The sequence below is a fragment of the Thalia democratica genome, chromosome 5, assembly GCF_965202585.1.
Source record: "Thalia democratica chromosome 5, ktThaDemo2.hap1.1, whole genome shotgun sequence".
NCBI lineage: Eukaryota > Metazoa > Chordata > Thaliacea > Salpida > Salpidae > Thalia > Thalia democratica.
Window position 1 is genome coordinate 43,561,285 of NC_139169.1, and position 62,729 is coordinate 43,624,013.

A 62,729-nucleotide genomic window follows, 5' to 3' on the forward strand; every position below is an offset into this window, starting at 1 on the left:
CAATTTTATTGTACTTGCGATTTGCAAGTAGGTTTGTTTTCAAAGCAGAGCCGATAAAAATAATTATCTTCAAGTCTAGAGGTTTTAATTCTTATACTTTTTGCAGATGGTCTAGGCTAGACACCTGAAGATCTATTCTATGTTACCTGCAATCCTTTTTGACAAGCTCAATTTTATATTTCTTGATTCTTAATTTCTGTTATTAAATAAACTGTTGTTGCTTACTAGCGCAACGACTTTTACATGTTTACTTAAAAAATTATTTGAAACAAAAAAAGTGTTAGATTTGGTACTTTTTAACAAAATTTGACTGTTTATTAAGAGGTGTGTTTAGTTTATGATTTGATATGAAATTTGCCTCTACAATTAATTTCCGAAAGTGTTCAATGTTAAATACTAACGTTAAACATCGTTTAATTACCTACAGAAAAAGTATATTTATGATTTTTTTTTCTAAATAGATAGAATTCAAAAACAGACTCTGTTCATCTTTAACTATAATATTTTCAAAGGTTTCTTTGGGCTAATTTTCATTGGTTAAAACTATTTAACTTGTGAAAGCATTCAATTCTTTAAAACAAGCAGTTTACAACACAAAAGTGTTTATACAATAACTTTGTTGATACGGCTACTTTTTATAAAGTTGTTTTATATAAAAGCACTAATATTAAAAAATGATCTAAAGTTGTTACGAAAAATTAACTTATAAAAATTGAAAACAAAATGTTGTATGGGTTATGTTTATTTGATATTGTTTATTTGAAGTTTAATAATATAAAAATACTTTAACTACAACTAAACTTCTAAAAAAAAAACAGAAAAAAAGTCAATAAAAAAACATTAGTAACAGTTTAAATTATTATTTTTAAAGCATACTTTTGTTTACTTGCAGTATAGTAAACAAATGCAAAAACATATTAGTAGACAGTTACTTCTTTTTTAAAGTCTTTTATTGTAAGCTCTATAAGAACTTTAATATTGAACAAGTAAAATATGTTCTACCATTGTTTAAAAACCTAGACACACCATTTCTGTAGACGTTTTTATTTTGTTAAATTTTTATTGAACTCCGGCTGACTTAGGCTAGCATATAGTCACTCAGACTAGTTTATGTTTTTTTTTTGCATGAATGAGTTGCATTCCTGTATCTATTACTTAAGTAACATTTACTCCTTATATAAAACATTTAAGTAGATTAAAATAACTAATTTTTTTTTTGCTAAAAACTATACAGTATCCTTCGTTTATTATACTGACATATGCTTCTGTGTGTTAAACGAGTTAACACACTTCAACGGAGCTCTGTAAAAAAAAAATACTGTAAGGAAAGAATAGAAGCTAAAGTAGGTAAATGCATGTGTCTATTAAAATTAAAAATAATTACTATACATTTTTATAGCTTAATGATTAATAATAGATTACCTATAAAAATCTAAAGCAACTATTTTTATTTTTAATGGACACATGTGTATACCTACTATAGCTTCTATTCTTTCCTTAGAGTATTTATTTTTTTACAGAGTTCCATTTAAGTGTGTTAACTCGTTTAACACAAAGGAACATATGTCAGTGTAATAAAAGAAGGATACTGTATAATTTGTTATTATTATGTATTCCAGTGAACTTGTTTCGCTAGGATCTTTTGTTAACAAACGCTCAAATTTATATTTTGAATAGTAAAACTTTATTTGTATTTTATCTCAAAAAATCTAAAAAAAAATATTGTTGATACTTATTTTTGGATTTTTGTTTTTATAAATTTGTTTAAAAACTATTAAAACTTTGTGAATATCTTTGAAAACTGTAGCTTCTTTATTTTATTACTCTATTATTTTCTTAAATTTTCTGATACTTTCAATTACTGTATAAACAGATTTATGTTATTTTTTCCAACTTTTAATGTTAAACATGTTTTTTAGGTTTAAGTTTATTTAATAAAACTTAACTATAAAATGTTGAATCTTATTTGTTATAATTACTACAAGATGCAGGTTATAATATAGAGGTAATAACAAAAATTGCAAAAGCTTTTGAGTTTCTTATCCATGAGTTATGTATTTTGTTTGCGATTTTGTTTCTTGCTGGCATTAATTTATTTAAAGAGTTGTTTTACTACAAAGAATGAAGAAATGCATAAAAGTTTAATTAAAGTTGGAAATATACTATTACTATAGTTAAACCAAGGGCAGAAAAATTTAGAGCACCTTAGTTAGATGAAATCGGTAGTTTTAATACCAAGTTTATTTTAAAGGGTATGGGGTTATATAAAATGACCCACAATAGTTCATCATCAACCGTTGATTAATTATAAGTGCAACAACCTGATGCTATTTTATGGTACTAACAATAAAATGCTGTAGGAATTTTACAAACCGGTTTAGAAAATCCTAAATTGATAAGTTATAAGTATATTATATTTTAATATTTATACTTTTATATTCAGAAAGAGATATAGACACTTTTTTATGTAACTTAAAAACGTAAGTACTTTGTATGCTTGAGTAATTCAAATTTTACAACTTTTTACTTTCAAATTTTTAATAAAGTAATTTTATTAAATATTAATACTTCAAAAGTGCTGTTTTTAAGTAGACATATATGTCATTTAGCTACAATATAAATTTACTTTCACTGCAAGACAGTTAAGTTTAAAGTTTTCTCAAATATGGTGGGTATAAAATTTATGTAATTTGTACTCAACTCAAGATCAGACATAGGACAACCTAGTTGTAAAAAACTATAGCATTAGTAAGTTCTAGATTTTAAAAAATCAAACTTTGCTAGCCATTGCCTGGACCAGTGTTTACAAGATAAGTTTCAATAAAAACTAATCGGTACCTGTTTTCACGAGCGTTAACTTAGCTCGATTAGTATTTTTTCCAATTTTAAAAAATGTCTAAACTTTAGGTCCAATTATTTTCATGATCTTTAAAGATAACTAAGATTTTTTTCTGTTCTAGAGAACGCTCCTTTGTCTTTAGTTAAAAAAAATCCATTGGATTTGGGTTTAAATTTTTGAGTGGGGCCCTTAAAAAAATGTACTTTATTTGAAATTTTTACTCTAACATATTTCTTTTATGAGGGATTCCATGTTCAATTAATAATAATTTTAGTAAAACGTCCATGGGTCATGTCTTACATAAAAACAGTTTATATAAAAAAAAACGTAAACCATTAATAATAGCAATAATTAAGTGTATTAAGATAAGTTAAAAAAAAAAAGTTTTTATTTGCTACAGTGACCGTTAGAAAATTGAAGGTTTTTGAAATTTACAATCGGACATTTGTATATATTATTAAAGTATTAGGAAATAGGAAAAACAAAACAACAACCCTTGAGAACACAGCAAAGTAAGAATATTAAAATAAAATGAAAACGAAAAACTATATTTCTGGCTAAAACATCCGTTCAAGTAAAAATTCTAAATAAAATACACTTTTTTCTAAGGAGCCCCACTCAAAAATTCAAACCCTAATCCAATGTATTTTTTTAACTACAAAGGAGCGTTGTCTAGAATAAAATAAAATCTTAGTTAGCTTTAATAATAAGGAAAACAATTGGTTCTAAAGTTTGGACATTTTTTAAAAATTGCAAAAAGTTCTAATCGAGCAAGTTAACGCTCGTCATGCTTTCTAGTATGCTTAACGTTATAAAGTTTTAAAGTACCGTAAAACAACATAATTTCATCTGACTTAATTTTTAGTTTTATCGATTTTATGATTTGTTGTGTCAGCAAAATAGGATTCAGCTGGACCCAGTATACTAGATTAACATTAAAACATTTCAATTTTGTGTATAACTTTAATAAGATTATAAAAATTTTGAAGTCAGTGCGACAGGCCAGATTTTAAGAAAAAACATTTCGCAGACTTATTAATAAAAAAATATTTGCTGCCAAAATAGTATTGGAAAACTATATTATCAAGCTATCCTTATCTTGTTTTTCTCAATTATTTTTTCATAAAATAAAATGACTGGCGTGCCACAGTTTTCTGTTAAGTGGCCTGCGAATTTTATGTTGCCTATCTTTAACCTATGATTATAATTTAGATCAGGGGTCAGCAGCATTCTTGATAAATCACTTAATTCACAAGTTAAATAGTCTAGTTATGTTTTTTTGTTTAAAATAACAAGTGTTTATTTAGTGTTCACATGGCATCGCAACAATAGCATTTTGGCATTACTGATCAGCTGCCTTTTGTTCTAAGCAGGGCAATTTTCCTAAAAAGTGTTGCTAGCGAGCTGCAGTTATTTAAAGTTTTGTAGCAAACAATAAAATAGTATTATTTCATACCAAAAATATTCACTAATAAAGCATTAGTAACTACTTCACATTAAAATAAAACTACTCGTTATGTTTTACCACAATGTATTGAATTGTTATAAAAAGTATATTTTTAGCTAAAAAGCACACCACAGACGGTAGTTTTTAATTTCACGCAAATGCGGGTTGAAGTATGCCGAACCCTATCTGGATAACAACTAAGCGAAGTTAGGTAAAAAGTTTCTATTTTATTGATTCATTTAACTTTGAAAGATCCCGCAGGTTCCGAATCTTAGCAAAAAAACCGTATCCTATACCCTGTAGATCACTATTCAAAAACTCAGCTTCTTGATAAAGTCTAAAACAACAAGTGTAAGTAAACTAAAAGCTGTTTATATTTTTAAACGTCTTGTAATTTTAAAACTAAACTTTGCAACTTTAAAACTTTATCAAACTAAATTCGACCATTTTAAAAAACTGGGTCATATTGAACTTAATCAAATTAAACTGTATTAATTTAAACCATACTTTTTAAAAGCGTAAAATTAACATAAAATTACCGAACATATCAGTGGAATAATGTTTTTATATTTTTTAGTTCATATGAAACCTGATTACTAGTTACTTCTAAAATCTGAATGCTTTTAAATTAAAGAGATGTCAAATTAAAAAAAAAAAAAGATATTTCAACTTTTAAAATTAACAAAAAAAAACTTTATTAGTCAAAAAATGCGTTTAGTCTTGTAAAGTTAATAAATTTTAACAAATTTGAATTATCGTAAAAGCGTCTGAATTTAAATTATTACTACAGATAGAAAATAAACACTAAATAAAACATGGAACTTATTTTTAAAAAATTCTGAACGAGAAAAATTTGTTATTAACAAGGAACAATTAATTTGCATTCTATTAAAATTTTAATTGGTAATGACGAAACACTAACGCTTATTGCGGTTAAAACGGTAAATTTGTTTGTGTTTCGGCAAGTTATACTTAGTATTAGATAAAAGCAAAAGTTTTTGTTAAAATAAAAAAACAAACCAAGAAACTAAGTCCTTACAAGTAAATAAATCGAAAAAAATTGTACTACAATTTTTTTGTAGTTTTAGTTCTTTAGAAAACTTATTGTAAATTAAAAAAAAGTTTTACTCAATAGCTACATAGTTTTTTCGAAAATATATTTTTTGTTATTTTATATAATTTATTTTGAATTTTATGATATATTAAATAAATTGTAGTATTTAAGTTTTTTATCGAAAAACTGCAACTGATAAATCTTCTTCATTTTTTCTTAATTTTAGTTTTAATTTTAGTTATACAAACATTTGAAGTCGAATTTAATTTTAAACAATATACAAAAGACACTCAGTCCAAAAATCCAGATATACTTCACGCTATTTTCATCAGTAGATATATAGAAATAAATAAAGGATAAGTATAACTAACACAGTAACAGTAGTAAATATCATAAACAAATATTAATTACATACAAAGTCTAAAAAGAGAAAAGAAATCTAATAAAATTATGAATGTAATAAAACGATCTGCTATTGCGGAACATTTGGTGAGCAATCAAAGTTGTGCTGAAATATTCAATTTGGAGAGATTTAAGATAATTAAAAGTTGTTGTAACGTGTTTGACTTAGTCAAAATGAAAGCTGTATGTGTTTAAAATAAAAAACTTACTCTTATATCAATAATAACTTGACTATAGTGTCATTTTAATTACTTAATGCTTTTTTTGGTGTTTGTAGGTTTGTACATATCCAGTTATAATAATTAGTATTTTGATTAGTTTTGTGTAACTGACTTTGAATGTAATTAATGTTTGTTTATGATAAATAATACTTTTACTATATAAATTAAATTTATCTTTTATTTATTGCTATGTATCCACTGATGAAAATAGCGTGATATTTATTCTGGGTTTTTGCACTGAGTGTCTTTTGTATATATATTTTATTTATAATTAACTTTAATTGTATTAACTTCTGTAGCCTCCAAGTAGTAATAAGATGACCTTACAGTAGAAACAGTTACTCAAAAATTAGTAAATTTTCAAAACTATTATATCAGAAAACCTTATTTTTAGTTTTAGATGAGAGAATAAAACGTCTGAAAAAGTTTCTTAGTCACAAGCTTAGTACAATCATTTAAAGCTCAAGTTAAAGTAGTAAAAATAATAAAACATACTAAGCAAAGATCTTAAAGTTTAGCTTTATTATAAAGTACATAATTTTTATTTTTGGTTTATGTTACTTCTTCAGTTTTTTAAGTAACAAAAAATACGCATAGTAATAATAAACAGTAATAAAAAAGAACAATATAAAGAAACATATTATTTATTTTAATCGACAAAATTAAATAAATGTTCAGATGTATTTGAAAATATTACTTTTAAGCTATAAAAGTATAACTAAAAAATCTCTAAAGTTTTTTTCAATGTTGTTAAATGTTTAAACATATTTTTAACTACATAGGCTAAAAGTTGAGTATTAATTAATGCTTATTGAGATTAGAAAATTCGTAAAAATAAGAGAAGTATAAGCTAGTTTTAAGAAATTATAGATAATAAAGCAAATAAAAATATGTAAGTATAACAAAGTTTAAAAACTTTACTTTTGTTTTTAACTTAACATTTATTTTATTTTCCAAATTAAATTTTCATTAGACACCCGTAATGTATGTAATGTAAATAAGAAGACGATTATATGCAACCAGCTAATTGGATAAACATTTTAAATAAAAAACTCTTTAGAAAAACGGGAAGCTTAATGATTTTTTTATGCTTAAAAAAATAAGACCTTAAATTAAACCTTAAAAAATGATAAAATTAATTTTAAGTAATAGTAAAAATTTTTGATCGATTTTAGGTTATCCGTAGTTTTGTTTAATTTGATTTCCAATAACGTTAAAACAGTGATTTTCAATAAGATATTTCGGTATATTAATATTTAAGTACCTTATAAATATTCAATAAGTGAATAAGCGATTCATAAATATATAATTTAGTTGCGACAAAAAGAAACATCTCAAAGTCAAGGTCGTTAACAAACCTTTAAACCTACATTATAACTAATTGCTACTATATCATTATTAACAGTACTACTAATAAAGGCGGCTCTAGGCGGTTTTAAGTGTGGTAGCTAAGGTTTCAAATATTTCGTAAAACAGCGTTTATTAACTTCTAATAAAACATTTTATAAATTAGGTAGTGTTCACTGTTTTTGTTATAGCTTTTGTTTATTATAATATAAACACAACTAAGTATCGATAAATTTAGTATAATCTATTCTTTGTGTTATATCATATATAAAGTACGACATTTTTAAATCACCGATAAAATTTTATATACAATTAGTTTTTAAAATTTTAAGTTCTCATTCTTATCTTTAAGTCAGATTAATCATGTAGTTTTAATTATTATAAATTTATAGGCATCATTATAGTTAAATATTTTTAATAGTTCGAACTTTTACTGCTTTTACAATAAGATGTCTTTAATTAATGAAATTGTATAATTTAATTCGTAAATATTTGCACAACGCTGTAATAAAAACAATGTCTATAACATTTGTCCTACATATACATTAATTTAAAGAAAAAAATAAATGTTATTTTAGTAATGTAATAGTTAAGTAGTTGAAATGGCATAGTAAAAAAGTAGTAAAACAACTTTTATCTTATTTCCATATAATTGCACTTATATATTGAAAGTATTAAGAGAATTAGTAAAAAGTTTTTATTTTCAAATAGGCTCTCATTAGTTGTAAATTTATTATGACATCATATTGAATTTAGAAATTATTACTAGTCACAGCTGTTTTGAAGGTGTTCCTAACATTATTATACTATATGAATATAATGTTACATCTTATAAACTCAAAACTAAACAATTAAAACCTTATCAAGAAAACACAAGCTATTAAAAATGTTAAATTTTTATAAAATTTTTCAGTAAACTAAACTATCTAGACTTTTATTTTAGAGGTAGTAGAGGCTCAAGAAACAAATCTAGATACGTCCTTATTACTAGTTTATACTGTTAATATAAGTTATATTATATATATTTTTTTAGTAAAGTATAGCCTTCTTTAAATTTTGAGTAATAAACTTTTTTATTTGCTAAAATAGTAATAACTTTCATTTAGTAAGCTTACAGACATCTTTTGAACTAGCTTAAGTATAAAAAGAAGTTAAATCAAGAGTGTTATATTTGTTTAGAATACTTATAAAATTAAATCACAGGTAAAGTATGTTAAATAAAAAATGGAAATTTACTTATATTTTAGACTTTATTTATTAGGCTTTGGTGAGTTTAATTCTTTATGAAATATTAATAACAGCGAACGTTTAACTTAAATCAAAAAAACTTAAAAATAACTATCAATAACCAAATTAGTCATAAAATAATGAATTTTAAAAGTTTAAAAATAAATAGTTAAAATTGAAGCATAGACGATATTTAACGTTTCTTTTCGAATTTATACCACTATTTATTTTTAAATATTATTTAAATTTAATAATAAACTAATAATATTTAAATAGTGCTAACTAACAGAAGTATTAATCAATGCGAGTTTTGTTTATTAAACTTTAAAGTTTGTATATAGTCTATAAATTTAAATAAAAAAGTTAAGCAAAGTAATTATTAGTTAAAACAATCACTACTTAGATAAGAATGAAGCATAAAGCATCAAATATGAAACACGTATAAATAAGTTTCTGTTTTAACTAATGTTTAGATTTTGTTAAGGTGTTATATTAAATAAGAAAATTTTTATACATGTAAGATAAATAGTACCAAAAAAGAAGATATATTTAAACCAGATCAAAATATAATCATTTTTACTAGTGTTAACTTAAAAGTAATAAATTTTGTGCTTTAAAATTGATAAACTTAAAGTTAGGTACTCGACTATTTGTACATATGTTTTTACTTACAGCTTCAACAATAGCTGAAGTTTGTATGCAACATTCAAAAGTAAGTATCACTTACAAACCAGACTTCCAATGCCCGAGAATGTCTGATCTTTATAATGATACCTTCTGTTGTATTGATCAGAACAGAAAAAATTTGGACAATGAAACTTATTTGTTTTGTTGCGACGACAAAAACTTGTCCGTGCATAGAGAACACAATGTGTACGAAGATGAGACGGACTACAAGTATGCAATTAATTTACAAGTATAGTTGTTTAAACAAATTGTTCAGCGGTTAAGCCAACTTGAAAAATTTTATACGCTAGCTTATTTAACTAAACTTTTTTGTTAGTGTATTTCTAGGTTAAAAAATTTAGCAGTTTTTAACTAAAATAGTTATATATGTATAAAAAGATTTAAAAAAAGCTGATACTTAAAAATAACAGAACTATAGTTTCGCTTCTCTACTTACCAGCTATTTAATTCCAAAAAAAAAACTTTAAACACATACAAACATAAATAAACAAATTACGCAAGATTAAAAACATTATGACAAAGTTTTATAGTTTTGAACCTTGTGATAAATAATTTTATGCCAAAATCCAAATAATTTTCGAAAAGAAAAAAAAAGTGTACAAATTTCAATAAATGACTGCAAAATTTAAAAAAAGAATGATTTAATTAATTTAATTTTAAAAATATTTATTATATGTGTCTAAAGAGGAAATTTCTTGCAGAAAACTCGAAATTACATAAAACTTTTAAATTTATTAAGTTTTGTTTATTTATCTTTGTATGTTTTGAGTATTTTATTTTTAAATTTTAATAGCTGATTAGCTGAGAAGAAAAACTATAGCTCTCTTATTTATAAGTTTTATTTTTGAAGTAATCTGTTTATAAATGTCTTTTTAATGGACTCACTGTACAAAGTAAAACTAATAAATAATTAATAAATTAATAGGTAATTATAAGTTTAATTCTCTTATATAATGTATACATATATGTACATATAAATGTTTAAGAGCACAATATGTTATAAAATAATAAGAAAAATAACAAACTAAGTGCGATAAAGACAAATAGTTTACTTTAATTTTGTACAGACAAAATTAATCTAAGTTTTTATCTTATAATTTTTTTGCTTCATAAAAAAAAGATTAACTTAAATATAAAAATTTAAATTAAAATTTTAAGTCAAGTAAAAAAGCTTAATGTTTGTTTTCACATTGATAATACAACTATAAAGTCTTTGATCAGTAAATGGAGTAAACTGCTTGTATTTAGTTAAGTGTTAATAAGAAGGTAATTTTAGAACTAAATAGTAATTGTAAGATCTTATATTGAGTTTTTTTTTTTCCAAACTTGTGTTTGCAAAATTTTGGTTTAAAAGTTCAGAATATTGCTACCAATTTGTATAAGAAGGGTTAAATGTTTATGCTGCTATGAGAAGTATTTAACTTAATAGTACATTTCTCTAAACATTTCAACAAACAACGCTAATTGTAGTGTCAAAAAACAGTTTAACTTTTTTAAGCTATAAGAGAAACAAAATGTTTTAAGTATCAAACAAAATTATGTGGTTATCAAGTTTTGAGTACGAGTGTTATACTTATAAAACCGTTGGATCAAATTTTTTTTTTCTGTATACCAAACGGAAACATTTTAACTGTGTACTTAGTTTATTGTTTATTGAACGACAAAAAAAAAGATGGTCAAAGTATTTAGTTTAGATCCTAGTGCTTGAAAACCATTGTACTTTAGTGTAATAAAAACTGTTCAGGAAAAAAGTGTTGATAAACATATTAAATGTGAGGTGATAAAAGAAATCTACTTTTTAACAGTTTAAATTCTGTAATGAACTAGTTTTACTTAATAAGTTTGCACTGATATATCAAATCAGGGTTTTCCAAACTCATTTTTATAATCGCCTATTGAGCAGAAATGAAAAATCACTTATTTTATTAGATATTGCATCTTTACTAGTTAACTACCCATTTACTTGTTTACTAGTCTTGCCTCCCTATAGTAAAAGTGTCCAACAGTAGCAAATTACCAGTTTTTGGAAACCCTGATAAAAATACTATTTTTAAATGTATTTTATTGCATTACCCTATAATGTCTGTTTAAAGCTATAAGATATACAATATTTGGTTTTAGTAAAACAATTTGAGGTATTGTTAATATTTGAATAGTGTTTTTACAATAAAGAAATTATTTAACAACAAAATTTCTTAATAAATTTCATAAAATGTGTTAGAAAATAAATGTTTATAGCTCCAAAAGTTTTGTTTACTTGTGTAACTGATAATAAATAGCATTATGAAGTAAAAAATTTAACTAATTATAATATTGTATAACAGTTTTAAAAATCAAAAGCTATTTTTTTAACGTAGCTAAAAATTAACTTTTCACCTTTTCCAAGTACGATTTGATAGCATAAAATCTAAGTTTATTTCAAACATAGAAACATTTTTTTTTTTAAGTTGTTTGAAGTACATTAAGTTTTTTTCAAAGTAAATGAGCTTATTGTATTTATAAAGTGTCTTTATTTTTTTTATTTTTCTTTATTATATTTTAAAATTAATTAACTTTAAATTTACAGGATTCGGTTTCTAATCCAGATAGCATCAATCAGTTATCTTGTTTTTATTGGAATAATGTTCCTTGTTGATCTTTTGCCTAGAAACCTGATAAAAACAGAAAACATCGAATTTAATTCAAAAGAAAGAAAAGAATTAAAAATTTTAAACAAAAAACTTGCTCGACTATCCAGACGTCATTGAAAACTACTTATAAAAAAACATTAAACAGCAATTTGTTTGCATATACTAAAATAAGTTTTGTTGCAAATTTCTTGAAAGTAAAAATATTATTTTATAAAAATGCTACTAATTAAAAAAAAAAAGAACTTACGAATGACTTTTAAGTTTTAACAGACAAGAAAAAACCAAAATCTTAAAAACGAAACTTAACAACTTCGATAATGGAATATATATTAACACTTTTGTTAATTTTTTTTTTATATTTATTATTTATTAAACATAGACAATTAAAAAAGATGATACTGCATACAAAAAACTAATACCACAAAAAAAAATAAATTTAGTTTTTTTTTCTTTAATTAAATTTCTTGTAAAAATTTTGATAGAAAATTTTATAAGCAAAAAATATATTTTAGTATCAAAAAGAAAAATAGAAGTCTAAAAAACAGAATCAAACTCGAAATATCAATTAATGAAATATTTATAAAAAAAAAAATTTAAATATTTTTTAACTTATTCGTTATTGGCTTTTTTTTCAAAAATAAGTTTTTGTTATGCTTTTTCTTTTTGTGAAAAACTTAAAATACTGTTTCAAGTTTCTCGGTTCGGATGGCACAAAAGCAAATTTAACTCTTTTTTTTAATGTTGTGTCGAATAAAAATCTTATATAAGCTTTAAAAAACTATTTAGTCGTTTGTAAATTTAAAAAAATTGAAAATTACTCTTTTGTGTTGTTAAAAGCAATTCACAACTTTTTTTTTGTTTAAGACCAACAATAAAAAGTTGGCAATGACTGGGCATCGATTAAATGATTTTAAATACTAATGCTTAGCTAATTTATTGGCAATCTTACTTACTTAAAAACATATTTTCAATCATCATTAACTTCTATTATTACGTCGTTATCCAAAGTTATTTTGTGCCCTACTTAACTCTCTTTGTTATATAAAATTTTTATGGTGAAAGATTATTCTTTTGACGTAAACTATAAAGTATATATATATATGTTTCCAGTTCAATAAACAGTTTTGTAAACAAAATCATAATCACATTAGTCTATAGAATATCAGTTTTTTAGTACATCAGTTATTGAAAGGAATAAGTTTTAACTTTACTTTAATACTGTTTTACAAAGCAAAAGCAAAGTTTAGTTTGAAAGAATCACGAATTAATAGTATTATTTAAAAAACAAACATATTAAAACAATTTAAAAAATATTTGTATTAAAAGTTTGTACAATATAAGTTTATGTTTTTTTTTTCAAATATTAAGTACAGTAAACAAAAAAAAAAAGAATTATAAAATATTTTTGCTTGATTTTCATTATTTATTAATTAATAAACCTTGAACTATAAATAATAAACTTAAACTTTAAATACAAGCAATTAAAAATAAAACTCTTCATAATAAAACTTGTATTAAGTAAAGCTTTTAAGAAAATATTTATAAAGATTTTTGTTACTTAAAAAAAAATAGTTTTAAGATTTATTCAGAAGTTTTAAACGGATATATGATGTTATAAGCAAGCTGAAGTTCGTTTTTCAGACATCTTATTACTTTTAATTAGTTTCGTTGCAATAATTTATGAGAAACTTTGGCATGTTTAATAAAATTATTAAAAGTAAAAATTAAAAATATTGCACTAAGCTTTAAAGTTTTACGCTTTGAGTATTTAAAAATAATAATCTTAGTTCTAAAATAAAATACAGGAGGGGATGCTTGAGCTTTTAAAAACCATTTACAAATTCATAATTTTTTTTTATCATGACGCAGTTTCGACTTTTGCTCAGTCGTTATCAAATACAAAACTGTGCAAAACGACTAAAAATGAGTGTTAAACAACTAAATGTATTAGACACATTATATAATAAGATGAATATAAACAGTTATATATTAAAAACTACAAACTACAGTAAAATTAGAAGGTTAACAATAAAATATATGCATATAAACATTTATACATGGTAAAAAATTTATACATCTAATCAAAATTTCTTAATATGTGGGTAATACCCAGTTTAGTTAGTTGTTTGATTAAATCTATATTATAAAGTTTAATTAAAATAGCTTCACTGATCACAGTCTCAAATTTAATCCTACATTCTTCTTAAGTATCAAAATTGTTAACAGTTATTATTTTATTTTTACAATTATTACAATTATTAACATGGTTACACACAGCTTTTTTTTCTCTTAAATGTTCTTTGACTCTTTTATTACTGGTCTCGAAGTAAATCAAATATATTTGATGCTTATATTTTTAGAGCTTTCGTATTCGTAGACTATGTTAGAATTCAATTCATGGGATGTCTTGTAACAAGACTAACAAGTTTAACGTAGGAAAAACAGCTGTATCTGACCATACTAGTAATTGTAAGAAAATAATTGTAAAAATATAATAATAACTTTTAACAATTTAGGTATTTTAAAAGAATGTATGAATAAATTTGAGACCCTGATCAGTAAAGCTACTTTAATTAAACTTTATAATTCAATTTTAAACAAAAAACTAACTAAACCGGGGATTTCCCCTTAACTTAAGAATTTTTGATTAGTTATATATTCTTTTTTTTACCATGTATAGATATGTTTATGCGTATAAATTTTTTATTATTAGCCTTGTAATCTTACTGTAGTTTGTATTTTTAAATAAATAACTGTTTGTATATATCTATTATTTATACTGTCTTATATATTTGGTTGTTTAACAATAACTTTTAGTTATTTTGCACAGTTTTGTTTTTGATAATGACTGAGCAAATATCGAAACAGCGTCAACATTAAATACAATATGAATTTGTAATATGTATCTCTTTGAAATGGTTCTTAATATCTTAGTTATATTTACTTATCTACTCATATTTTCAACTAAAACTTTGTTGTTTATAGATATTTGCAGCATATGTTCACCTATTAAAACTCCAATTTCTAACAAGTTTTTGGTATCTTAGTTAAAGATAATCAGAAAATTTTAACATGATTTTATTCAATTTTAATTAAAAAGTATATAATTAAAAATTATTTATGCTTAAGTAAGATTCAAACTTTAAAGTTAGTTTTTGACAAGAAATTTTTTTTACAACTAATTTGCTGTCAATTTTTGTAGTCTTTTACTTTTTTACTCAGTTTGAAAATAAAGTTTCTAAGATTGAATTTTTTTATTGTTACCTAATTATAAATTAAACTTAACTTTAGTTAGGTTAAGTTTTTTTTAATTCAAAATTCTTACACAAAGTTGTTTTACATTTATTATTTTATCACGTAACTATTTTAATAAAGTTTTCTAAACCATTCTAAACTGTACTGAAACTTTTATTATACTATTTTAGTGTTTAATAGTTTTACTCCGACGATAGCTAACTTAAATTTTTTAATAAACTTCTCAAAATTTCAAATGAGCGGTTTATATATTAATTATTTATGATAATTATTACATAGTAAAAACTTTTCAAAAATTTAAACACAGTCATATGAATAAATTTCAAGTCTATTTAAGTATAACTCGGTACTCTTAATCACGTTTATACGTTGTATTGACAAAAATTTAACGTAAAAATTGACTAATTGGTTTCTATTCAAAACAAGGTTTCTTGTATAAGCAATTAGTTGTACTAAATAGTACAAACGTAATTAATGATATTGACTAACTTGTAAAGGTAGGCAATTTTTCTAGCTGGTAGACCAGGATTACCAGAAAAATATTCTGCAGGTGAATCAATAAAATAAAATTAGAGGCCGTATAATTTTGTACAATTGAATTGTTAAAATAAAAAAAAGTCTTTAAAAGTATGACTGTTATAAAATAAATATTTGTTTATCACTAATGTATACTGAAAATCAAACATGCCGAATGATTCAAAAATTTCAAAATTTTTGTATAAAAAGCATAATTTCACTTGTTTTATAAATTTTTTTTTCCAGCTGAAAAACTACGTGCTGGAAATAAAATAATATTTGGTGGCCACAATCTAGCGAAGTCCTTGAACTCAGTCGTAAATAATTCAAATTTATAAACAAGTTTAAATGTCATAAAAAACATATAATTATTGAAAGTTTGTATGAAATGGAAAGCCTGCACTAATTTGATAAGTGTTTTGTTTGAAAATGATAACATATTTAGTTAAGTTAAGATGATGCACTATTTCTTAAGTGGATAGTATCTTTAAGAAACTAAAAGTTTATTTCATAAATGTTCAATAAAAACGTTATTAATGAGACTTACACATGTACATTGTATAAATTCATTTATATAATAATTTCTTGTGCAGTAAGCTATTACTTAGTTTAAAATATTGCATTATAAAGTTGTACTTATTTTTTTACGAAAATTATAATAAGTTTTAACTATTTCGTTAAACAAACGTTACCTTTTTATAAAGTTATTTTTAAACATATAATATATTTATTTCATAAAATTATTTAAAAATAGTTAATATAACTTAGAATTTATTCTTTTTAAAAGAAAAACTTAAAATTAATACATTGTTAACGTAACTCTTAATGTTGTTATTACTTAAAAAAACAAAGAAAATGTTATTTAAACAAATAGTTTTTGGCATGATTTGATATAATAAAAAACAACAGTTTCTTAAAAGCATAGCCTAAAGTTAAGTTTTTGAAACAAAGCTAGGGATTGTGTTTAGATTACAAGTTTATGTTTTAAGCTTTCCAGAAGTTAAGTTTTAAAAAGACTTCCATGTAAACTTATAATCAAAGTTTAAGTCAAATAAAAATGTAATTGAACTTTTAGTGTTTTGTAAACAAAAAAAATATGATAAAACTGTGATTTTTTAAATTAATTTATAAAATAAAATTTTACATTACAAGGTGATTTTTTTAAATTTTAGTGATTAAATTCAATGGTTTAACTTGATAGCTAATGAATTTTAAAAGTTTAATATTTTCAAACTGCAACTAAACTTCTTGTTGTAAATCTATCAAGTAATTTTTTTTTATGTTATATACAATGATTTTAGATTTTTTAATATTTAATTAACAAACTTGTTGAATTTTTTCAAATACATTTCATTAAAAATTTATAATTTTGTTCAAAATATTAACGATCAAAAAATTTTTTTTTTAATGATTTTTTTGTTTTAGATAAGATATATGAAATTAATAAGTATAAATAGTTCTTTATACAAGCTTAATAAGTAATTACTTTTGTTTATACTATTATAAAAAGTACTTTAACTTAATAATAGTCACTAACTTCATTTTATAAAGTGCTCTATTAAAAGCTACCATAGTAAACACTCTCTACTACAAAATTTTAAAAATAAATCTGTTTTTCCCCAATTTAAAAAGCCTATAACCTCCCCTAGTTTTGATATTGTAAAAGTATTTATAGTATTAAATCTAAAGATTAGATATCATCTAGAGTAACATTAGGTTTTGTTTAATTTTTTTTTAACTTTTAATTTTTTGTATGAGTTCGTCTAGTTTAGTGTTGTTCTATTGAAAAAAATTTTTTTATTTAAACTAAATCACTTAAAAAAAATGAAAAAGTGACTAGACTAACTCGACCTCTCAAATATTTTTTATGTTTTAATGAATTAATAGTGTTTTCACTACATTTTATCTAAAAACAGCCTTGTTATCTTTAGCAATAGTATGTCGTTAATTAAAACACGTATTAAAATCAAAAAGTGTTATAGTCCTTCATTACATAAAAAATATAAACGAAGGTTTTCTTATAGATTAATTTAGTACAAAAGTTTTGTTTCAGACAAACAATAAAGGTGAACAATAAATAATCTAAACTGTGTAACTGACGGTGATTCATTTTTGCTCTATCACGGAAGTGACAAATTTTAAATGGTATACACTTTAATTATTTGCCTTTTAGTTCTTGTACTTTATAAAAAATAGTAAAGTAAGTTCGGTAGTATGTCAGAGGTAAAACTTTGTTTATAGGTTGATTGAGGTAACATTTTTTTAGTAGTTAAAGTAAACGTTTATATCAAGACATTGGTGTTTTTAAAGGTTTAGTTACGCAATTTCTTTTTAGTAAAACGAAAATCTGTAATTTACTGAGTTTGTATTATTTTGACTTTTAACTTATGTAGCAATTTAAAACAACCGTTACTATTTATGTTTAAAATATTTAAGTATGAAAAATATTAACTCAATAAATTTATCTTATTTAACTCAAAATACGTCATCCGTTAAAGGATGGATTGGTATTCAAGCTTGGTGTTTATTTCATTTATCATTACAATCACAACTTCTTTTCCATACGAAAATGAAAAAAATAATGCAAGTGGTTTCATATTCACATTAAAAAATTTTAAGCTATTATTAACTTGAAGAATACAAAAACAAAGTTACTGACTTTTTAATCAAATAATTTCAGCAAGAGTATGAACCGTTATGTTTAAGCTTGTAAACTTATAAATATTAAGTTTTTAAAAATATACATTAATAAAATTATAAAATTTTATTCTGAAAAAAACAATATTTTACAGAATTTTACTGCAAAAGAAAACTACGACACTATAAATGTGAAAGTGAACAGTTTTGGCTCGTCTGATGTCGTAACAAAGTTTACTCTTTACTTATATAGATTTGAACTTATTAATTTTGAAGCCATAAAGTATGAAAAGAACTCATTTAAAATACCAAAAAACTTGTTAAATCCAACAAAATTCGCTAGTAAGTTCAATAAAAAATATCAAATTTTAAAGTTGTAATATTCAAGCTTCAGTTTAGTTTAATTACACATTATAAGTTATTCTAATGAAGATTTATAAACTTAAATATTTTACTTAAAATTATCAACTAATATTTTAAATTCATTTTAACTTGTAAGTTTTAGAAACTTAGAAAAACTATTATATAGTTGAAAGATTTGTTGTTTTTAAATATTACAGCTAACTAAAAATATAAAAATCAAACACGTTTTCATAATCAAAAACATAAAGTACAGTTTTTAAGAAATACTTAAACTAAAACAGACGAAATTTTTGTTGATGGAAATAAAGCGGCAATGGCAAAGCTTTCACTTTCAAAAGAGGAAAATGCAAGTTTTAGATTTAGTGTTTTTGATAATTTTTCTATAAAGAAGATGAACAAGTTTTTAGTTCTTCTAGAACTAAATACTGACGTTCCTCAGCAAATTAATGTGGTTGTCTCATCAGCAAATTCTAGCGTTTTAAACCATCAAAGGAACTCACAAAACTTGTTTGTATTTTGTGCTAGATGTAAAAATACTTCTAAATGTTCATTTTTTACTTAAGTAGTACTGTATTATTTCAAAGTGAGGTTTTGTTTTTACGACAACGAAATGTTTATTAAAAAAACAACAAATAAGTAAAAAATAGTTTTTATTTTTCAGATGGTTAATTCGATGTCAAAAAGGTTATTCATTTCAATTTGAAGTGACAAACTTTAATAAAAGTGAAGAAGATAACCAGTTATTATTATCTAAAATTTCACCTGATGGATTAGTAACTTTTATAACTGAAGTTACAAAAGTTGGAACAATTGAAACAAAAACAAACGAGCTACTTATTTTGTTTCATTCAAACTGTAGTACTGGATGTAGCAGATTTAGAGGAATACTATCAGTCGTAAAAGATTATAATGAAGCTACATCACCAGTCTTAACAACTATACAAAACCCAACTTCAGTTTTTACGACTACCCAAGAAGTTATTACAACAGATTTGCCTGAAACTACATCGAATAAAATGACAACTTCAGCAAGTTTACAGACAACTAGAACAATTTCAGGTAGAAAATATAAGATAAAATAGTGATAACTTTTGATTTTTTGTAGTCATTTAGTTTTTTATTATTTATTGTTAAGTACTAGAACTTAAATGAAACTATTATTTTAGAGGAATCTTTGGAAAAGAGGCTTTTGAATGCAGAGGCGAGAATTCAAATTTTGGAGGAAGAAGTAAAAAGCCAAGATCAAAAAAACTTAAATATGTTGTTTCTGATTAGTAAATTAAATACTACCATATTGAGGCAGTCTAGTAAAATTGAAATGCTAAGAAGTTTGTTAAACGACCAAAATTCAAGAGTTGAGAAGTTTTCATTACTCGCTAATGATATTTTAGGTTGGAAATTTGATAAATTTTTGATGTTTATCAATTTTTTAAAAACATACCTTTTTAAATAACTTTAAGTGTCAGTAGCTTAACTTGTATTAATAGTTGATTTTTTTTTCTAGAATGTCATCTTCCAAAAATAAAACACCTCAGTCAAAAAGTTAATTCAAAAATAGCTCATAATCTCTCAATTCAACTTTCATGCAATCATTCTATTCCTTTTGGCATTGTGTCTAGAAATTGTGATTACGGAAATTGGCAGCCAAACTTTTATTCACATGCATTTTCATGTGGAAGTTAGACTTAATTTTTTCTTTTTCCTTGTGCTTTTTAACAAATCGTTTATTGATAGTGATACACTTGTCAGTTTTTTAATAAAAATAAGCAACGTTAAAAAACATTTTTTGCAGAAAATTAACGATTTTTTTTTGGTTAGTGAAAGTTGTAGCTTTTTTTAAATTCAACTAAAGTGATGCTATCGATATAAGGAAAATAATAATTTTAGTTTTAAAAAGTACTTATTGTAACAAAATATAGGTTATTAAAAAGTTGTAAATTGTTTATAAATGACATATAGTTTTGAAAAAAAAAAGTTATATCATTTTTTTTAGAATTGTTTAATGCAACTTGGAATGCAGCAGACAGATACTGCAGTTCTAATTTCGGCACAAAACTACTTGTTGATGGCATAGAAACTACTGAAAAACGAAAGTAAAACTTATTTTTAAGTGCTTGTAAACTCATTTTTACTGATTTTTCAATTTATTAAATTAAATGTAAATGTTTTTTATTACTATTTATTATTAAATCATAAAAAATAATATTATTACCTAATACTATATAGGTCAAAAACTAAACTATAGCTTTAAATAGCACTATTTTTAAAAACTGAATTTGAAAGGTCGCTATGCAAAATGTATGAAGCAAACGACTTGTGGACTGGAATACAAATACAAGGGAGCGAATTGAAATATGCTGACGGGATGAATTTAAGTGACAACTTTGAACTACAGTGGGTGAGTGGGTATCCAAAGTCTGACACTTCACATGATGTAATTGGCATTCACTGCAGTGAGGATTCAAACTTTGGAAAACTTTTCAACAAACCGAAAACTGACACATCAGAATTTGTTTGCGAAAATCAATTTGTTTGAATATCACAATACATCTTAATTGATTTTATTTACAAAAAAATTTTTTTGTATGATTGCTAAAATAAATGAATAAAAGCTTTTTTTTACATAAAACTTTTTACAACTTACTTTTTCTAAATTTAGTTTCAAAAAGTTATTACAAAAAAGATCGTCTTTTTAATTTAAAAACAGTCAATCGTCTTATTAAGTAAGTTATATTGGTGAAATCTAGTAAAATGTAGTACTCACAAGTTTAAAAAATACAAAAAGTATGATGTTTTACTAAAATATTTTTTCATTAATTTTTAGAAGACAAAAACTCAAACTGCTACTTTGAAAAATTCACAAATGAAAAAGTTTAAAAAAGATTTTTATACAATTGAAAATAAGATTAAAAACCCTCAGAAATGAACTAAACAAAGGTCATTTTTTATTTTTAAGTGTCTTATAAAAACTATATAAAAAATAAAAAACAAATAACCTGTATTAGTTTTAAGATTTTTTTTTGTAAATAACTTTATAAAAACAGGATTACTTTTACTTTTTAAGCATTTTTTTTAGTTTTCATAAATAATTTAACATTTTTTATCAATTTTCTTAAGTTTAAAAAGTCAAATATTTAACTAAAACGAAATAAATCAAACAAAAGATTCAGAGTCTTAGTCGTGTGTTTATTTTGATTACTTTTTTGTAAAAAACTATGAAAGAAGAAAAAAAAAACAAAATAAAATACTTTGAACTTCGACTTACTTTCTTTCTGATTTTATTCATTTTAAGTATAAACTAAACAGATAAATTACGTAAAACTATTTTATAAAAAATTTAAGTACGTATAATGTTGTATAACTAATTGAAAAAAAGTTTAAGTTTAAACAGTATAGATATTCATGAAAAGTTATAGTTGCTACAACGTAAGTAAAAAAAAATATTTGACATTAGAGTACATTTAAAAATTTTCGTAAAATATTTGTTCTATGTTTTATAACTTCAAAGAATTAGTTTTAATTGTAGCAGTATGAAAAAAAAATCTGTAAGCAATTTATTGCCTTTCATTACCCTAAAAAATTATGTAAATTAATATGATTGATTTAAATTAAATAGTTTCAGAACATTTCTATAGTTTTGATTAAATGTTGTTACAAAAATATCAATATATATATTTATCTAGTATATATTTCGATTATGGCAATGTTATTTTCAAACAGCTCTTAAAAAGGAATAAACTGTTATAAACACTTGTCAGTTTTTTTGTAAAAGTATCGATCAAAGAACTTTACTTTTTGTTATTTTTACTCTATCAAAAAAAAAAAGATATTTAAGCTTAATACGTACAACAAAAATAGAAAATACAATATAAGATGATATAAACAGCAAAAAAATGATGTAAAATTAAACAACAGAGACTTTACATTCTTTTTTCAGATTAGCTTAAAACATATATTTTAGGTTTTACGTTTACTCCTTAAACATTCGGAAAAGAATCTGAATGACTTTTTATACATGTCTACAAGTTCATCATGCCTACTACAAACGTGATTTTGATTGGCGTAAAAATGAACTTTTATCTGGTTAGTTCCATTTTGTGATTGGATTAAATTTGCTTCATGAAGAGCGACTGTTTGCTGATGATGCACTACTCCTAATAATTAAGTTGAATTATTTTTGACTATAGCAAAATTTTCATCAAAACAAGGTAAATTAAGACTTTTTTTCTATTAACTGTTAGTTTTGATTCTTATTAGGTTTAAAAGAGTATAACTAAAAAATAGTTAATACAAGCACTATTTATCTTTATTAACAAATTACTTAGTCGTTAATAATTTTAAGAAATTTACAAATATTTATGTTATAAGTTCATCTTTTGTTTTCAAACAAAAACTAACTGTCTTTCAATCCATGAAATACTACGAGCTTTTCACCTTCTACTGTCCCCATGCGGTAGAGTAAATTACTCTGCTGATAATTTCGTAAATTTTCTGAAGGCAAACCGAACAGTTTTTCGCTAGCAACTGAAGCTGTTTAAAAGTAAACTTTATTTAATCTTCTAAAACTTATTGGGCCTGTTTGTTTGTGATAATCTTTTGTTTTTACAAATACTATCCATACTACATAGTATTTTTTTATATAAAATAATAATCTTCTGTTCTTTGAAAACATAAAAAGTATTTCCAACCATATCAATTTAACTTTTAAATATCAAAACTTTGAAATATGAACATAGGAATAAAAGAAAACATTAAAAACAACAACTTTTAGACTTTTTTCAAATAGTTAGTGTAAAAATTGTCTTATTATTTTTTTATTCGTTCTTCGTAAATACTTATCTGTTTTACTTAGTTTTCTTCATGATATTTTATATACTAAGTTTTCATTTGTATGCTGTAATTATTATTTCTAATTGTAAAGATTACCTACAAGTTTTATTTTTTAAAACACGTATTTGCTTATTTTTTTGCTTGTTTCTCCCTTTTTAGGAGCTCAGATTTTAAAGTCTAGGTTCAAAGTAAAACAGTAAAATTCATTAATACCAAAAACAATGATATGACTTACAACTGATCTGAGTAACATCCTTAATTGTAGTTTTGTTGATAGACACTTAAAATTAAATTATAAATAAGAAATAAATAACAAAAGCACATAATCATCTTAAGTGTCAAAGTGTTTAACAAAGTTCAATTGAAACTTGTGCAAAACATATTGTTTAAAACATACTATGAGTTGTCCAGTCAACAATAGGTGAAATAGCAACAACACAATTGAACGTTTCTGATTGGCTAGCAAGAACAGCAACGTGACCACCAAAGTTCGCGCCAAAAACTCCAACAGATGTTATCGTGTAGTCAGTGTTTTCTTTAATATGACTGAAAATTGTTTTATTATTGTAAAGTATTTGTAAAAGTGCTAAAACTTTGTTGTATTTTTATGAAATAAGATTTTAGATTAGAAAAAAGTTTTTTTTTCTCAAAATGTCTGGTGTTAGTGTTTAAACTTATTTTAACGCTTACTTGAGTAATTTTTTATACTATACTAATCAAACTATAATGTACTTTTTTTTTTCCTAAAGTATGCTTTTCTAAAAGTACTATTTTTTAAACATTGTATGAAAAACAAGATAACAACTTTATCAAGGTTATACGAGTCTACTTATCAGGTTATTAAAACCTCAATATTCTTTCTAGGTCACTTATGACTTGTTTTCCAGGGTCACGACCGCTAGTGGCAGAATGGAGCAGGTTTTCACCACGACCAGCCGACCCTGCGCCGTCAAACCTGACGACGATATTATTTGAATGAGAGGAAATAAACTCTGCAAACTCCAACTTGTAACGATCGTCGACAGTTTGCTCTCCTATATCTCCTCTAAGCAAGTTAAAAAATAAATAAACGCCAAGTTGTTTGAAGTTGAATAAATTATAAAATTATAACCTTTTTTAGCTCTTATACTTAAAAAAAAAGGTTTGAAATATTACTTACATGTAAAAGACAACTCCAACTTTTTCCATTGAAGTGAGTGGAAAAACAATTTGGTAGTTTATATCTAGAAAATTTTTGAGTAAATTTGTAATATTAAAAAATTTAAAAATCAACTTAATAAATATTGTATTAGTAATGTACATAAGCCTTAATGTTATTTTGACTAATAAAATGTTTTTAAGAACTTGCTTTTGATTAACATATAAAGAATATATGTACTTGTCAAAAGTTAGAAAACTTTAGACACATGCATGATGTAAAAAATAAATTAGGTAAGTATAATTGGCTTAAAGTTTATATTCATTATGATAACAGAAAAAAAAAAACTGACCATAAGCACCTCCTTCTACCGTTGCATATTTGTAATTATACATAGATTTTCCTACTTCAAGCCTGTCAAGTATATATTCTTCGTGATAACCTAATGGTTTAAATGTGTCAAAATCAAAGTTGTGTGTTTTTTCATCGAGCAACACGGTAAAACTTCTAGGCATCACTGGACCTGCAAGCATGTATTTATTGAAGACGATAAGGCATATTTGAGTTTAAGTTGTTAAATATGTTCTGAAATATAAACATATAAACCTTCGCATCTAACAAGGACTCTAGAACCGTCGAATTCAGCGTCAAAGTAAGAACAGTTTGACAGCTCATTGTTACTCTTGCATGTCAAGCAATACCTGTCTGGTTTCAATCCAGCGGTGTCAATATCAACCGAAATTCTAAAAATATGCCTCGTTCGGGAACCAACTTCGTTACTGGTAAAGTAAAGTTGATTGCTTTTTTCATCAAAGAAAATGATTTTCTGGACTTCCCAAGCGCCGTCGGTTAAAAAATAAAACTTTGATTCTTCCTGTTATTTAAATTTGTATGACGAGGCTAAATTAAATAAAAAACGACGCATTTGTAAAACTTTTATTTAGAATGGGTTAATTAAAACTAAGTAATATTGATAAAGTAAAAATTTTAATAAAATGTTATTTGAAAAGTTTATTTGAGTATTTTAGTTAAATTAAGTAGAAAGGTTTTAAATGCTAAATACTTTAATAGTTCTTTTGAATTAAAAACTTACATTCATATTATAAATAAATGCAATGTGGTTATAGTATCCTTTTCCTCCATTGTGCTGAGGGTACAATGTTAGTAATATTTCTTTACCACGAATCGAAATTGGTTTTTCGGTCTGCGCAGAATACTTGTACATTACTTTGAACAGTTGTTTAAGAATATCACGGTTAATACAAGTTATATTCAATACTTATTTACACAATTTTAAAGTAAATAAGCAATAGTTTGCTAGTTTATTATACACATAGTTTAATTAACAGTACTAATGTTTTCTTACTAGTACGAAAAAGTGTTCATATCCTTTTGATATGTTGAGCTTATGACTAATGTTTATTCATTATACATAACTTTTAAAATAAATAGAAGAAGAACTATAGATAATTTAAAAAAATTAAACAGATAAGTTTCTCTAACGATCACGAGATGTAAAAGGGAGAATAAATTTTTAGGAGATCAAAAAAGAATAAAAAAGATGCAAGAATAAACTTAATTATTTATTTTATGACTTTAAACCATACAATTGTATGTTATCTTTCTTTTGTGTTTGTATTGCTCTTAAACAACTAAATTATATTTGTTTTTTTTATTGCAAGTAACTGACAATAGTTTACTTTAAAAACAAAACATGATTAAAGCCAGCATATAACAATAAACAAACTTAAAATAGCTACTTTTACATTATTTAAATGTTTCAAGGAGTAGAGACAAAACAACTATTATCTGTTTATAAATATTTTATAACTTAACCTTCAGTTCATGAATGTCTATAAAAATGTATAAATGAAATTTAGTACAATCACTTATAGTTAGAATTTAATGCTTGTAAGTTTTTAACCTAAAACTTTTAAACAAAAAATACTTTACCAGTTTTTTTATTGCTCTTTTATTTTATTATTTTTTTCATGTTACAACTTGTGTACTTATTTTTGTAAATTAAATAATCGTATTTTAAAAGTTAATTAAGGCTTACAATTTTCGATATGTAGTTTCCATATTCTTTTTTAACGATTGTCAAATTATTTTTACAGTCGAGCTTGTCAGCTGAGAAAATTGTACAACCCTGCAAGCTGGCTATGTTCTGAGCTCTATTTGACCATTTTATTATTAATGTTGGGTCGTTTTTGGACCAAGATACTGATTGTAACATTGTTAAACCTTCGCTGTAAACCAAAAATATAAATTTTTATTAAGTAATTTAAATTTTTATCGTTATCAACTAGATTACTTTTAACAGTGTATAAATTATAAAACAACGAGTTTTTGTTTGTTTAACGACGTTTTAGGTTCGAACATTTTTAGGATAAAAGTATATTTTAAGACTACTGTTCTTAAACAAAAACTTTTAGTATTTTGAATTTTTTAGTTAAAGTTAAAAACACTAATTGGATATTTGTTATATAAAATAAAACAAACATTGATGACGTGATAGGGTCGCTCGTGTTACCGCTTTTTGTGTCGTAAACATAAATTTTAACTGTCGGGTGTTGCATCCCTGCCTGTTTATTTTGTTGTGGCTTTTACATTTTATAAATATAGAAATTCTATACAAAAAGCTAATAAAAGTATAAGCTAAAAAAATAACTTAAGTTTTACTTCTTATCAAAAATCTTCAGTTTTAAACTGTTCTATCGAGTAAACTTCTTTTTTAATATTGTAGTAGAAGAAAGATAAGATAAGCATACTTATACGTTCCAAAAGTATAAACTAACTTAATACAACGAAATATTAATGAGAGCTAATAAGAAGACTAATTTATTTAAGCTACTTATACGTTTTTTAGTAGACATGCTACTAAATTGTTTAATGTTTGAAAATCAACAACTATTTTAAATAAATGTAGGTGTTTGAACTAACTAAAAAGTTAAGTCTTTTGTTATTTGGTTTTTTACAATTCAAACAAAAGAACAATTATTTTCTTTAATTACAATTTGTTTTCTTATTTGATAGCCCTAAATTAAGTAACTGTAATAAATTTATAAAGTTATTTATTTCATCTAGTTTTAATGAACACAAGCTTTAAAGTTTAAAATTTTTATAAAGCATAGTAGAATGTGTTAGTAGAATGTGTTCATAAATTTATAGCAAAAATATTTCAAAGCAAAGATTGATTTAGCTTTTCAAATGTAGTTTATTACTTTTATGAAATCTCTTAGCTAATTATCTTTTAAACAAAAAGTATGTATTAAGTAGAAAAGTGTGTATAAAACCTTAGGACATGGGTATAATGATTGTTGTGGAAATTTCAAAACATTCATCACACCATTAACCATTTCTGTGTAAGATGTGATATATGAATTTTGTACGTTGGCCTCGTTGAATTGAGCATATGCTAAAAATCTACCCTTTGTCGACCAAAATGTTGCTACGTTGCTTTTTAATATTTCCTCTGAAAACAAAAAAAAAAAGTTTATTTTTTTTAACAATTGTTATTTTGTGTACTGGTAGAAATTTATAAACTAAATAAAAATTTTCTTAAACGAAATTGTTTTGAGAATATCTGAAGCTTGAAAGACGGAAAACAAAAACTTTATAAGTATATTTTTAAAGTGGAGTTTATTTGACTCTTTAAATATGCATGAGTAATTGTTTGAAATATAATGTACTATCAATCATAAAAATAGAAAAACTTAAAAAAATTAGCTGTGGTAAATCTTTAATGTAAACTATACATTATTTTTCTCACATTTTCAAAACACACACAATTTTTTTTTTAATGAATTTTCTAACTGATTACAATTTATTTTGAAAAATTGTTTATTAAAAATAAATGAAAAAAATTAACATAAAATATACTTTTAATTTATGTGCCTAACTTTTTGAACTTATAGTTTAGATTTAAATATATAATAAGTTACTTTAAGTGCGAGTATTAGTATCTTTTATAATGGAAGCTAATTAATCATTTTTTATATAACTGAAAATGCAACGTTTTTTAAGAGGCATAAATTTAAAAATTCTTCCTTTTTCTTTTAATTAATAAATACATTTTTCAAAACAATTAAAAACCATAAAAGTTATCAAGTGAGCTAAAAAAATTTCTACAGTAAACATACGATGTATTAAGTTCAACCACACTTTTTTAAATAAAACAACATTGAATGCTATACCTTCATACAGCCAGTTGGCTATTCCACTCAAAATATTTTTATCTGCGGAACTTGTGATTCTGATAAACTTGTCAACTTCACTGACACTCGGAATCAAGTATAAGTCACCATCAGAAACTAACACCAGCTCATTCGCTATTGGTCCAAATTTTATAAGTTGCACCTCTTTGAAGTCTAGTTTAACACTATTTCTGTTCGATATTAAAACATTTGTTTTTAAACTATGTTTTATGTTTGTTGTTGAAAAATAGTTATTGACTATAAAGATAGATAAATGGCTGTAGTTTATAGCTTCAATATTTTATACTAAAGCTATATAACTAAAAAGCACAATATAAACAAACCGTTTAGCAATGTCATAAACAGAATACGAAGCGTGAAATGAATGTGAATACCGCTGAAATTTGTCGTATGTTAATATCATGTATTTCAAATCGTTCGATATTTGAAAATCTTCTATTGATTTGTCAATCTATCAAATAAACAACAATTTGGATAGCTTTAAAATATATCTGTTACACAATTTAACAATTTTATAGTCATATAAAAGTAGTATTTATCAGAATAAAATATATTTTTTATATATAAAATCTTAGTTCTTTAAGTTTATCTTCGTGTAATAAAGTTTGCACATACGGTTAAAACATTTAGTAATATTTTAATTATACTCTTTAACAAAAACATATTTTTGATTCAAAATAAACAAAAAACTGTTATTATAAATACTAACAATAGTTTTGTTTTGTAAAACAATCTCGGATATGTTTTTCTGCCTTTGGTTTTTTCTAACAATTTGTATGTTTTTGTACTGATCCATCCATATTAGATCACCACTTCTCCATTGTACGTCTTTAGTTAAAGATTTTCTCCATGACTTTACTGTGATATCATCCATTTGCACAAAATTAAATGATGGTTCATCTGAAGATTATTGAAATATTTAAGGCTTATATTAGTCTATTTCTTTAATAAAAATTAGTATTTACAATTAGTAGAAGGTAAACAAAAATTAGTTTGTTGTATTAAAACTAGTTTGAAAATTCTAAAAAGTAGCTAAAAACAACTATTTTATTAGTTACTGTTTTTTGTTTAACTAAGTAAGTAATTTATTAAAAAACTGTAAAAGCATCTTGGTAATAAGTTAAATTAAGCTACGTAATTTATAAAATCAATATTTTCAACAACAAGTTATTCATTTAATTCATAAAAGTTTAAATCGTTAAAAGAAATTTTAAAACGCGTATCTATTAGACTTAACTAGTACGATTCGTTTAACCTTACAAATAAATAATATAATAACAGAAATTTTTGAATAAACAGTGGAAAAAACTAATAAAAATAAGTAAAATCGATAGAACTGTATAAATTTCATGTCATAAAATCTGAATTGCAGAAAACTTTTCGAGTCAAAAAAATTTAAGTTTTAGATCAAAATAAAAGTTTAAAATTTTTTTATCAGAAAACCGCATATGAGCCACAGCCATTAAGAGTTACATACAATATAATGAAGCATAATAAGCAAACACAGTTTTATAGCAACAACACGAACCTTCGGCACTGAGTATAACCGCAAGCACTACGAATCCGCAAACAAGTATAATCACTAGTAGCGCTATAATCATCCCTTTCCAGTTTCGTTCCTCCCCATTTGCGCCGCCCAACTCCTGTTATTAATTTGTTTATTTTGATTAATGATTTTTCTAATAAATAGTTTGTTTATATGTTTCATGTTAAACTTTTTGTGATAAACAATAGTTTAAAATGTAACAATAGTTGAAGTTTGCTGAAATATTTTAACTAATAAAAAAAGTTTAAAGTATTTAAACCTAGCGTATGTTTTAAAATTGCGTACTTTGCATAAGTATTTAATTTTTTTCAGCAAAATTTAATATAAAAAGGTATTAGTCGAAGGAAAAAATGTTATACTATGCTAATAACGCTAGATATTATTTTTAAAAGTTTGTTTAGTTTAGGAAACTATACATAAGAACCTAAAAGTACATTACAAAGTTTAATCTAAAAAACTAATTAATAATTAAAGTTTTATTAAAATAAATTTTAATTTATAAATAAATATATACACTATCAGAAATTAATATACCTTATAATGGCTGGTTTTATATACTACACGGAAAAATATAAAACCTAATTACACAATCTTTAGAAAATTATTATAGCGCACTTTTGTACTTTAAAAATACATCAGTAAAAAGTATATATATTAAAAATTTGTCTTAAATATACTTTTTAAAAGTAAATAAAAAATGAAATGAACTTATTCCAACACACAAAAACCGTGCTATGTTACAAAATAGATTTATCAAAGATAAAAAAAGAGCTGTCAGCTAACATTAATTAATTCTTATCTGTTTTTCACATTTTCCATTATAGAAAAAATGTTAGCATAAGTAAAAATTCTCACTTGTTGGTTTATAATCTTGAACAACTAAAAGTAATAACAAAAAATATTTTTTCAATTAAAGAATAAAAAAAACATACTAACACAACTTTAAACTAAAACTTAGCTTTTATGTTTATACATTAGCAGTAAAACGTCATAACAAGTTCTGTATGACTTAAACAAATCTCATATTACAAAAAACTGTTACTTTTTCAATAGATAGTAAAACAAATGAAATACTTAAACTATTTCTACTTCGGTACAAAGCAACTTAATATTGGTAGCTCACAAAGTTATATAATTAATTTAGACCCGTTTCTCTAAAATTTAAACTTAACCTGTCCTTTAGAATTGCTCTTATTTATTCCTGGCTGAATTTTCTGTCCCGCAGAAAATCTGTTGTTTAGAGCGTGAACCCTGTTAGGTATAACAGGGGAAAATGCTGTGAACAGGTGTGACCTGGCGCTAGAGCTTGCCAGCATCATTTTTTATAGTTGTCTTTATTTAGAATTTATTTTACTCAACCTCGACTTTTAAGTTTTTTTACTGAAAATTCGATTAAATGTATCTTTTGACGCTATATTTATATCTGATCGTCGTAATAAAATTGCTTTGTATTTTTTTCAAATCGATTTCTCTTTTTACCCTAAACCTTGAACACTTTTTTAGTTCACACTTTCTTTTTTCTTGAGCCAAGAATTGCGCTCTTTCTCACACGAACATGCTTTTTACAAGCCCAAGTTTATGTAAATTTGGTCGACTTTTCATTAAACATAATAAAAAGTATTAACAAATGATAAACTTCAAGTTTTAGAACATACAAATTTATTGCTCTAAGTAGTTTTACTTTAACTCTAGTTTTTAACTAACATAAACTTGTATCAATATGCAAAATATACTTATTTTTAATAATAAAACTCTAAACTGTTCTCAAAATGTTTCATTCATTTATATAATAGATCAGTAAGTTTAAAGTCTTTTTTGATTTAGCGACGGTTTAAATATGCTGCGAGAAAAACTTGTTAGTGTGACAAAAATTAAATGAAAAGACAAGTTTTCGGTCAAACTCCTTGCTTTAATGAATAATTTAAATTGTAAAGGCCGTTAACACTGAGTTTTTCAAGCAGCATATTCTATTCAGAACTTTGGTTAGTGCTAATTGAAAAAAAAAAGAACAACTGCAAACCTTTTAAAAAAAATAAATCAACTTTTGTCCGTTTTTTGTTAAAAGTTTAATAAAACTTGAGTTAATAGCATCATACTTAAATGTACTTAGTGTACTGTATGTACTAAAATAGCGCTATTATAAGATAGTTTTTATAGACGCTAGTTGATAATTAATTTTTTACTTATTTAAAAGTATTAATTTTGGTATTTTTTAAGATCTATGTTGTTACAAACTTTTTAAAGATTAAGTAAAATTACTGAGTTTCTCCAAAAAGATCATTTAATTACACTTTAGTTACTTCATTAGTTTGATATTAAAATGTAACAATTATTAAAAAGCCTTAATTTAATTATAAATTAGAAAATTTCAATATTGTATTTTCTACAAGTTTTTGTTTGGGCAGTAAAATTACTTAGCATATTAAATATTAAGTATTAAATATATATATCATTTATCTTTAAATTATTATAGCTTATCGTATACGCAAAAAGTCACTTTTTTATAGTTGCTTAAAAATTAAGTTTGTTCTTATTGAAAACATAAAGGCTTTTGAGTTTGCTAAATTCCAATTAAGCAAATCCAACTTAACAGCGTAAAAAAAATCTATTCAAACTGAACAGAAGCGAGTATTAAGAGTTTTTAGCACTTAAATATTAATTTTACGGTTACTTAATTATTATTTATAAATTGTATATCATGATTTTTACATTTAGTATGAACCATCATTGTTTATAAGCAACAAACTTATCATTTGTAAATTTTAAAGTATATTGTTAAAATAAAGTTACTCAAGTTATTTTAATTCGTATGCTCTGTTAATTATTCATATTAATCACAGCAGTCATAAACTTTGAAATGAATTTTTATTCTGTAGAACATAACAATACTGGGAATGGGTCAAATATGCACGAAGAGACACTTTTGCACGAAGGGTAATTTTTGCACGAGAGTAAAAAAAAAAATTAAACAAAAAAAAGTTACCGACAGAGGGTAAGGGTTAGGAGAAACAGTAATAGTAAAAATAAAAAACAAAAAAAAAACTAATAAAAATTAAAAAAACAGTTACCGACCGAGGGTAAGGGTTAGGGATAACAGTGATAGAAAAAAAACTATTAAAAATTATTGATAAAAGCAAAACAAGAGAATAAAAAAATTAATTATAAAAAAAACTAGAAAAAAAAATATTAAAAAAAACAAAAAAAATTACCGACCGAGGGTAAGGGTTAGGAGTAATAGTTAAAGTAAAAAAAAATTGATATATAATTTAAGTAAAAAAAAAATTAGTTCAAAAGTTTTCATTCAGTGCAAAAGTGTCTCTGTGCAAAATTGACCATTCGTGCAAAAGTGTCTTTGTGCAAAAGTGACCCCTCTTGCACAATTAGAGCTGTGCAAAAGTGTCAACGTGCAAAAACGTCTTCGTGCATATTAGACTCCTACCCAACTATACTAGCTCTTAAATTATAGTAAAAATGCGTAACTGTACTGACTTCAAGCGGATACTTTAAAAAAAAATTCACAAATTTTAAAGCAGGTTTACAACTGTCACATTAAAAGTTTTGTATGGAAGAAAACTAAATTAATAAGATTTTGTAGTTTTGTATTTTTGAATTAAAAATAACATTTTTTACAGTTATTTTCATTTCATACTTAATGTGTCGGCTGCAAATTGAATAAACGCTTGTTTTTTTTTTGTTTTAAACCTAATAAAATTACTATAAAATCAAAAATAAATGTAAAAAGTTTATGAATTAACATTTTAAGTAATTATAAAGGTTTAAACACATGTGGTCCAAGCTTTTATTTAATTTTTATCAAAGCTCTATAATTCAGTTTTACAAGCATGACTATACAACTATTACTACTATTTGAAACTTTTTGCTTCTTCGTTTATGAATATTTAACATAAGTAAATAAAAGTTCACTGATTAAAAAAAAAACAAGCACATTATAAGTATCTTACGTTTTTATTTATAAACTCTCATTTATAGTTATTTGTCTTAACTAAAAAATATTGCTCAACTTACTGAAATGTAAAGAGCTTATTTAAACTAAGTTGTGCAAATTAAGTATTTTATATGCAACCAAGTTTCGGTGGAAAAAAATTGCGACCTTTTCAAGTATAATAAAATAGTAAACAGTTTAATAGTAAACAATTTGGTCGCAAACCTGGTTATAAATAAAATATTTAGTTTGTACGTCTTTATTTAAAATCTAATTTAGTAATTAAATATATTTCTTACTTACTTTTACACTAATATATGTATTTATGAATAATTTTTGAGATTTTTAAAATTATCAGTTTAAAATGTCAAAAACCGTAAAATATATTTTTAATAAGTTTACCTTACTAAATAGTTTACTAGTAATTTAAAAATACAACACGTTATAATTTACTAAATAACATCTATCGTCTGTTTAAATACCAAAGTCTTTTTTTATTACTGAAAGTTGCGTAGTTGTTATGAATGTCTTAAATAATTAATCAGTTAAAATAAGACCATAAAAAATTTCTAACACTCACTACAAAATGTTTACAAAATATATGTTCTAAATCTAAAAAATCTTTGCTTTTAAGAAAAACAATAAAATAAAAACTACTAAAGTCCCTCACTAAAAATAAAAATAATGCTGAAAATAATCTGATACTTTTATTATGTTTAGTTAATTTTATTTAACTGAAAGTACAAAAATAAAACTGTCAGATCTATAAAGTTTAAAATATACATTAAATAAGCAAAATACTTATAATTTTAAATCTATTAGCTTTTTTCACAAAACTTTCCTTTATAACACAACAACAATCTTAAAATTTATATATAACCTAATAGAAAAACTTATTTAAACGTAAAAAAATAAAACTTGTTTGTGTGCGAAACTCTAGAAAAAAAAAACAAATTTCTAAGTGAAATGTTTCTTTTAGGTGTTAAAATTATTAAGAAAGAATCAACTAAGTAACTTAAGAAAATTACATGTGTAAGTAATCATTTAGTTGCAAACCCTTAAACATTTGGAAATGTAGACGTGCAATAATTAAAAGTAAAACTTTAATGACAATTAACTCATCATCTCAAGTTTTTTTTTTTTTGTTTTTTATTATAACTAACTTATCTTCATTTTTCGTTAAACTACTACTTATATGTAATTGTATATCATGCGATTGTAATTTTTGCATTATGAAATTTTTGAACACATGCAATAATTTTTTAGTTCTTAAATATTTAATTTGCCACTACAACTTTATTCATACTACTTAATCTCATGTTTAAATAAAACTTATTTTAACGTAGCAGCCTTATTGAACAGACAGCTTTTTAAATAACATGCAAATTTTTACACATTATAAAAATGTTTAAGGTTAAAAAATACTTACGTCAGTATAAAAAGATTTTTAAGGCAACTATAAAGTTTAATTTTGGATAACTATACCTTGCTTTGAAGTCATAACAATATAAACCATACCCATAGTTTAAATTTAATAAGCTTTAGATTAGTTTTTCAAATAACTTATAAAATTAAAAACGTGTTAAAAGTAAACTTTTTTTGATATATATTTTATTGTATCATGCTAAACCATAATATTTATTTTTAGCAGAACTAAGTTACCATACAATCACATAAAGCTAAATTTTTTAAATATATTTTAGATAACAGATTAAAAAGTTACACCTTTAAAATGATTAGATTCAGATCTAATTACTAACCTTTCAAATAACTACATTTTTTATATTTAAAAAAATATTAATGAGTAGTAAAAATATTTTATCCTAACATAAACTTGTTTTCTTCGTTTTATGCTAGTCATTTAAAGCAATAAATACTCTATAAAAAACTACTACAATTGTATAACCTGCTCTTTTTTAACAAGCTGATAATTTGACTTCTTGTTTCTTTGTAGTTTTTCTTTATTATTCTTACTAAAACTAAAGCCACCACCAGTAATATTCTTTTTCATTTTATTTATTCAAGTTCTTACTTTCTTCGAAACAGGTGTTTTTGCATGGGTACAAAAATGCTTTTTGGAAAAGTATGGTGAACATAAAGTAGTTATGTTTAAAATGTATAAGAAACTAGATTTTTTTTCTAATAGTTTATTTGTAAATATAACACATTTTCAAATTTTTTATTAAAAATAGTTTTATAAATAAAATTACTACCTAAGGTATAAACAAAGTTCTACTTGAATTCTATTTTAATATCGATTAATTTTTTCATCATTAAAAAGTTGAACTAAGATCATATAAGTTGCACTACCATCTAAAATTTCTTTATAATTTAATTTTAATCCGTAAAACGTAGAAAAAAACCACTGAATCAATGTTCTTGCATTTATAAAGCTGTTTTACTAGAATTGAATTCTATGCATTTTAAACAAATTATGTTTTCATGTTTATGATTAAAAGTTTTACCGAAACCTAGTAAATGGTTTGTCTCGTTTCAAAGGTCGCGTCAATTTGTATACAAAGGTCATTTAACTGCAAGTACAAGCGAGAGTTTTTCAATTCTCATTTTTGTTGTCGCATTGAATAATGCATGTACTTCTCTAAACAATTTTGTTGCGAACTAACACGCTTAATTTGCGGCTAAACTTCAAATAAGCGCTTTCCGGAAAAGTGTCAAATCTTTAGTTTTCAAGCAACCTTTAAAAAAATTTTTTTTTTGGAATTTATTTTGTGCTAGTATTTAAGTTGTTTCTATGAAAAAAACACATTTTTAAACAACTAATTTAATTAAAATATCAATATAAGAAACAACTAATTTCGACTTTAACCATCGTTAACTTCTAAATATGTTTTTAGTATGTAAAGCTATAATTGGGAGCAGTTTTAACAGAAAATTTTAGGATTTTTTACGTTTACCGATCGAGACGTATGAAGACTATATATTAAGTTTTAAATAAGTAATTAATTTTATACGATAAAACTCCTTAAAAAATTTCATTATGAAGATATTTAAAACAAGTTATATAATAAGTATGTAACTTTAAGTGTAATTATTTATTTAAATTTTAAAACAAGTTCACTATAAATGAAACAAAAACTTTAAACAAAATAGTAATAATCAATACTAAAATATTCATTTCAATGCAAGTATTAGGAAAATAACTTTTATATTTTACTAAAATAAAGTTTAAGTTTTGTAACTTTATATATCTTACAGTCTTTTTATCCATAAGTTACTACGATATTCAACGACTAACAATTAAAAGCTGATCTACTTATGAGCGTTTAAACAAACTAAAGCTCTCAACTTATCTAAGTATATCACTGCAGTTCTGTTAGCTTACAAGTTTTAAAATTATTAATGTTTATTGTGTTATAGTGTCAAAAGACTTGTTATGCACTTAAAAATATATTGCTGAAATGCGCACAGAGCAGCTGCACTTTTTTTGCTATTTTCTTTTGAAATTTCCATACGAACGGTGTTCACTCAGCTGTGACGATTTTTCATTGAACATTTACTACTCGACGACAATATAATTGCCTTTGGCTAAATGTTCGTCGGTTCATAATGAATAAGATAACAACAAAAATTAATCGCTTGACCTAGATTTACCGATTGAAATAAATAATGTTGTAACACTGTAAAATTTAAAATATTTTCCGCATATCACTTACTGCTAGCGCTGATACTATTCTTTTATTTCTTACTCATGTTTAATATTCTTTCATTAAAAGTTATTTTTGAGTTTCCTAAATATATAATTAATTTAAATGTTAAGCTAGCTATCAATCGTCAGTTTAGAAAAGTTTAAAGTTTAATTAAGATTGAAATTTCAGCATATTTAAAAATATTTTAGGATCATTTGTTATAGGTGTTAAATATACGCACTACGTTTTTTTTTATAGAGAAAGTCATAACGTTGTTATAAAATGAATCATTAAATGCTTAAAAATAAACATAATACAAATACTAAAACTTTATTTATGTCTTTTAATTTGGATTATAGTAATTTTTACTTAGCTTGTTTTGGTAAAGCTGTTTAAATAGCACAATTTGAAAAAAAAAGGTCTAATATTTGTTTCAAACTTGTACAAAATGCTTTATAAGCTTTGGAATTATTTCACTTTATATGTATCTTTATAAAAAATATTTTTTTTGTTATCTTCAACGAAAGTTAAATATCTAAGCGTTTTAAATTAATAATCCGATTATTTTTCTATTTAACTTATGATCGTCAGCAACCTATTACAGCTTTGAGTTACTTAAAAATGCTTTTTAATTGTACAGCATTAGCAGCAATTAAACATAAGACAAATAAAAAAATATTAGTTGTTTTATTCTTACTTATAGTTTATCTATTTTTATATGTAATGTGTTAGTATACTTATTTTCATCTGTTTGAATATTTTTTAAATACTTAAGTATTTTATATATTCATTATTTATACTACATTTTAACACTTACAAACTTTCGAAAAAATTATCAGAGTATTCTACAAGTAGCTTAGACTAATATATTATTCTCAATTTTAATACAGTCCAGACGTATAAAATAAACAAAAAAATATTTTTTGTCATTTTAACTTACTTGTTTGGATGATAATTTCTTAAAATCTGCTTCCTTCATCGTTCAACAGTCTCCAATTTAAAGATTTTCAAAAAAAAAGTAAAAAAAGTTACAATTCGCAGAAGTCTTTTGATGTCGGTTAACTTAAGCTAGATTGCTAGATAGACTGCTTGTTTACATCAGGTTTTAGTAGATGATGCAAATTAGCGTGCACAAAAAAAAAAGTAAACAAGCCACAGGAAAGAGAGAAAGTAAAAGGAAGAGATAATTCCTCGATATAACTTAAAATCGGCAACAACTTTGATTTTAAACTTCAAACCGTAACGTGTTGGTGAAATTTTATTTGGGTGCAAACTCACTTAAATTATCCGAGTTGTTTGTTTTCGCAGATATAAATCTCGTGGGGGTTTATCTTCGTGCAGGCTGCGAAGGTAAACCAAGTATTGATTTACGGTACAGCTGTCATATTCGATTTAAATTCTTTAAATATGGAAAATTTTCTTTACCGTGTTTAAAAATTTCCATAAAATTGAACCTTATCCTTTTGATTGACTTCTTCGTATGATCATGATAAATTTGATCATTTTTTGATATTGTTTACGTATATTTGACAATTAGCTTCAAAAACAGTTATTTTTAAGTCTTTTTAGTTTGCAATATTATTTTGAGAGTATTTTCAAAATTTGATTTTTACATACCTGTAAGATACTGGAACTTATTTGATAACTTTATAGCATTTTGACACCTAATGAAAATATAAACAATAATTTAACACACAAAAAATCTATTTGAGTTTATTAGGATTGCATTTAAATAAAGATGCGCAAATTAATTATTCTATTTACAACCAGGTTTCTGTGACAAAAAATTGCGACCTCTTCAAGTAAAATAAATTAATATTTTACTTTTTAAGTTAAATAAAATATTATTATATTTTACTTGAAGAGATTGCAACTTTTTGTCACCGAAACCTGGTTGTAAAATAAATATTTTATTTGCACATCTTTATTTAAATAAGCTCTTTGCATTTCAGTAAACTGAGCAATCTTTTTTAGTTAAGACAAATAACAATATGGGATTGCATTTAAATACTAAGTATCTTTAAATGTAAATGTAACGAGAAAACTCTGCTTAATAAAAACTATAATCAAATTAAAAGTTAATAATTTAGGTAAAAAAACAAATTAATATTTTTGAAAATGGTTTTCACTTAAACATTTTTTACAGTTTAAAGTCATCATAGTTTTTTGGTACATTTAGGTTACTTCTACTAAATACCTATTATAAAAGTTGTAATTTTACACAAATTTACTTTATATACATCAATTTTTATTTTGGCAGAAATTATTTACTCAACATATGTTAAGCAACTTTTATATTAAATGATTATATATTTTATTTATATGCATTTTACAGTCCATTTTTTAAGTTTTATCTAGAGTCTAGATAAAAAATTTTTGTTTTTTATTTTTCGCTAACTAAAACGTGAACTCAGGTGGTAGACTAATATAATAAACTTTCGTTAAATTTAAAACTTTGACTTATTTTTTTATTGTTTATTTTTTTTTTATAAATTATCACTATTCTATAACAACAATAAATACGGCTTATCTTCAGTCAAACTAAGTCTCAAAAGTGTAACAAGTTATAAGTAAAAACTTATAAAAACTTGTATATTTTCTTTAATTATTTTTATTTAATGTCTCTTTTCTTTCAACAACAGTTTAAAGCGATGTTACGTAACGAGTGACAGCAAAAATGATAGAAATTCACAAAGTTGTAACATTGTACCTCAAAGCCTCGTCAGAGCTTAATTTTTATCGATTATTCAAAAAGGGTTTATTTGTTGTAATTAAGACAAAAATTCTTTAAAAATTAATTGTGAGAACGTTTTTTATTAACTCGAAAATAATCCATTTTTAGGAACTAACTTTAAAAAAAGTTATTTAAAATTTTATGAATAAAAAAGTAAATAATTTTAAATATAACTTATGATAAAAAAATATTTGTGTTTTTTAATAGCCGTTAGCAACAAATATTAGAGCTTTAAAGACTAAATGTTTACAAACTTATCAACGGAATACGAGGTTTTTGTATTTCCTGTCTAATTTACCTAAGCAATCGCACTTACACTAAATTGATGTGTATTAGCTGTTTTTTTTTTAGTTTAAACAAGTTTTTTAAATACAAATTCTTTAAAACTAAAATAACTTGATAAAGTTATCAATTAAAAAACTCCTTTTTTCTAGAATCTACTACAAATAATGATCAAAAATATTAAATAAAACGTTCTTTTGTTTTTTCTTTTTTCAAGAAAATTGTGCATTTGTACCAAACTAAAAACATTAGTTTTTCAACATTTTTAAAGTATTAGAAGCAGATTTTAAAAATTTACAAGTTTGTAAAGATTAAACTAAAACTTAAACATTTTAACTTAATTCAATAATTTAGTTTTTTATAAAACTAACAAATTATTTTATGTTTATTAAAATTTTATAGTATTGTGTGTTTCTTTGACTTAAGTTTATTAAATATTTTGATTGTTAGTTTATTTAATTTATGCTTATAATCGAATAATGATTGAATTTAGAAGCTTTACAATTTTGTTAAAAATTAAAGATAAAACACTAATTATCAAAGTATTAAAGAAAAATTAAGCATTTGTTCAATATAATTTTGATCAAAACTTAAAGCTGAAGTGATTTCATTTAATACACAAAAATGTCATTGTTTAAGTAATAGTGTTATTGATTTATATTATTTGAAAAGGTCAGTTCGCTTCACCAAAACTAGTTATTTTAAAACAATAAAATTGCACAATCGGATATATATATATATAGATAACAACGAAAAATATATAAGATCAATTAGGAAACAAAAGACAAATTAAATTTCAATCAAAAAAAGATTTCATTATATTGTTATATAACTGTGAACCTGCAATGTTTAAATGTTCTCCTATTTATGATTATATAGGTTTAAGCTTAATCTGTTTAATACTTTGCTAAAACAAAATAAGTTTGAAATGTAAATAAAGCTCATAATAAGATAAGTTTTAAATTCAACCTTTTTAGAAAACTCCTTGCCAGTCGCAATAACTCGGCAACTTGAAGATCTTTGACCAATAAAGTTTAAACCAGTTGAACTTCCATAACCTAAATTCGCCACACTCGCTGCAACTTGTTTGCTCATTACTACTCCTAGCGAGTTGTTTATTTATTTTCGTTGAAAATATAAGTTTGAAAATTAAACCAATTCTGTAACATTACACATTATCAACGTTTTAGTTATTTTAAGTTAAGCATTTTCAAAAGACTTAGTACCCAGTATTTTCTGATAAAAACAATTTTTTTAACAGTACTTATCAAAAAACTGGTTATTACATCACCATTATCAATAAAACTAATGACTTATAATACTTCGATTTATTTACAAAATTTTAAAAAGTGCATTTATCAGTCAACTTTATACTAGGCTTGTGCAGTAGTCTTTTTTAAAACTTTTTTCTTCATTTTTTTATAAACAAATTATGCAGATGAGAAACAGTAGTATTATAGCAGTAAAGTAACAAAATTTAAACATATCTTCCTGACCGACTTAAACAAAAACTTTAATACAACTTGATCTTGACTTCAACTCACCTTACGCAAGCATACAACAAATAGTACTTTTGAATAAATAAGTTTGAACTAAAACAAAAAATTTTAACAAACAAAATTTGAGCAGTAACAATGCGGCCAGTAGCTTAATACTGAATACGATAATATAAGTATAAAGAAAGTATTAGGACATTGTTGTAGAGATTGAAGATTTTGAAATGTAAACAAAATACTAATGCTAAACGCTAGCCTAAAGGTAATCAACCGGTCTTTAAAATTATTTTAAATAAAAATTAAAAGCTTTAATTTATGGATGAAAATATACATATTTATAAATTATGAGCGGGTTATAAAATTGTAATAGACAAGCGGGTTGTCCTGGACAAGACTTAAAAAGCTATCCGTGGTGTGCGACTCGATAAACGAAAGATTTTTTCGTGCACCAGGTCCTAGGACCAAATATTTTGACCGTAATTTTTGTTGTTCAATAGACTATGTATAATAAATATATTATTTTTTTGTATAAAATAAGCTAAACTAAAAAAAAAACTTTTAATGAGGACAGTTGCATTTATAAACATAAAAGTTATAAAAGCATAGCACAAACATTAGTTTGTGATTAGAAAAATTCAAAAAATTAAATGGAGTTGTTATAAAGTTGATGGAGCTTTGATGTTCCTCAGTTAGCTTAATGTTTCTCAGGCTGAATTTTTTGCGATAAAGCGTGGCAACCCTGTCTTAAATACTTACATTGGCTGTTCAATCTACTTTAAAGGTACACGGTTGTGCTAGTTATAGCACAGAGAAAGGTCATGAATTTTACTACACGTAGTACTTTTTAAATTGTTGTTGGTATATTTCTACAAATTATTACGTACGGATGTTTTACTTGCAGAAATTAAAAAAAGTAACAACTTAGAAAATACTAAAAAACAGTTTAGTTCTTTGCAATTTTATTAATAATTTTGTTTTAGACTTTTCAAATACAGATTTTTTTCAAGTATATAAGTATATATAAAAATTTAACCAGGCTAGTAATACATTTTTTTAAAAACGAGATGAAATAAATAAGTAAAAGGAAAAAAAAATATAATTTTAGGTTTAACCAAATAAAATTAATTTTAAATATTATTAAATTTTAGAAAAATTTAATCAAATGTTAAAATTAAATAGTTGATTGTATACTGAATGACATAAAACAAGTGCTCAAAAAGTTTGGTCTAAGGACCTGGTATAAGAAAAAAAAAATTGGTAATTGAGTTACTCAACACTTGTCAAAGACAAGCAAATTATAAAACAATTAAAACTGCTGCGATTTTTAGTTACGGACATTTTTGAATAAAAGAATTAGTTAAAAATGTAAAATTTTAATAACAATTAAAAATAACTGTATAAAAGAGACTTTTAAAACTTTTTGTTAAAAAATTTTGATTTAGACACGAGCAAACTCTTACTATGCTTAAAATATTTACAAAAATTAAAACTTCTGAGTTATTAGTTGTTAAAAACTAGTTTAAAGCTAAAAAAAATTAAACTTAAATAAGCCCTTAATTGAACAGTTTTAAAACTTAAAAAATGTTTAAAGTATCAGGTATATTCTATATGTTTGACAGTGAGGTTTGCACTATAAAAAAATGATATTACAAACATATTTTAAGATAACTTAAACATGCATTAATTACTAACGTATTTTTTAATACAAAAACATTAAAAATGCAATAACTAAACTTTCTTAGCCATTCAAGTACTCTTTAATCTAATTTTAAATAAATGTACATTAACTGTCCTTTAAATATTTCTTAGCTACTGAAAACTTCCAGCTACATTTCATTTTAAATGCTTTTTGTTAAAATGATCAAGTAACAGTTTAAAATAAAAATAAATATACTTTTTTTTTTTAGTTTTACAATAATAAACTTTTTTATCACAAAAACTGAATCATCTTCTAATCGATCTACTTTTGTTTACAACTTATTAAAACTGCCGCTTTGAAAACAAACTGTTGACCAGATTTAGTCTGGAACTTTTTCAATAAAAATTCTTTTATATCTAAAAACGAACAAAAGACTGCCAGACAGAACTGACTTTAGTTTTTATATCTTTCGATGCAAATAACGATTTTATTGAATTTTCTGCCGTTTATTCAAAATGTTTTTATAATTTTTGTTAGATGCTTGTTTAAAAATTTTATTGAAAGTAATTTTTTAACTTTGAGTTGACTTTTTAAACATAGAGCTAAACCTTTGAAGTTAGTTAGTTTATTAGAATAGACAATTAATACAACTATAATTAAATAGATTTTATTATCAAATCAGTTTAATATCAAATAAATAAGTTAAAATTTTTAAATTAACATAACTAAAACAAAGAAAACTGTACAAACAAACTGTTAACTTAATCAATATTACATATAGAACTAAATATGTTTATAACATATCTATTAAAAATAACTTTCAAAAAAGTAACCTAGTATGAGTCAACAAAGTTTTAAAAGAAAAACTCTTTTATAAATATCGTTTACACAGTCTTTAACCTTTGATAAATTTTTGGCTTTATAGTGCAAGTTTAATCATTAGCTGTATCATAAAGCGCACCTCCTAAATTATTGATACAAAATTCAAAGTATAATCTCATTTCTAGACTTCAAAATGTAACAAACTTAATTATTGTCTAGCAGTTATTCGAAATATATAGTACTTCTAAAGCTATTAATTAAAATTGCTTAAAACTAACAATTGTTTTTAGTCTTAAATGTTTATATTAAATACTTCTAGTTACATTTTAATTATTTGATAAAACGTATACTTTTAAACTTGGAACAAAGTTTTACACTAAATTACTTACTTATAAAAAAATCATCTTTAAAGGTAAAGTGTGAAAATATATAATTTTTTAAAATTAACTTTTTGTAAAACTTAAATTTTATCTTTTCAGTAACATTAATAAATCTAAGACAACAGTATCTTTACTATTTTGAAACTGATGTTTAAGATTTAATTTAATTTAAAAAAGAAATACAGCAATAGAACTTAGCTATTAACAGAATTTTTTAAAATACTTAGTTTATTTTCAAATTACCGATTTTTCTACTTTTAATTTAAGCACAGTTCTATAGAGGTTTAGTCAGCACAGGTAAAGGCAGAAAGATTAGTAGATTTAATATTTTAAGTTATTTTTCTTATTATATTCAAAAACACATATTAAAAATATAAATTTTACCATTAAATTTTTTTACAAAACACGTTTTAAAAATTCAAAATTAGTTTTAAGTTTTATTAAGTTTCAAAAACATCGCAACTTCTTTATATAAATGTTATGGTTTGTATACATTTTTACACACAAATCTTTTAAATAAGTTTTTTTTTTAATAAAAAAGCAATAAACTTGCTAATTAACTATTTTATTTATTACTGGTTTCGGTGAGAAAAAAGGAGTTGTCAAATAACAAACAAAGTATACTGCACTTTCACAATGTTGTTTTTATAACACTTAAAAAACCATTGAAAAAAAAAATTCTAGTTTAGTTTATTATATAAACAAATATTTACTCCTTCGACTAAAACAACTTTTCCAATGTTTGCTGCAGTAATATCTAGTTTCTACTGTTAATGTTCAAAAGTTATTGCTTTTAAGTAAGATTTATGAATAAAGTATCCAAACGAAACAAGATCGTTGGAAATTAGTCAGATTGTCTAAATAACACTCAAACTATTAAAAACTACAACAATACTCTATGTTAAATTGTTAGCACTGTTCTATGAAGTTTTTGAAAACTGAAAGTACTTCAAAGTATAGAAGATACTGATCATAAAGTAGTTAAGTGATTTAATATGTATAAACATGTATGAGAAATAAAATATTAGCTGACGAAAATTACTATCTATTTGAATAAGATTTTATATTCAACTAACAATCTCGTTTGATTTATTATTTCAAACGAGTGAAACACTGTTTTGTTAACAAAATTTGGAAAAATTGAGTTGATTAACTTCTTATCATTAAGTCAAAAACTTTTATTTTGATCTCTAAAGTAAAAAGTACACAACAACAATCACTACAAATATGAGTCATGTAGAAAAGTGATTATAAACAAACATTATTTACAAGTTTACAAAAGTAGAGATTAATTTTAATTGTTGTTTATAAATGTTATTTAAATTGTTTCCAAAACTCATTATTATAACCGCCCACCAAGTAGAGTTGTTTAAAAATAGTCGTTCTTTTGTTAATTATCTTGCCTTAACTACTTAATTACCAGTTTGTCTTTTTTCCTTTTACTATTTATTGCCCCTTTATATCCAAAATGCCTCATTTAGTGAAATCGTCCATTTTAGGAAACAATAGTTTAAATATTATCACAACCTAAACTATAATTAAAACTTCATAATAATGTAGATTTATTTACTTATTCTAAATCTTTCAAATAATTAAATCAAATTGTTCTAAACTAGATTTGTTAAATTCTTTAATTATTAATCCTTTAATGCAAGTCGAGAGATTTGGTTATTATTCTAGAAAAAAGTATACAAATGTTTAACTGGTTTTATTTGGTAAACGTGAACTTCATAAAAAAAATTTTTTTAAGTTTACTTGCTGTTTAAAATATGAAATTTCAACTTTTTTATTTACTTGATTTTAATATATTTATTTATAAGTCTAAAAATAACAATCTTATGAATTTTATTTGTATTTAGTTTTTTGTAAGTGTTTTTTTTAATTAGATGGTAACAAGTGTCTAAAAAGTTTTTATTAATCGTATTAATACAGCTTCACCTAGCGGAAAAACGTAAACAATTTTTTAAACGCTGAAATTTTTTTAACCAATTTATAATTTAATAAAGTATTACAGAACTTTTAAAAAGCACAAGTATTAAGTTTTCAGATTAAATTCCAATAATAAAACTATTTTCAAAATACTAAACATTTAAAATCTAAAAAATAATTGTTTATTAAAGTTTGTTGTGAACTGTTGTTGTACGTGTTGTTGAGTAACAACTACAAGAGACATTATTTAAAATAAGAAAAATATTACTATTGAACTTCAAAAAAAAAGTTTTATTACTAACTTCATTTACTTTTTTTGAATAGAAAGTTTGTTGACTATAGGTTTATATTAACAAAGTTAAAGTTCCTACTGTTAATGAAAAATTTTAATTTTCACAGTTTTGATGTTATAATCAAATGTTATTTTTATGTTTTCAGGAAAATCTAAAGTTTTTTAAAACCTTATATTTTTATTTTTACTAATGTACACAAAAAGTTATTGAAGCTGATAAAGTTTAAACACAATACTTTATCAAAAATCTATAAAATTTTCTTTACATCAATATAGTATTTACTATAGATCAGGGTAACCATAATTCTTTTTCATAAATGACTACTTGATGATATTTTAAAATAATCTCCCTTCTTTATTATTTATCGCCGCTTTACTAGTTAACCACCTATTTACTTGTTACCTTCGTAATATTCATTGCCCCCTTAGAGCTAAAATCGCCAATTTTTGGAAAGCCTTTTATAGAATAACAACTAAGAATCATGTTTAAATTTGTGAGTTTTGATAAAAACACTTAATGTTAGATTTGATAGAAGAGGTAGCAAATAAAACCTTTTCTTGTCTTTTCTTTATCTTTTTTTTTTCTGTCCTAAGTAAATTTTTATAAATCCTAAGAAGTTTTTAAGTTTCAATTACTAAATAGTTGTATTTAAGGTGTTACTAAAAACTGTTAACTGTGACAAATTTTTTTTTAATTTCTTACTTAAAATAGACTAAATTTAATAGATCAAACTAAAGGGAATTTAATTTCAATTAAATCCATTATAAAGTGTTTTTTTACTATTTGTGATTTTGTTAACGATTAATTATTTTTTTCTAAAGTATGTTTTCAGTTTTTATTTAAGCTTCTCTAATAATACTATTTATAAAGTTAAACATGAAAACAGAGTAACTTTGAAATGTAGTATTTACTACTAACATTGATATGTAAACTTTAAGTTTACCTACTTCTAATAAGTATAGACTAAATAGAAGTAGCAACTACACCTAAAAAATATAATTCAAAACAAGTAATGTTGATTAAGTTTTACTTTCACTAAAAATTACTCACACTTTGCTTTAAAACAAATAATTTTGGAAGAAATTAGTTTTATAGTGACCAAGTGTGCACAGTTTCAGTATGTCAGTTTAAACACCATAAGTTTTAAAGCTTCTTTAAATTTCTTAAGTAGCGAAAACTAATTAAGTTATGCGATTTAGTTAAACAAAATTAGATTATCAACAAACAAAATGCCACTTCATTGCATTATAGGAAAAGTTTGCTTATTTAGGTTTTTTCTAAATACTGGCAAATCATAATGCTGTTTATTTGAACAATTTTGTGTAACACTTTATAGTTATACTCATCAGTTTTATTTCAAAGTTGTAGAAAGAATTAAACTAAATACGTGTAATACAAACTAAAGTAGATTTATAAGTATTCAGTATAAAAATCGCATTTTATTTATTTTTTGAATACTTTGAGTTTAGTTTTGTTTATTTTTTAATTAACGTTTGTTTCTGCTGTTAAAACAGAAAGCTCCAAAGGTCTTTCAAACAAAGAATGCATATAAAAAAGTAGAAGAAATAATAACAGACTATAATTTATAAGTTTACTTAAAAATCATTAATTTACATATTTTTTAAATAACTGATACGTTTTAATAAAACCTTTAAACTTTATACAAAAATACTTACACTTAGAGTTTGTTATAATTACTTTAAAACTTTGTTTAGACATATAAAGCTTTCTCACTTAAAACATTTAAACTATGATTTATAAACAAAGTAGTTTAAAAATTACTTCTTCTTAAAATATTGATTAAAAAATCTAACGCATACAGAATTATTTTTATTAAACTATTACCTTTTCATGATTCTAAATACTTGTAAATAATATACTTCGTAAGTGTACATAAGAAATTTATGTAAAATAAGGTTGCTAGGACATTATTCGTTAAAAAAAAAGTAAATCATTAATAAATATTTGGTAAAAATTTTTACTTATTTAAAAACTTTTAGGATAAGTGTATTTAGCAAAATGTATGTGCAAAAGCTAACTTTGGTTTTCACATTTAGTTTTACTTTAGATACTTAAAATTGATACTAGTGTATACAACAACAACATTTAAATACAAACGAAAGATTTCAATGTTTTTTTATGCAAGCACAGGAAACATTATGTATGATAACAATTAAATGTGTCAGATATAAGCAAGCATAGTTTAGATACGAATTACGCCCCGGTTTTTACAAAAATTAAACGTTAATCTTACTACAATCAAAAGTAGTAACAGCTGCTTTACATAACACATTATAACTTCAAACAACACAACAATGTTCAAACAATAGCTCCACGATTTATTAATTGTCTGTTTTCAAGACACACAAAGAATGACTTAATACACAACTATTATAACGACATACCTCACGTCCACCTTTGCCTCCCCCACTGCATCTGTGCTGAGTAGTTTGCAACATTTCAACTTTTAAAATTTAAACTTCAAGTTAATCCTGTTAACAAACTTACACTGTTTGTTTGTGATAGTATGACTTAAAAGTATTGTTTATTTGCAGTGAAATGTTCGTTTTTATATTAAAGTTAAAATTAATTACAAAAAATGCTTATTATATTTGATCATGCTATGCACAGTTAGTTTTGTTTGAAATTTATACTAATAGCTTTTTTAAAAGTAAACTTGTTTTTTTTTTTTCAAGTTTAGTAAAATTTTCTTTAAATCTTAAATGTAATTTTTTAAATAAATAAACTTAAAAATATCTACTAAGTCGTATTGGCACAAATTTAGTTTTTTTACATTTATCACCTTTAAAATTAACAATTTATAGTTTGAACGAGCTTTTATTTAAAAAACATCTAGATATTTTAAAGTTTTAAAAATTTATCAATATATTTTTCAATTGATTTTACCTGAAAATTTTCTAAAAAAGCTTAAAGGTATTTTTTTTGTAAGCAAAACTTGGCAAAAAAAAAATCTTCTGAAACTAATATTAAAGTTTTCTAAGTCAGAAACTTATTTTACATTTTTAAACACTAAACTTTTGGTTTGCAAAGTTTTAATGCATATACATAACAAATACATTACTAAAAACTTTAATTTTAGCTATATTCTAAAATTCTTATAAACTGGATAACTTAAACCATATATTTTCTTGTCAATAATCTTTTAATTTTAAATCTTTTTAACTAAGAACACTTTTTAATAAACACACTCTAGTGCGCAAAACTTTAAAACTTTCATAATTTTTTCCATTTATATAATAACAAACAACAAATTAATTTAAACTAATTTAATAACGAATTTAGATTAAAAAAAATTTACTAGTCGTTATATGTTTTTTTTTAATTATGAATGAAATATTTGGTTGTTAATAGTTTTTGAAATGCAATTGATTTTAATACAGCTTAGATTCTTAACGAAAATGCATACGCACTAACTCTTTTTACCTAGTTGAATTTTTTAAATCTTTAACAGCTATACAGCGGTTTCTTACGACTATGCCAGCCTTGTGAGTCCTAATAAAGACGAAACCAGTTGCAGGATACTGTTGTTGATGGTCGAATGTTTAAGCTCAAAGTTTATTAATAGGTGAAACTAAAGTATCTTAAAATAGGCTCGCAAAGTTTTGTGAAATAACTGAAATCTTTAAAATTCTCGTATATTTTGTAGTTACTGTTCTAACAGTTTTTTTTTAGCAGCTATGTTCTACTTTTATTCATGCTAGATTAAAATGACTTTTTTCTCTGTACACTGTTGTATTGCAAGAACTTTCTGCTTCAAAGATATAGTAAACGTGCTGACTGCTTTAAATAAATAAAGCTTTTGAAAACTTTTAGTTTTAGCTGAATAAAAAAGAGCTAAAATCTAATTCAGACATTAAAAGGCATCAATACTAAAATAGCTGAGCTCAGCGCCTTAATTAAATTAAAGATTAAACAAAGCAGAGTTTATACCTGCAAATGATTATATGCCTGCATAAAATGCTGCGTATTTTCTTTCTTGCATAACTAAGACTTCTCTACTTTTGCAGCCAATTTTATTAAAGCTTCATGTCTTAATTCGATGGTCAAATTCAAAAAAAAATCAATAGCCAATAAAATAGTTTTAACGAGAAAAACGATCACAAAAAAATGTACAAAAGGAGTATCGTTGTTTTTGTGACGTCATATAGTTTTTTTTCTCACTTTAGTATTTAAGTCATTTTAGAATAGTAGACGTAAGAAGTAAATTATAAGTCGCACTCTGCGAAATGCTGAATTATTTATAAAAAGTGGATTAGATAAAGTTTTGATGTCAAGGTGGATAACCAAATTATTTGATCGAAGTTACATAAGTATAAGTTTTTGGCTTACTAGCTAAAGATTATAACCTATTAATGACCATTTAATTGAGTAAAAATTACAAAATTTTAAAGGTTTACTTCTAAAAAGTAAAAGAAAATTCGACTTTTAAATGTTTTGTAACATAGAAATGATCTCTTGCTTTTGTTTTTTGTCATTTAAATCATTAAAACGTTTATACTTTACATAAAGATGTAAAAACTAAATAAATAAGTTTTAAGAAAAGCAAACTAATCTATACAAAACTTAGTAATAATTTGTTTTTAATAATAAAATAAAATCTCAATCTATGTAAGACAAATCAAACAGTTCAATTGTTAGAGTTGATTTTTAACAGATTCTTAAATTATCATTAGGCTGTAATTTTGTGAGTTAAAATTTTGTTAGTGTTAGTTAATGAAATTCATATAAGTGTTTAGCTTCTATAGTGTCTTTCTAGGCAACTTAACTGACTAAGTTTTTAATTTACAATAATTGTATTCCTTCAAAAGTATAAAACTGATGAATTAATTGCATTTAGTCGCTGTACTATAGGCGTTTTTAACTGTCTAATAAAAAAAATAAGAAAAGCAAGAAATTAAAAAACAAAACGATAATATCTTAATCCTGCTAAGTATTGGCTCTTACGTCCATTGAAATTTAGCTTCAGTTCTATTTGACTTGCGACTGAAAACGAAGTGCAACCGGAAAAAACACAATTTAACTAATCGATGAACTTGCAATATAAGTCTTCTACTAAAAACAGTATAACTGAAATTGAATAACGATACTGGCTAACTCAACCTTTTGGATTGAGTATATAGTAAGAATATTTATTGTAATATCGTTTTAGTGCATTAATTATTTATATTCTGGTTAAAACAAATGCATGCTACATCGTTTAGATACACTTCTCTCGTGATAAAAAGTTTGTTTAAAAGTAGTTAATGAAGTTGTAAAAAATTAATTAAGCATTACTTAGCAAAATTAACGCGAAATTTCTTAAAACTAGTTTGTATTAAGTTTTAAACTATTATTAATAATAAATAAGCTAGGCACGTAACACCCATAATTGTTATTGATGTTCTATTTTAAAATAGATAATTTGGCAAAGGAGTAGCACGATAGTTTGTTACATAAAATCGATTCGTTTTTCAATTAAACTTAATAAATAAAGAAAAACTATTTTCTGCAAAAAAAAAACTCTAAGTATTTTTGTAACGACTTTAACTTTTAGTAACTTTAAGTGTAGTCGTGAAAATTCTAGTCCTTCGTAATAAAAAAGAAATATATTATACCATCAATCTATTTAGTAAAAGCCATTATGACTTAACTTTTTGTTTTATAGTTTCAATGACAAATGTTCTTTTCTACTTTATGCCGTTTTATTTGTACTCTCCTGGCAGATAATCATGAAAATATATCGGAAATTGAGTTGTTCAATTTTTTAGTACAAAAAAAGACTGATCCTCAAACTATAATAAGTTTTTTAAGTTATTTTTTCGAGTCTACTTTTGTGGTAAGATTGTTTAAAGCAAAATCATAATAAATATATACTTATTCAAAACAAATAAATTTTGGACTTTGAGTATTAATCAAAATGTATAACTACTAAAATTTTAAACCAATATATTAAAAAATCTATAAAAGTTAATAGTAATTTTTCCCTAATCTTAGTGTGAATGCTTAAATTCAATGTTTTACTTTCAGATAATGCTTTTATAACAAAGGTTTGTTTAACTAGCTAGTAAAGTAAAATGGAAAAAATATTTAAACTTCTGTAAGCTATATTGATGTTTTAGATTTAGAGAAAGATGTTTCATGCATTTTAAAAATCATCATTGCAAAAAAGTTTTTCTGATAATGTACTTGACAATTAGTATTGCTACGTTATCATATATTTTTGAAAATTTCGTCATTATATAATTTTTGTTTTACTGTAACATAGAACATATAGTAATCATAGGTTGGTTTTTGTCTCTGTTTAGTGTTCTAACTTAGAATATATTTTGGGTTTTAAGTTTATAAAAACCACAAAGTGTATTAAATTTGCATGTAAGTAGACTTTATTGCTTTTAGTATATATCTTAAAGCGTGTAGTAATTTTTAATTCTCGTATAAAATCGTTTACTGTAGGTTTTGATTCTTATTTTTTTTATACCGTTATCAAGCTATATCAGGGTTTCCCAAACTTTTTTTCAAATGGCCCCCTTTAAAGAATTTAAAAGGTCTATGTTTCCCTCCAACAAGACTACTCAAAAAACTACCATTAAAAACATCTAAAAATTTTTTTTTTGCTCTTTATCAGCAGCTCTAGAATATCCAGTGTAAGTTTCAAATTATGACTTCATGGCCCCCCATGTGGCTCCTTTACTGTTCATGGCCCACTGAATATCTGTCATGGCCCCTTGAGCTATACTTGACATGAGCTATACTAACTTATATATTTTTATAATTGATTAATTTTATCGTGCAACATAGCTTTTTGTGTTTTTTGCAAGTCTTTTTTTGCTTTTAGAGCTTTTTGTCACAATCGAGTTTCTCATTAGTAAAATCAAAATCTTTCTCCTTTTAAACAAAGTTATAAATAATTATTACGGACAACTAAACCAATTAGCTATTCCAAACTAAAACACTAAACAAACAAAAAGTGTGATACTTTCTTAAATTAAAAACTAGTTTCTAAATATATATATACAATTATTTTTAAAGTTCTTAAAACTATTCGGGACAAAATGCCATTAAAATCATAAAGTTTCCTGGACAAGATCTTAAACTGTACCTAAGTGTTGCAAGACTCGATAACCGAAAGGTTTTCACGTACACCAATTCCTGGGACCAACTGTTTTGAGCACTTCGTTCAATAACCAAATAAACAAAAATGTATATTTGTTTAATCGATTTTAATTTACAGCAACCTCTCGCTTATTTACGCACATTGTGTCCACAGAAAAAATGCGTAAAGATACGAGAGGTACCAAATATTCTTACTATAATGGCTGTTTTTTGATATTGCTTCTAGTTGAAATCAGACTGGGGACTGGATTCCATTTTTAAAAATTTATTTACTTTATTTATAAATATGAAAAAAAAGACAAAACTATACATATATTAAAAAAAGGTATTTAAATTTATATTAAATAATAGTACTTGTAGAAAATGTTTACTCATTTTAATAATAAGTAGGTTTTATCTTTATTTATATAAGACTTATTTGATAATTAACATTTCTATTCTACTTAGAAATTCAATTTATAATTCAGCATTTATTTACAATTAAGAAATGATGTGGTGTCTATATTAAAGTTAGTTTCTATAGCCTTTTACAAAAGTATGCATTTGGTGCTGTAATGGTCTTATTGTTAACAAAATTTCTGATATACTGAGGTATAACTAAATGTTTATCAACTAGTCAAGGAAAATAAGTTTATAAAGTCTTATGATATAGAGAGGTGAGTTAACATTTAAAAACATATTTTAAATTAAAAAAATACAATAAACCTAATTTGTGCAATATTAAAAAAATAAGAAATTTTTATTTTCTCAAATGCGTAATTAAACGAGAGTGCGTAACGTCACGAGTGCGTAAAAATGCGAGATGTTACTGTAATTACTATAAAAAAATATATATCTGGTAAACTTAAAATAGAAAATAAGAGAATATATATAAGTTTTAAAAGTTTACTTCTTAGTTTTTATGAAAAACTGTTTTGTATAAAAAGTACTGAACATAAGTTAGCTTGATTAGTTTAAGTTAATTGAAAAAAAAAGTAAAGCCTTTTGAAACTGAATTTTTATTACACAGTTTTTCTGTGTTAATTTTGCTTCTTAAAGAAATTATTTGAAAGTTTTAAAAAAGTATAAAAAGTTAGCAAATACAAAAAAAAACTATAAATTATCAACTTTGATGTAGTTTCATAAAACGAGTTTTACTAAAAATAACTTAGTCAAAGTAAACGAACTTTAATAAACAAAGATCTCTTAATAACTTTGAGCTGTATTGTAAATAAAAATTAAAGATAATGAGGTAATTTGAAACCTGAAAAACTGATACATAGTTAGGCATTTTAGTTAAAGCAAACAAACATTTTTTTGAAGTATGAAATGTGTCAAAAATAGTATGATTTTTAATTTTTAACAGTAAATTAACAAATTTTAATTGATTACAAGGTAAAAACTTTTAAGATCAATTTACTAAATGTATATTCGGTGTGTTCAATAACCTAAACAAAGTCAACTACTGTTATTGAAAAAACGGTTTGTTGTGTACAGAAAATTAAAATCTCTCTGAAAAAAAAATTGTTATCAACTTTTACATTGATTAAGATTGAAAAAATGCCAGGAGACAGCAGTTCTTACAAGTCGCGGTCAATTCTCCTAAATAAAGTCTTTGTGGTACTAGCTCAAATGCAAATTAAAATTGTTGCTAAAGTGTAAACAAAAATTGACACATTAAAAACTGCTTGTTAATTATCAAAAAAAAAAAGTGTTCAAAAAGGACCTGGTGTACGAAACAAACTTTTGGTCAAATCATACACCATGGATATAGTTTTCTGAACGGGTGACCACTGGGGTAGCATTTTTTTGTTCAATAATAGAGTATTTTCTTTAGTAGCTTATACGAGTAAATTTATTGCAAAACAAGAGAACTGTCTAAAATTTTCTCACGTATATAAAAAAAAAAGATTTAATCAATTTGAAAAATTCAGTAAAACAAAATGCAAAACTTAAAATATTGTCGCTAACCGGGTCTACTTATACACTTATATTGGCCTGATTTATTACGCAACGTACGCTCTAACTTGTAAAGTAGATGCCCCAAGATAACGCTTAAATTATAGTCGACTTAGATAAACTAATATGAATTACTTACTATTTACTAAAGGTTTAATAAATCAGTTACTTAGACTAAATTAAACTTAGTTCGAATCTGTGATAATGATTATATTTACAATGAATTTGCGAAACGAGAAGATGATAAAATACTGCACAACAACACACTAATAAACCAAATTATCAATTCTTTTAAAAGACGACAATACTCGAATAAAAGAAACTAAAAACTAAATGTTTAAACCAAACTCAAAAAGTATTCTAAAATCGAAATCAATTCGACAACAAGATTGAAACTATTAAAACTTAAGTGCAGCGAAAAGCTGCACTGAGTTCAGACCGCTTCAATGCAGTAGAAACTAAAAGAACTCTATATTACTCGAGATTGTTGAATTTATACTCGCTTGAGAAAAAAGAAGAAAGTAAAAAAGAGACAATTACCGCGTAAGCGGCACATTTTCTCCTCTTACCTTCGTACTTTAAGAATTTATTCTTGGTTTTCCGAAAAAAAAACATTAATTTTTATTCATTAACACTTGTAAGAATGCTTAAAACTCCCTATATAGAAAAATTAACGAAAAACGACCGCCGACTTTTATCTCCTTAGTTTAAAAAGCATTACTTTACTTGAAAAACTCTATAAACTAATTTAAAATACACAAAATTAATAAAAGTATGATACAGTTTTCAAAATGACAGACAAATGTAGAAAGTTTAAAAAATTTCTTCGCTGCTGGAACTCGCTCCGCCCTTGTACATCTCCACGTCGTTTGACTGGTTTATGCTGATCCGTCTCCTCGCCTCACCTAACGGTCTTTTGGCGCTACGGATTCCGTCTCCTCGCCTCACCTTAGCGGTCTGTTAGCGCTACGGATTCCGTCTCCTCGCCTCACCTAAACGGTCTGTTGGCGCTACGGATTCCGTCTCCTTGCCTCACCCAGCGGTCTGTTGGCGCTACGGAATCCGTCTCCTTGCCTCACCCAGCGGTCTGTTGGCGCCACGGAATCCGTCTCCTTGCCTCACCCAGCGGTCTGTTGGCGCCACGGAATCCGTCTCCTTGGCTCACCCAGCGGTCTGTTGGCGCCACGGAATCCGTCTCCTTGCCTCACCCAGCGGTCTGTTGGCGCCACGGAATCCGTCTCCTTGCCTCACCCAGCGGTCTGTTGGCGCTACGGAATCCTCTGATCCGTCTCTCCATACATCTCGTCTTTCATCTCCTCGTTCCTCACCTCGTACATAAGTCTCCTCTACCGCTCCTCGCCGATTCGTTTCTCGAGCCGTTCGTGCGAAAGTGCAATTAGAATGTACGTCACTACTTGATATCAATTTTAAAAACAAGTTAAAACATTAAAAGATAAAAAAATTCAATTTACAAACTTATATGCTACTAGTTAGCAACAACATTACATTAATCAATTAGTCTATTTATATTTTAGCTTTAAAGTTTGTTAAGTTTCAAAGTAGTTGAGAAACATTTTTGGCTCCAATCAATATACAGTAATTCTCTACAAGCTTTAAAATAAAAAACATTTCACATTTTACACGAATTAGTTGACAAAACAAGCGTTCACATGCGTCTCAAAAGTTTAAACTTCTTTTCGTAAAAATATAGCCAGTGAACTTGTACTGATTTTGAAAACTTTAATATTCTAACAAATTTTAAACAAAATTGTTTTTTATTTTCAGATTTTAAATACCGGGTAAGACATTTAATAGCTCGAATGACCTCGTTAAAAATTATTTTTTGTAAGTACGGTTAGATTTAAAACAACAAAAAACATGCCAATAAAGTTTGTTACAAGCAATTAACAAGGTCATTGTAAAAAAACTTTAAATACTATAGTTTAAAGTTTGAACATGACATTGTTGCTAAATACAAAATTAAATTAAGTTTAATAAATTTAAGAAATTTCACTTCAATAACCGATTATGCACTCGAAAACAAGTTTTAATGACCTCATACAAATATTTTTACAAGGACGAACGAAAAAAACAACAATGTTTTTTACATGCAGTTTAAAAAATTTATTACCCGTTATAGTTCAAATTAAACCGATTGTTTGAAAACAAAACAATTAAACTTTACAGTTGCTAACTTTTATAGACGTTTAAAACTCTTTATGTTATACGAATGTTTTATTATTAGAAGCCTTTAATTTCATTTTAATTTTTAGCGAACATTTCTCTTTTAACAAAATGTTTAAAACGAATAAACTATATTTAATTAATTTGACGAGACGGCGGAACAACTTGAAAACAAGAGTAACTTTTGTTTCAACTTGATCGTACAATTTTTAAAATTCACTTTAAAAAACGCTTCAACGATGAATTGCGATAAAATCATACACCACAAATACATTTTAGTTCTAACACATGTCGGTTAGCCTTTCCCAAACCACTTTAACACAAAATTAAACACAATAAAACTAATTACCATTAGAAAAAAAACAACTCAAATCTATCACAAACTCGAACTACTTAGTTGTTTTTCCAACTAGAAATTTTAAACTCATTTTTATAAATTTTACCAACCTGTTGACTAGGTTAAATAAATGCCATAAAGTTTCTCAAATTTATACTATTATTAAATCAGGTTTATTCCACTCTGTCCCTATCTAAAAAAAACGTAGAAATTTTAATGAAGGTATCTGTGTTCAATTCAAGCTATAAATAACTGGACGTCCGGGTCATCATGTAGCTAACCTAAGCTTCTACTTATACAATTATTATGGGCCTGATTTATAACGCAACGTGCGCTCTAACTTGTATAATAGAAGTCCCCAAGATAACGCTTAAATTATAGTCGACTTAAATAAACTAATATGAATTACTTACTATTTACTAAAGGTTTAATAAATCAGTTACTTATACTAATTTAAACTTAGTTCGAATCTGTGATAATGATTATATTTACAATGAATTTGCGAAACGAGAAGATAATAAAATACTGCACAACAACACACTAATAAACCAAATTATCAATTCTTTTAAAAGACGACAATACTCGAATAAAAGAAACTAAAAACTAAATGTTTAAACCAAACTCAAAAAGTATTCTAAAATCGAAATCAATTCGATAACAAGATTGAAACCATTAAAACTTAAGTGCAGCGAAAAGCTGCACTGAGTTCAGACCGCTTCAATGCAGTAGAAACTATAAGAACTCTATATTACTCGAGATTGTTGAATTTATACTCGCTTGAGAAAAAAGAAGAAAGTAAAAAAGAGACAATTACCGCGTAAGCGGCACAATATAATTCAACTCTTTAAATTTTAGTAAAATATTTAAAAAATAAACCTAAATGATGTTATTATTGGCAATGTGAAAATTTTTCCTTACATTGTTAAACTAATATGTATAACGAAAACATAGAGATAAAAAACTATAATCGAAGTTATAATCATGATTAGTGATTTGATTATACTAATATTGTTTTTTATGGAACGATAAAATAAAAGCTATTAAAATAATTGGTCCTAAGACCTGGTGCACTAAAATAGCATCAGAAAAACATATTTAATATGATACGTAAGTATATTTTTAGTCATGTAGTTTAAGTAAAAATATTTTAGCTGAAAACTAATAAACAGTAAATCAAAAACTAATTGTTTTTTGAAAACAAAGTAGTAGCACACATGAACAATTATTTTACAGCTTGATGAAAAAATAATAATATAATATTTATTGAACGACAAAAAATACACACAAAATAGTCGGTCCTAGGACCTGGTGCACGAAAAAACCTTTCGGTAAATTGTATAACTACGCTTTATCTAGTGTTGTAAAAATAAAAACAACATGCGAATTGGTCAATGGTTTCCTTATAAAAACGAAACCCTTGTAAATGTAAAATCATGCAAAATTAGTGTTTTGAAATACTTTTTATTAGCTAATTTTGAATTAAAAGTTTCCTACTTCAATTGTACTCCTGACGTAGTTATACAAGTTTTATATAACTTATACTTTTATTCTACAAAAAATAAAACAAAACTGCGTTAATTTATAAAATAAAGTCTATTTTAAAATGTTATTGCGTCAAATCAACTTGATAGCAAAAAGTTTAGAGGCGGATATGAATTTAAGTAAACTAATTTATAAGAATACAATATTCAATCCCTCATGATTTTCATGGGTTGCACAGGAAACCAGTCAAAACACACCCCTAGTTTAATGTTTGGTCCAGGACACTTTGATGTTAGTCTAAGCTAATAATAAAAGAAATAAAATCAAGTGTTATACATAAGTTAAAATGATTTGATGACTAAAACAATTATAATAAATTCTTAATAAACCGCATAAGAAATAACAGTTCTGTGAATTTGCCAAAACTATTTTAGTTTACAATCCAAATAAATACTTGGTATATAAGTTAATCTTTAAAGTAAAAAAGGTTAGTTACTTTTTATTTTGCTTCAAATGTTTCTTCATTGTGTTTAAGATTTCCGCATAAAGCATACAATTTAAGAAAAACGTAAAATAGGGTTTACAAGGTCTAGAAAAACTCTAGGCTTGAGACATTTAAAAAGCTAAATAAAAATTCACAAAGTTTTTTTCAACTTACTCGAATAAACCAATAAAAATGTTGTAAGTTCAAACTTTTATTTTTTGTTAATGTTACAGCTTATGATTAAGCAATTTTGAAAAGAATTTTTTTTATAAAACAGCTTTTAGCAAATATCATACATGCAAACTCGATTAAAAACTAAGAGTTTTTTTTTTACATTTACCAACTTTGAAAAACATATAGTTAGTTTTTTTTCAAAAGTTAGTTATAATAACTTAAACTATCATTTAATGTCATTTACTCTAAGTTTATAACTATAACTTATTTAAAAAAAAGAGTTGAAACAAAAGCATGTGCATTGTTTTCTTATAATTAGTAGTATACTAAGCTCAGCAGTATTTTTGTTTTGAAGAGTCTAACACATGTCTTTCATCTTTCTACGCTGCAACTACTTTAGTTTATTACTAAGGTATAAATTTCAAAAAAAGATATATAATATACTTTTTACAACGAACTTAAAATAATTTAGTTAGTTCAGTAAATCTTATACCACACTGTATCAGAAGTCGACGTACCAGGCCCGCGGGCCAAATTCGGCATTCAAAGTCAAAATATGCGGCCCCTGAGGTACTTTTCAATTGAATTAATATTTTTAAAACTATACAAAGTAAAATTTAATGGTTAAAAATTATATTTAGACTGTGGATTTAATGGTTACTCTTTAAAAATGTTATTTTATCACACTTTTTGATTTTAAGTAGTATTTTTTTATTTATGTTACAACTATTTTTAGGTAAATGCAGCCTGCAAAGAATTTTTTTAAAAGAATTTACCAGCGACTTGTAAAAAGCTGCCAAATTTGGGTTTTTTATCAATCAATTTAAACTTTGTTAATTCTTACTTGCTAACAGTTTTTTTCCATTTATGTTTTTTTTTCTTGTACGTAGAAGTCATTTTTCAAAATAATAATTGCTACACAGAATTTGAGTTTTTTTTTTCTGCAGCTTAGATAAACTATAAGCAAGTAGCTTTAAGTTTAAGACAGATATCACCTTTATAATTTATTTTTAATATACAAGTCCTTGTATAAGTATTTACCTAGCTTTCATTATGTTTTGTATTACAGACTTTATCATTCTTGTAATTAATTTGTGAATAAACTCAACAAAGAAAGATATATTTATTTACTCTTAACCTTATATTTCCTTACTATTAGATCGAACTCCTCAACTATATGCTCATAAGTTGATATTTCATCAAATACAAAAGAATATACAATAAGTAAAAGTGAAAATCTGGCTAAATTGCCTTCTACTTTAGAAAATTACATAATAGCAGAGCTGGCAAACTATGGTCCGTCAAGCAAAATTTACATTGCTATGAACTTTTAGCTAGTAATATTAGAACAAAGCTGCCTTTTTTCCCTTATTAAGTTTACAGGTATGCTGCTTCACTGCAAGCAATAGTACTGCTCAAACAAGATGTTTATCTTTTTATTTTTTAATTACATTTTGAAACTACAGTGGCCCTTAAAATACAATACTACTAAATCT

General features: G+C 24.5%; 2 protein-coding genes across 3 annotated transcripts; one reads left to right on the top strand and one right to left on the bottom strand.

Moving 5' to 3' along the window:
- Positions 1-19,447: 19,447 nt before the first annotated feature.
- Positions 19,448-21,161, top strand: LOC145836567 (uncharacterized). Its single transcript, XM_082944360.1, has 5 exons — positions 19,448-19,684; positions 19,792-20,016; positions 20,130-20,303; positions 20,619-20,718; positions 20,909-21,161. Exons 1-5 carry the CDS (start codon positions 19,642-19,644, stop codon positions 21,159-21,161), a joined length of 795 nt encoding a protein of 264 aa, XP_082800486.1. The 5' UTR covers positions 19,448-19,641.
- Positions 21,162-22,330: 1,169 nt separating this feature from the next.
- On the bottom strand, positions 22,331-39,018 carry LOC145835985 (inactive dipeptidyl peptidase 10-like). 2 transcript variants are annotated; one of them, XM_082943761.1, is made up of 16 exons: positions 38,887-39,018; positions 30,339-30,453; positions 29,520-29,710; positions 29,134-29,261; positions 28,790-28,980; positions 27,890-28,068; positions 27,096-27,178; positions 26,653-26,842; positions 25,687-25,797; positions 25,200-25,467; positions 24,946-25,116; positions 24,615-24,678; positions 24,303-24,500; positions 23,853-24,001; positions 23,024-23,155; positions 22,331-22,779 (listed from the first exon to the last, which is right to left on the bottom strand). In XM_082943761.1, the coding sequence occupies exons 1-16, from the start codon at positions 38,923-38,925 to the stop codon at positions 22,583-22,585; spliced, it is 2,406 nt and encodes an 801-aa protein (XP_082799887.1). In that variant the 5' UTR covers positions 38,926-39,018; the 3' UTR covers positions 22,331-22,582. The 2 variants fall into 2 exon arrangements, with proteins under 2 accessions (XP_082799887.1, XP_082799886.1); XM_082943760.1 differs by lacking the exon at positions 38,887-39,018 and adding an exon at positions 36,206-36,329.
- Between the last annotated feature and the right edge of the window lie 23,711 nt (positions 39,019-62,729).

Excerpts from the sequence above, each read along its gene's own strand:
- LOC145835985 (XM_082943760.1), bottom strand. The coding sequence starts at position 36,310 with ATGAAAAAGAATATTACTGGTGGTGGCTTTAGTTTTAGTAAGAATAAT. Across the intron at positions 30,454-36,205 it reads AGCTTGTTAAAAAAGAGCAG|GAGTTGGGCGGCGCAAATGG; the intron begins GTTATACAATTG and ends AATTAATAACAG. Across the intron at positions 25,117-25,199 it reads AGTCCTTGTTAGATGCGAAG|GTCCAGTGATGCCTAGAAGT; the intron begins GTTTATATGTTT and ends ACATGCTTGCAG.
- LOC145836567 (XM_082944360.1), top strand. The coding sequence starts at position 19,642 with ATGACAACTTCAGCAAGTTTACAGACAACTAGAACAATTTCAG. Across the intron at positions 19,685-19,791 it reads GACAACTAGAACAATTTCAG|AGGAATCTTTGGAAAAGAGG; the intron begins GTAGAAAATATA and ends CTATTATTTTAG. Across the intron at positions 20,304-20,618 it reads ACATGCATTTTCATGTGGAA|AATTGTTTAATGCAACTTGG; the intron begins GTTAGACTTAAT and ends CATTTTTTTTAG.